The sequence below is a fragment of the Acipenser ruthenus genome, chromosome 6 (genome assembly GCF_902713425.1).
Source record: "Acipenser ruthenus chromosome 6, fAciRut3.2 maternal haplotype, whole genome shotgun sequence".
In the NCBI taxonomy this organism is placed as follows: Eukaryota; Metazoa; Chordata; class Actinopteri; order Acipenseriformes; family Acipenseridae; genus Acipenser; species Acipenser ruthenus.
Genome location: NC_081194.1, coordinates 53,175,330 through 53,236,277, shown reverse-complemented (window position 1 = coordinate 53,236,277; position 60,948 = coordinate 53,175,330). Strand labels below are relative to the sequence as shown.

Genomic DNA, 60,948 nt, shown 5'->3' with positions numbered 1-60,948 from the left:
TGTACCCTTGAGCAAGGTACTTTACCTAGATTGCTTTAGTAAAAACCCAACTGTATAAATGGTAATTGTATGTGAAATAATGTATAATGTGATATCTTGTAACAATTGTAAGTCGCCCTGGATAAGGGCGTCTGCTAAGAAATAAATAATAATAATAATGTCAGATTTCTCCATAGATCAGAAAAAATGCTTATCCAATTGTCATTAAACATTATTTAGCATAAGTTACTGACTATCATATTCTTGGAATACAAAGACACGACATATTAATGTATTATAAATCATAAAAAAGATCCTGTAACCAGGAACTCCTATTAAAAATAACTCTGTATGTTATGTAAATGGGAAGACACCTTTTCATAGGATAAGAGGCACTGGAATTTTGACAGAACTTTTATGATTCAGAACAGAAATAAATCAAAACAGTTTCAAATAAGATTTACATTTGATTTAATTATAAAATAACTTTGTACATCAGAGTAGAAAGTTTCCAATATTAGACAAGAAAAAAAAAGTTTTAAATATTAGGAGGAAATGTATACGGCACTCAGAAAACTATCTCTAGATCCTTGAACAATTAAAAGATTTTTACAATATATATATATATATATATATATATATATATATATATATATATATATATATATATTAAAGGTATTAGTTTAAAACCAAACACAAAAAGGACATAGCAATCAAAATATGATTATGTAATGGGATGGTATTAAATCTTATTTATGTGTCTACCCTGGGATAAGATGGCTGGAAACATTTCAAAGCTGGGGTTGGAGGGAGGGGAAGTGGGGGGTTAATAGCTGCTGTTTAAAGCCTTTGAACTATTGCCCTATTCACAAAACTTTTAAAGGACTGGTTTAAGGAAAAAAAAAACTCCATAAAATATTTTAAAACAGTCCTTGCATTTTGTGAATAAAGCCCTTTGTTTAAAGAACAATTTTTCTGAGTCTGTATGTGAATACAATTCAGATTGATATTCATGAAAGCCTTCTAAGTTGTTGTCAGCTTCTTTGACAATAGTCTAGAACACTTTCATGAATATAAAACTATATTTTATTCATTAAGCCTCCTTAAATAATCTATGAGTTAAAACTGTGAATAGGCTGTATATATTCTCTAATACCTTCGGGACGGGATGTGACTTGCTTAGCCTGAGAGAGGGTAGGTTGGATTAGTTGGCCTGTCAAAAAAGTTTATGAAAGTAGAAACTGAATTGGTGTATATATTGTAATATTATTCCATCCCCCCCCCCCCCCATTTTATTAATTGTGAGGGCACATTTATGTTATTTGTTTGTTAATGATAGTTCCGTTACGCTTTAATGCATCTGAAGCTATTTGACAAATGCATGAGTGAGAGAGATGTCTTGCTAATACTCCTGACGAATTTATACATAGTTTATTGATCATTAGATGGGGCCCTTAATCCAAAGTGCTATCACATTAGCTTTGAACAGTATGCAAGGTAAGATGTGGCATTAAAATGTTTACGTAGCATTTTCTTAGGGCTGAGCAGGGATTCAGTCAGGGAACAGATGTCAGGGTATTTCATTCTGTTGAATGTGTTTTTGAAAATGGTCTGGGCAAACCAGATGCTCTGATTGGCTGATAAAGATTCCAACCCAGTGCAATATACACATCACACTATTATTAGAATATATATTTTTTAAATAATGTGTCATTTTTCAAAGAACAGTAACGCACTTTCAGTTGTACTGAGACTTCTTTTTAATGTTCAATAAATGTTCATTATACAGAATCTTGTATGATGGTGCGGTGCTGCAGTTGGCATTATCTTATGGAAACGTTCTCACTTCAGCTTTTTAAAAAAAGTAAAACATTGTGCTGGATCAGTGAGAGCCAGTGGACTTCCACTCTGTACTTTGGTACCAATGGGTCCTAGTCACAGAACATTAAGGACTGTCATAAGGAATGTTTTGTTAAAGACGATTTATGACTTATTAGATCAAGTTTGCCATTCACAATACTCTTTATTAAACCCTATATTAAGTTTATTGTAATTTTTAACTCACTATTTAATCTAACCGAATGTTAAAAATGCTCCAAAATAAAACATTCCTTAAAACAGCCTGTAAAGTTTTGTGAATAGGGTTAGTTTTTCCCAGTGACTTACCAAATGTGCAAGTGGGGTTCATACGAAAATACTGTGAGTTTCAACATCTCAACACTCCTTACTTGATCTAAATAAAAATACAAAAGATCAGGGACAAGATCTCAACAAAAAGACACATTTTGGAAAACCTCACTGCTAGGAACAATTTGTCTTAATCATCTATTTACATTAACGGTTAGTACTGGATTAAACACGTAAAGCATTGCCTCTTAAATGGGTTTATGAGCCTAAAACTTTTTATTCGTTACTAGCCGTTTGGTATCTGATCTGTTTTGCCAAATCGTTGATAAGTTCAGTGTGTGATCTCCTTGATAAGATGAGGTGGATGTGCTTACATTTAAGATTTACTGAACTCATAGGTGTTGTTCAAAAACTCTGTCTAGTATAGATGTTAGTGTTTTATTATGGAAACACCTTCCACTTGACCTTAAACCAACTGTTATCTTTGGCAATGACTGCATTAAGTGGATATATTTGCATACCTCTCTAAAATTAAGCAAAATAAAACAATGAAGTGCTTTTTATGTTCTTTGGTTGCATGTATAGGTGTGTTAGAGTGCAAACTGACTAAAAAGGATAAGGTCCCACTATTATTGTCAGCCTTAACAAGGAGCTTGACCGGTAGTTCAATACAGTGTTGACTGTAATCATCTCCAGGTCTACGATGTATTCTCTCGGTCCTGATACAGGCTTCGTCAGGACAAGCATTGCACTGACATTACTGGATTGCTGTGAAGATATAAAGACCACACATCGGCATGGGTTATTTCTTTGCCAAGCTCATTAACACTCACTTGACAGTATATAAAGTACATGTTGCTCAGAACTCATGGAGCACAACCTCCTTGCGATTCGGCTCTGACCACAGAAGGTTCCAGATGCACTGGCCAGTCTTATAAAAAAATGAAGACTCTAATCATAGCAACAGTTTAGCAAAATTCACTTTTTGGCTGCACAGCTCAAGACACGCACTGTATTGTAGTGGTTCTGGTGTCTGCCAGCAGGAGGAGATACTGAGTAACCCTGTTAAGTGAATGCACTGCTGTCTGCTGCGGTTATATTTCCTGTCCTGTCCCATACCCTGACCTACAATTTAACAGGAAAATGTATTAATACAGAGTTATTCACTAAGACGACCATCTGTTACTGCTGCAGTATCATAGAATCTATTATCTGCACCATGTGAAACACATGTAGTGGAGCTGCTATAAAACCATTACAATACAAACATCACAGACAGCATGTCATTACTGAAAAAACGACAATAACAACAACAAAAAAAACCTTACCCTCAGAAAGAACTCTCCTCCTTCGTTTCCGGATTTAATCCGGAAGGTGTTGATGGTGTTGGCGTAGATGTTGGTTGCCTGAATCTGGAAGACATCAGCTGGTATGGACCTATCTGAAGGGATGCTCATGTATTTGTAGACAATTGAATGTGGCAGGGCTCTGCAAACTGGATTGCCTGATGGACAGACACAGCGACTGTGCATAACAAGATAAACATCGTGAGTAATGTGTTTTTTTTTTGGAAACTGCAATGATAATAACAAAAGTTACATAATCCCAATTTTTATCCTGCAGATATCTGCATGTTTAGTTCTATAAGTCAAACACAATCACACAGTGACCCAGGATAGAAAGAGTTTACTGAAGGCCACTATTCCATTATACAAGTTTATTGTGGTATACCGTGGTCAAAGTATAATAAAGCATAGGGGAAGAATGGTGAACTGCAAAGGTACAGTGAACATGTATAGTGGCTATTGGTTGTCACCATGTCTTAAGTCTTTTTCACTTACTTTTCAGATGTCCGGATGTAAGGTTCATGACAGGGATTCCTAGGATAACATCTGAATCCGCCATAGTAATTCCAGCACATCTCATCTTCTCTGCAATTATCAGTCCCGGTTTCACATTCATTTATATCTGCCCATTAAGAGCAAATGTTTAAAAGCCTTGCTCTACAGTTACTTTCAAATGCAAAAAAAATGACAATGACAATGGAAGTTAAGAGAACATGGTCAGGGTCAAAGTTATCTTGTTTATTTTACATAACAGTGCTTAACATTTTGCTCATGAAAGCTTACTCAATTTCCACAATATATCTCAGTTTTGTTGAAAGTGAACAGAGAGAGAATACATCCACCTCCCTTTTTGGAATAAACTATGGACATTGGAAATATTTAATCAGATTTCTGCACTATTTCAACACAAGAATAATCTTACCTTGACAAATTCTTGTACCCTGCAGCTGGTATCCATCAGGACAGACACAGGAGTACCGCCCTGGTTCATTTACACATTGATACTGGCACATGTAGCTGGAGAAACTGCACTCATCAATATCTGTGTTAAAAAAGGCAACAATATAAGATGCTGTACATTAAATAAAAGCAGTGTACACGTAAAGGTGCATTACAATCTAACACTTAATACCATTAATCTGCTATGTTCATGGTGTTGGAATGGAATCAGTTGAAAGACATCACACCATTAAAAGATTGCATCTTTCAATAACCTGGCTAAGGGGTAGCTGAACCGATCGCTCTGTTCTGAACCATTTGCTGCTATTGCACAATAAAGATTTTGGTTTGGCATATTTCCCAAGGGCCGAGTTTCATTTTCCTGACTTTTTAAAATACAGTTTACTCACATGCAATTTTGCTATAAATATTCTGCAGACAAGGCTAAACAAAATGCACCTACCTTGTATAGTTACCTTACTGAGATCTGTGTACAATGGGCAGGTGCTAGCAATCTGAGCAATCTTGCTAAATCTGATCTGACCAAGTAAGGTCAATTGTTTTCTCTCCATGGTGTCCTGGATCTCTGCAGACTCATGTTAGATTTGCTGATGTTCTATTTGATCTTTGTCATTTTGTTTAAAACATCTGGGTCATTCCAGCTCAAGTGGAACGAGGGGGGTTGCTCTACCCCTTACGTCAATGACTTAAAGTCAATCCATGTTTTTTGTTGTTGTTGTAAGACCTTTAACATGATACTTAATTTGTCTAGGTCATTCCTACATGGAATCAAAAACACCTCCCAGAATGTGGTCTGCCTGAGCTGGAATGACCCGTTTCTATGAAACTATGTTACAGCAATATCCAGTGCCAATGTTGAATGTTGAGAATTTGTCAGATGGCTGGGAGACACCCTTTATATGCAAGCAATCCAAGGGAGAACCATAAACGTGCTGATGTTTAGAAAGTGAGCTCTGGGCAGTCTTCTAGAAGCACATGTGTTTTACTGGGAAGTTCTTCTGGTTGAAAGTAATTCTGTTACAAAGTATACACAATGTAAAACGTACTATTTTTCTGGTACTCCGATTTCTTCCGCAAATAAATATTGTATCTTAAAATTGTTGGATTTCATCAAGCAAGATGATTCATGCATCTTGCATGACTCTTCTGAATTGATGAAGAAAAGTCATGCTGTATTCTTTACTTAAAACATAAAGAATAGCTAGGAATAGACACATGTATCGGTATGTCATTTAATACTTTACACGTTTGCTTACTTTGAAGGAACAGTAAGTACAAACTTTATCAGAAAAATAAAAATACACATCATTTTGCATTACTTCAAACCAATAAATGTACCAAGTTCAATTTTATTTTTACTCATTATTGTTTGTCTTGGCGATGGGAGAAAAAAATGACAAGCTTCATATAGGAAGATTAGAAAACAAAGTACCTTGACAAGTGACTCTATCTCTGTTGAGCTCGTAGCCTTGATCACACTGGCACATGAATGAACCCAGCAAGTTATAGCACTGATGTTGACATGGATTACTGACCTCACATTCATTTATATCTAAAAGAAAGAAAGAAAGAAAACTAATATTAAACCATGCTGGCATTTTGAATGGTCATTCCTTTATGAAACTAGATCATGTATTTGACATTTGAGATTAGGGCAGCAGTGTGGAGTAGTGGTTTAGGGCTCTGGACTCTTGACCGGAGGGTTGTGGGTTCAATCCCAGGTGGGGGACATTGCTGCTGTACCCTTGAGCAAGGTACTTTAGCTAGATTGCTTTATATAAATGGGTAATTGTATTTAAAAATAATGTGATATCTTGTAACAATTGTAAGTTGCCCTGGATAAGGGCGTCTGCTAAGAAATAAATAATAATAATTACCAACATGTATATTGTAATCATAAATAAATAGATACATATATTGATGCTCTTTGTGGGTCTGTTATCATGCCTCACCTTAGATGAAAGGATCTATTCCTGCATCTCACATTACCTTGTCTTCCTATTTTGCTCCTGGATTGGAGTGTGCACATGTTGTAGTTTCTTTGATTACAAGATGTTAAATAAAATACCTAAATTGTGTTCAAATATACTGTATATATATATATATATATATATATATATATATATATATATATATATATATATAAAATTAAGTCTCAATCTTAAAATTTTAGGTGTTGCAAAACATTTGGCTGTAGCTGTAAGAAAATCTGTACTGAAAGTGCAGTCAATTGGAACAAACTATAGATGTGTCACTTAGTTTGAGTCACTACAGTTACAGATACCCTTAGCCCTTGGAGTTAATAAGTGATAGTGGGATATGAGATTGAAAAAAACACTTGTCCAAGGGGATTGATCCTTCTGTATCCAGGCAGTAAAACTGTACCAGAAAGAGCGGTCCAAGCATGACAAAGCAATGCAGAGTGATTCTTAAAATCTGCATATATCCCAACAGAAGTAAAAATAAAGAACAAGAAAATAAGAAATAATGTTTCAAAGCTTTGGTAGAACTCCTTTATTTCTACAAACATGAAATAAAGGCATTTGAAAGTTATCTTACTATCAATGTTTGCCAACATTGATATACATTCATGCAAAGAAATCCATGACTGCTGCTTTGGTTTTCACCATCAGTAAAACTTTGTAGATGCCTGTACCTACTGCAGATATGTTTTATGGCAGCAGCCCTTACATGTGGTCCCTAGCGATCTAAGGTACACCTCCCTGAAACCTCTTGACAAATTAGACTCTTGCTGGTAAGTATCTATGGTACAAGATCCAACACCAAAAACACAACAACTCATGCATGTAAATGTAAAAGGAAAGACAGTAGCCAGAGTTTATCCACCATTTTTAGGGGGTACCATCCTTCTTCCTGTATGTTAACAAGGTAAAATACAGTATCTAAGGCTGACAGTTCTGTGCCCTTGTACACATGTCATTTAAATGAAATGGATAACAATATGTCACACCAGCTATCTATTTTTTGCACCCAAACCATTCTGTACTGCATTGTGTTGCTGATGCATTTCATTTGTTTACATTTTCTAACACCACTGCAATTTGCAAATGACGAACTGTGAGAGTATGTACATGAACAAGATATCTCTAAATGACTTCCTGTGAAAATGATAGATGTTTTGAATGGACTTCCTGTCCATTTAGAGATATCTCTCCATGAACAGGAAGTTATTTCGATTTATGTTAGAAATGATTGAGCGATATCTCTAAATGAACAGGAAATTTTTTCGAGATATGTTAAAATGATTTAGAGATATCTCTAAAGAACAGGAAGTAATTTCCAGATATCTTTAAATGAATTTCAGATATCTTAAAATAGACAGGAAGTAATTTTGAGATATCTTAAAAATTGAATTTCAGATATATGAAAATAATTTAAAGATATCTCAAAAAATGTTGAGATATCTTAAAATAATTTAAAGATATCTGAAAATGCATTTTAAATATCTAATTTAAAGCTTCATTTAAAGATATCTGAAAACAATTTTCTGATATACAGTATCTAATTGTATTTTAGATATCTTAAAATGATTTAGAGACATCTTTAAATTAATTTGAGATATCCCTAAATGATAATTTGATGATACAAATAAGACTATTTAAAAATACAGTAGAAAGTCAATTATCCGATCTTTGATCAACCGTACTGTCTAATCAACCGAACGCACCTGTAATCACGTGATTAATTACTTGTGGTGTATTACGTACACAGCTTCTGCTGCTAAGAGATTTCGCTGCCAAAAAAAGGACCAGCAGACTGAGGCAAATGAAAGTTACAGAATTATTCAGACTGCCAAAACCTTAGACGCAGCATTGTGTGCTTTAAATTGTTGCAGTTCAGCAAATTAAAACAGTCACCCCGTTCTTGATTTTTCTTCTATTTCGCCAGTAAGGAGATCCTGTCTGTTACTGAGCAGCTAAGAACTTTTATTTTATTCATTTCAATTACACGTTATTACAATGCCTTAACAGCAAGCATCAAAGTATAACAACATTTTGCTGAATTTTTGAAGTTTAGTGATTCCTAAAGTTCTGTAATGTTTCAAAGTTGTACCGAATTGTATTCTTTGATGATTTTCAAAGTTTGGTATATGGTACATTTAATTACAGTATTTCATTACCTTAACTGTAGGTGTTAAAGTTTTACTGAATTGCACTAATTTAATGATTTGTAAAGCTTTGTAATTTTGTATGCTTAATGTGATAGAATAGGTTAGTAGCTATATATCACCAGTAGGTACTTGTGTAGTAATTGTGTAAGTTAACTTTATTCTATACATTATTAAAGGTACAGTAATTGTTACTAATACCTGTTCGTTATCCATACAAATCAATTATGCAAACTAGTATCAGTCCCAATTAGTTTGGATAATTGACTACTGTATATGAAAATAGGGCTGGGTGAACAACACTTGGATAACATTCAGGACTTTCTGTGGCTTATCAGAACATTTCAGAACCTCCCAGCCCTACTAGGCTCTTCTGGTCTACGTAGAAAAAGTGCTTACCTACACAAGTGTGATTTTTGCTTTCCAATTGAAAGCCTGTTTTGCATTGACAGTAATATGAATCAGGTGCAAGGAGACAATAAGGAGGTTGGCTGCACTCATCTTTGTACATGTATTGATATGACCAAAAACAAATTACATAACTGCTTAGGTTTACTGAGTAAAAAGTAAGTACTGCCAAATACACCAAACAGCTGCTGCCAGCAGCAATGGACACAGTCATGCGACAAAACTAGGCACAGCTAGATTTTCTTTTAATGCAGTATTTAGTTATCAGCGCCTTTGAAAATCTTCCTCCTCACTGGGTTTGACACTTGCACAATCTCATTGCCTACGTAAATGCTGTACTTTGTTTACACTTAATAACGTTGCAATGCTTGCCCTTAGACTAGACAGTGTGTTATTTGCAATCTAGCATCAAATCCTGTTCAGCCATGTTGGGAAATCTTATTATCCATATACAATGCTTTAGACAATGTGATTAGGAAATTAAGGGAGCAGTTTTCAGAACAATTTAATAACCTCTTAGAGTGCTGAGGTAAACATGTGACCACTAAAAAAATCAAGGCTATTAGCAATCGCTATCTAGACTCGGAGTCATTGGTTTACTATTTAACAAATTATGCAAATTGTCTTGCAAAAGACTTTCAGTTGTTTTCTCTTTTGTAATAACCTTTTCTATGCCCAGACATGATGCTAAAGTCATACATGTTTAGAATGAATAAAATTTCTGTAGTGAAAAGCTACAATACCATTTCCTTCAATGAGCTGTATAAATATCGGACATTAAACCATCCCATAAATACATAATTTTTGGAGTCTCTCAAAAAGCTGTCTACTCTTGTGGCCTCAGATGTCACAATCAGTATACACTGTAAAGTCCCAATTTATGATTGGATAGTAACTGGAAATAATAATGCTGACACTTTAAATAAGAGAGATGATTTATTGGATATGCCACACATATTTTTCTCTACATTTCATATTCGTTCATACTTGTTTGCTACATAAAACTTTTACAGCATACTCATTAAATAATAGTACCTACAGGCACATACATATTAGAAATAGATACTACAAAACAGGTTCATTTGCACATCCAGTACAATGGAATGGATGAGATATCCCTGCCACAATTTGAGGAAACTAGATGCAAAGATATTTAGTTTCTTGTAGAATGTTTGATCTTCCTCTGGTCCAAAAAGCTCACTGGATCATTCCATTGTGTTGCAATTATTGCAAGGAGCAGCAATCCTAAAAATGACCACCTGATCCTACCTGACCACAGAGGAACACTTACCTAGACACTGGTCACCACTTCTCTGATACCCTGGGGGACACTGGCAAGTATAGGAACTCCTTGTGTTGTAACATGTTTGCTCTAGGCTATAGGTGTGGTTTTCTATTGCACATTCATCTATATCTGCTATGGAACAAACATCAGCGCCAATGAACTTGTAACCTTGGTAAGCTGTCTGAAGACATCTTTGTTGCTTTACCTTCTACACCTATATCTGTATAAAGGTGTAGGTGATTTATATGCTACTAACACACACAATATACATTTTTAGTTACAGTTGGTACAGCCACTTTGATCAGGGATCAATGATGTTAAAGAAACTATTTTGAGCTTTAACATTCTGGTCCAGCTATTTTTGACATATTTTAAATATCAAAAGATATACATGTAAATAAAAGGTTCATTCCAAAATAATCAAAGGGGGTTTAACTCAGGTGAAATCAACCCCATTTTAATAATTAGCCATCTGATGTAAAAGGTTTATCTTCTTCTGTTCTAATTCTAGTTTTTTAATAGTTTCGGGATCAAGTCTGTCAAATGTATTAGTTTTTGTAAAGTTGTAAACTAACTTCAGTTAATTAATTTGTACTAGTTAATCTTAGAAATATAGTAAGTGTAAGGAAGCAATGAAAAGTAAAACTAATGTTCAGTAATACTTCAGTGAAAGTTTATTTTGCTAATACAGTATGTTGTCAAGTAACTGCACTAATTTCGAAACTATGAAACGGTGCAAAATATTGCGTAAGAAACAAAATAACCTCAATACCCATTTCTTAATACCAAAATATTGTATCATTTACAATCAATGAATTTTGGCTGTCTGAGCCCAGTTGCTTGTGTTTCAGAATAGGACTTTTTTCTCAGTCTCTTGTGTTAAAAAAAACAACAAATCAAACTTGTAACTCTCAAAGACACTAAATAAACCCACGGGAATCTTTAAGTTCTGTTCCAATGGCCCTACCTTCCCCAGAGTACAAAAACTGATTAAGCTGCTCTGTCCATTCATTTGCAAAATAAACTTTATCTACTGTAGACACCCAAACATTTTCTGTGTATCACTTTCTCTGTTCAGCCATTCAAATAAAAACAGTCATGATAGTCTCTGCCTGCCTCCCAGATGCTAACAATTTTGTCATGCTTAAGGTGTATTCTTGGGTGGTCTGTGGTTACTGTGTTGCAAGGATGACAGAAACTACAAATAATCCTATCAAAATGATGCTTATTCTGAAGAATATACTACTATATGTCTCACTCAGCTTCAGTGGATGCTTTCATTTTTTTAATCTAAAACTTAGTAGATGTGTGATATGCTATCCAGATGCTGTTTAAAGGTAGCAATTCACATATTCTTTTTTGTTTGTTTTAATGTAACTTTTTTGTAACCTTGTGGAACACATACAATGGGAGGGTTATGTCATACTGGCTTTGTGCCCAAGCTGGAGTCTGTAGTCTGTGTAAACAAATTCCCTTATATGCAACCAACTTCAAGTTTACAAACCGTAGCTGAACTTGCAGTTGGCATGTCCACAGGAAACTTGAACATCCCCAGTAGCAGTCCATGGGTGGTGTTATGGAAAAACTGATGAAAACTCCCCTCTCAAGTCAAAGCCTTTTTGATACCCTTTCAACTGCCTAATCCAAAGAAAAATCAACATCTCGGATTACCAAAAGGAGGATAAAAACTCTTTCATGATTCACCTCTCTTCTCAAGCACCCACAAGGCTTTGTTTGTTTTTCCTGTTATGTATGGTTCAGTTTAAATTTTGTATCTGAAATATTGCTTTACATCTTTGAGAAAATGAATCACCAATGCTTGTGTTTCTACACGTTGCCCATTCATGCAGTGGTACCAATCTTCTGGAACCATCTTACAATAACTAAATACACTAATGAAATGCACAGATCCTGTGATAATTTATCTTGCTATTTAAACATAACCAATCTGAAATATCGAGATCCTGAGAGCCACTGTATAATGAGCTACCATGACTGAAACTAATATGACATTGGCAATCGGCAAGATAGCAATAAGATAACCTTTTTAATTAGGTAAAACGAAAATTATTAGCACTTTCTTAAACTACATTAGTGAGCAGTAGTGGTGAGGATATACCAGTACTTATACAAATATTATTATTATTTATTTCTTAGCAGACACCCTTATCCAGGGTGACTTAGAATTGTTACAAGATATCACATTGTTTTTATATACAATTACCCATTTATACAGTTGGGTTTTTACTGGAGCAATCTAGGTAAAGTACCTTGCTCAAGGGAACAGCAGCGGTGTCCCCCACCTGGGATTGAACCCACAACCCTCCGGTCAAGAGTCCAGAGCCCTAACCACTACTCCACAATGTTGCCCTATAACTCCAGGGACATAACTAATGAATTGTGCCTAATGTTGTTCTACCTCATGTGCCTCATTGGCAATGTTATTAAGTATGAAGACTTTTTATAATGCATAACGTATATGGAATTTCCCAGTGCAATAATATGGTTAATAAATTGCAGCATCCATATAATGTATCACAGCTGTGATAGAACGTGGAGCTAATGCAGCCAATCTTGTAAATGCTGCCTTTATGGATGACTTCAAACTGAATCACTCCCAGTTTAACTACAATTTATTCAATTGGTCATAAAAGAAAACAGTTCCTTTTAAGCTTTATGTGAGGTTAACACTCTTTCACCATTTTGGTTTCTGGTTAACATGTCTGTAATCATTTTATTATTGATTTATAAGGATTTCCTTGTGTTTGAAATTCTCATTTAGCTTCACAGTCTAGTGGATGGAGCTGAAGACAAGCACTGGAACTAATTTAAAACAACAGAGCTTGGTGACGGTAACCTCCCCCCATTTTTAAAGGTATATTAATTCAATCCCTTAGGCCCCCTTTCAATGAGCATTTAGCATTGACGCAATTCTGTGTTAATAGCTTTATATCGCTGCATGCAGCTTAGCCATGGAAACCCTTTTGCAACACTAGCATGTACCCCAAAACAAAATCAAGCCTTTCCTGTAGATTAAAGACACACTGTTTCCATGGTACGGTGGGGAACAGAAGAGAAACACAGAAGTAGATGCCCCTTTCGTATCTATGACAACTATCCCTACAAAGCAGAATACACAGTACTCAGGTTTTGGGGCCACAGTGCTGTATATGAAGGTTATCCCATTTCAAATGTCAATCTGTTATTAAGTGGAATGACATTTGCATGGTTTTTAAAAAAATACTCTTTGCATATTTACAATATTTACAACTGGTTGTCAGTTTGTTTTCTCAATTGCTGCTAATATGAGTCATTTTGGACAGTGAAGAGCTTCTTTATTGTGCTGTCCAGTCAAAATCTTGTTAAGCTTCGTAATGAAGTTAATTATATGGCTTGTGTACAAAAGTAAAGTCTCTGGAGAGCAGAGGGTTAATGCATTGCTGCAATGCTCTGGTGGTCTCGGCGCACCAGATCCTCTGTACCTATTGTGAATCAAACCAAAGGAACTGGTCTGCTGGCTCAGTGGATTGCATGGAATCAGTCCATGTAGTCTTAGCCCTATCCACTGGTTTACATGAATGCACATCACAAACCACGAATAACATCAAAGCACTTCCAGAGATCTGGCGGTCTCTCCCTTGTACTGAATAACCACAGAGACTGACATGCCTTTTCACCTTAGAAATGCAAGGTACTTTTTGGTCTTGCCAGACATATTTGCAGAGCTGTGCAGTGAAGCCTGGCACTATACCAGCTTGTTCATCCACGCCTGTGGATGAACAGAGCGCTTGTCTCCAGTGCTAGAAGTCTGCATCCTTCACAAGCACTAAATTAATCACCAGCAAGGTATATAAAAAAGCTTACAACCAACCAGAATCAGGTATCCTCTGTTTATACACATTATTAACATTATGGCATTTACAACCTGTTTGGTGATCTGCTAGATGTTTCAAGTGATGTTTTTTAAAATAGCTGCAATATCATACTCATCAGTTCCTTTAGCAAAACCGTCTGATTTTCTAGTGTGTCCTCAAACACACATACACAATTGTTAAAATGTAACTAACATCTAAAGTTATGTTGTGTGAAAGGTCTACAGAAGGGTAGGAGTCAATGATATAAGTGTGGATTATCATGCCAAGGTAGTTATGTCACATTGTGTATTTAAACCATCCTCAGAACCACGTAATAAAAATATTTGTGTACATGTATTTTATTTGTTTAAACACGTGTTTCAGAGAAAGACATAAAGACAGATCCACACTTTCAGTGTATTAGTGTCCACATTTTGAGTGAGGCCAAATTGGAATAAAAGTTAATCCTACTAGGATCCAACTGACCAGCCTCAAATCTATTAAATTGGTTACAGCTAATGAAATAAATCCTAACATCTGTATCATTTTAAAGAAAGCTCTCGTTGCACTTCTAAGTTAATTTGACAGAATTGTCTTTGGGTTATGTGACTGGCTGCAAAGCAAGTTAGTTAATAGGAGAATAAACTAGTTGTTTAATTACAGTAAAGAATGTGTTGAAGGGGTGGGGGCAATTTCACGTTCAAGTTGAAATGAACAAGAAAGTGAAACATTGCTTGAAAGTAAGGTTTGCAAGCAAAGATTTCTTTAACATTTTTTTTTTAATTAAAATACCATTTTGCTATAATCTGGGTTTCTTTCAAAACTGCACACTTGAAACTGAATGAAAGTGCATAACTAGCAGCATTTATTTGGTAAACAGCAACCACCTTAAGAAATCCATATTAAGACACATTCCCTTTAATATTTGCCTTTCTTTTACTACATGTATACAGTATGTACGTGGACATGGAATTTTCCACCAGGGGAATTAAATGTATTTACTTTAGGTTCCACGTTTTGGATAAATAGATAACATGCAATCTTAATTTCATCGCCAAATAAATAAAAGCATTACTTTTTTATTTCCAATCCTCCATTATCGTGTTGTACTCTAATTACACCAGTAATGTGGAACACTGGTTTGAGGCAAAATGTTAAATTGTGTTTAGATAAATGAATGTAAAAGTGAAAGGTTATATCCAATTTATCTTCCCTGTTTATTAGGAAAAACAACAAATTGTATTACAAATTGTGAGTAACTCCAAGTGCTCTCCAAAGACAGTTGGGCCATTTATTTTTCTTCATTATGCACACTGTCAGCTTGCTATTATTTATGTTTTGTTTGCAGGTCTCTTTGGAAACGCTGAACTTTAAGAAACTGGCCTGACCAAAAAGCAACAGTAAGTTATTATTATAATTTTTTTAACGCAAGAAAAAAAAAAAAAAAGTTTTTTAGAATATCTAACTTTAAATCTGTGTTTGTCACTGCAATAACTAGGCAAGGGTTCTTTATTAAACTGCAAAAGTAACTAGGGCATCTACAATGTATAGGAGCCACATGTAGAATAGGTGCCAGAGATTACTTGAAGTAGAAGTTACTTATCCATTACAAGAATGACAGACAGGGGGCTAATTAGCAGGCTTGTCAAATTTACAGACAGCACAAGCTGAGGGTTATAGCCAACATGTATGTAGTGGCCGAGGCAAATATTAATAAATTGCATGCAATTCAAATAAATGTAGAACTCGAACTAGCCTGCTATGGGAAACACCAGGCAGTGTGGAGAGGCAATTACAAAAGCAAACAGCATTGGCTACCAAAAGTAAAGAGCAGAGTACAAATTGTTTTGGTCTCTTTCATCTTGTCTAAATTGCCTAAGCTTTCAGTTCAGAGCATGTTGATTCTACATCTTAGTTTAAAACAAAAACCATGTTTGCAATATAGGGGGAATGAACCTCAATAACCAGTGGCTGAGCTGAGATTAAACTGGCAACCTCCTGGTAACAAGCCCCTTTCTCTAACCACTGGACCACAATTTACATAATTACCTCTCATTCAACAAGAAAGGAAAGGACATCAACAAAAAAAAATACCAGTTCCCTTCTACTGTGGACTAGAAAAAGAAAAAAATATATTTGAAGTTTTATTTGGCTCAGTTGAGGTTTAACCCACCCCAACCAATTACCCTGTGATCTACAGCAGCTTCTAAACACTGCAGTCATGGAAAAACTACACCTCAATTAACTTGCAGGTAGGTGTGAGCATTTTGCTACCTGAACCACACATTCACAACGTTTTTTGAAGTGCAAAACAGAGAAACAAATATATGGTTACAATAGGAGAAGTGTCCCATTTATGGTTTCAAAAACATTTGTTTTTTGTTTGTTGTTCCATATTTCAGTAGGAGGCCTTATCTTATGATGGTGAGAATATCAGATCTGCAGGCATTTCCTGACAAACCTTATCAGTACAAAAGGGCATTTTTTAAACATTTTTTAATTTTGGTTCTGCTCCATGAGCGATAACGGAGTATGTACAGTAGATGTTGTTCATAACCTTTAATGCTGCGTGTCCAATCTTGCCTATATGGCTCAAACTACAGTACCCTGGAGACTACTTTTAGGGAATCAAATGTAAAAGTAGTTTAATGTCGAATGGTGATACTCTATAAACAGGGTCTATAAGGTTATAAAATCAGAATTCAACTTTGTAATACTGCTGTGGAAGACCATTCACTACAAACTAGATGCATTAGGTGGAGGGACCACATATCGGTCAACAAGATTCTAGGCTTGTTACATTTTTAAAGATTGTTTCAATAGCGACTCAAGTTCCAATGTTCCAGTGTCCATTTTAAAGAGTTGTCTCAGTAGCTAGGCTAAATGTTAAAATGTTTCAGCTTTGGTTTTTGGGTGATGTTCTTGATGAACTATCAATGAAACACATTTTAGGCAACTTACATCAGCAGAATATAATGTGTTTTCTGGTGATTTATTATTATTTTATTTAATAAAATGGCAGTTTCGTGACACTCCATGAAATGTGGTGTTTGTTTTTATTGTCATTTGTGAATTTTTGTAAAAAAATACAGTGAATTTTCCGGGGCCCTAGTTATAAAGGCACCTGTAGTTCATGTGTAACTGCTTAATACTGAGTGTTTGTCTAAAGCAGGTGTTACATCAACAAGACATCATTAAAAAAAAAATAGCAGAATGCAGCATTTTCTCAGGGAAACAGCTCACCTTTATGCATATGCCATCCTTAAAATAGGATATGTTTTTCCACAGAAGCATTTGAAAGTGGCATACTCACAACTGTCCACTAAGTTGCTCAATAAAGTGTTTCTTTTTTGTGCTGGCTTTGTGTGCAGCACAGAGGGAAGTTATAAAAGGTTGTACATTTTTCAAGAGTGTGTGTGTTTGTTTGAGAAGCTGTCAGATTAATGTATGTGCCTTCTAAAATAACCCACCATTCCTTTTTTAGACATCTGCAACCTATCCATTCACACCTTCACATAGCCATCCCCATCCAACCAGCTTTAAACTAATTTTTTGCTCCACTCATTCATACTTGTGCTGTCATATTTTTCTCTAATCTCCCTCCAGATAGTTTACTCCAAGACGTTTGTGTTTTCCAGCTAATTATCTTGCTCTCTTAAACTTAAGGCAACCCTCAATTACAGTAACAAAAGCATCACTGTAGAATACTCGTGCTTATGTTTAGCAGAAGATTAAAAGGTAATAATCTGATCTCATTTTGTTGTCATTGGTGATGATTACCTTTACATATCATACATCACCTTTACCAGAACGTAATGTGCAGCACAGCACAGAAACAGGATGCCAAGATTGCTCGTTCTCAACTGAAGAATAACGTTATTCATTTTAGGAGACTGAAAAGTTGACTCTGAGATGGGTGAGGTTGTTTCTTGTTTTATGAGAAAACACTGCACTGTACATGCAGAGCGTGTTTAAAAACCATTAGCAAGCAGCTTCAGTAGGTCTGCAGTCTGTCAAAGTTATGATACTGTACTACAGGAACCAGTAGTGCTGAAAACACAAGGCTCTTGATGAACTAAGCATTATGTTGGTTTTGTAATATGCAACAGACACATGCAATGTGGTCAGTGCTGATAGCTGACACGAGGTACATAACATTAACCTGCCTGTGCCTGGTTAGATATAGGATCCAGATTTCTTACAAAAATACAGTGTCGTGTAGGCAGTATTTGATACTGTGAGGTTTTTTCAATAATAGATTTACAAAGACTGACTGAGTCAATGTCTAGCCCTTATGCAAACTAAGCACTAAATAAAACAAATTAAGCACAGCTGCGAAAGAAAACTAACATATTCCAAAGGAAACAAGACTTTGTTTAATATGAATTAAAAGGGAAATATAAACACTGGTAATCTGGTTTTTCAGCTGTAAGTGTAAATTCCACCAATAAGGACATGAGAGCAATAATAGCACATGCACATTTGTAAGAGATACTGCAGAAGGCAGGGTCACACTGATACAGTAAATTTGAATTAATTATTTGCTAATGGTCACAGTGCTATTACACCTGCTCCAATTTCTCTTCTTGAATTTCTGAATCACCCTCCTCAGTCAAATGTGTCTCATTTCCCACTGTCCATTTCGCCACTCTGTCTCACTTTCCTAGCAAACAGGCTTCTCTCGCCCTTGTAGGAACCCATACATATAATACAGCTAAGATCTAAGAAAATAAACTGACATGGCATACTGTATTTTACAATTCACTGTGGTTTCTGATTCAACAAAACATATATAAACAAATCTTTCCTATAACAGAGTAGCATAAAGAAAGCAGACAGAGCATTATGTATGGAGACCACCATGAGGGAATACCCTCATATCTGTTGCCCTATACTTGGCAGACTCAATAAATATGCATGGTGAACAGACTTGAAGATTGTTTTAGGTTTGCCTTTTTCTCTTAGTTTCCTATTACCTAAATGACAAGCATTATGGAAAGGATGAGGGAAGTGTTAAAAAATAAAAAATTACACTTTAAACTACCTATAGCCAAAGAAACAGCACATGATGCTCTAGTGGTCTATTTATCGATCTTAACAGTGGTTAATCTAAAATTCCTAAAATTTACAATCCTGATTTTAGTGACCCTTGTTTCACTGTATTTTTATTGTAGTAACGCTAATAAATCGTTCAATAAATAATTTTATCTTCTGAATTAAGATCCCACTGTTTGGATCATCTAACTGGCACCCATGAACTGCACCTTATTATTTAAGTGGATGTTAGGGTTCTCTACCCTTTTTGAGCCCTGACCATTTAGAAAGTATTTAGAATTGAAGTCTTCAAATACTAAAGGACTTCAGTTGTTTGTGCCAGTACTCACACGCTTTACAGTTATGGGAACAATATGACTTTTGGAATATTACAATATACTGTATCCTACAAGTATTTCTGCATCTTGATTTCAGCAAATGTTACACAACCTATTTTCACAAATGCTCTTACTTTTACTCAAGGTAAAGCTTATAATCAACTAATACCCCTTTCACATAGACGAGTTATAACGGCTCAGAACCGGCACTGATACAGCACTTTGGTCTGTGTGAATTGCCTATACCATCACAGAGCCGTCATATTTTATGCCGTCTCTGAATCACCTCGCGAGGTGGTTCAGAGATGACACTGAGCCGTCTTAACTCCTGTGTTAAAGGCTATGCCAACTGAAGCGCTATAGTGGGCATGGATTGAAAGTCACATCCCACGTGACTGTATACCAGATGTGTTGATTATTTTTGTCAAATACAATGACTGATCAAGAACGAGGTAGTAATTGCAGCCTTGGATAAGTTAAGGAATTGTTAACTTTATGGGATGACGAGGAGGTGAATTCACAAATAGAAGGGATGGTGTGTGATGCTGTACTTTATGGGCGAATTGCCGTTGCCATGAAAACACTCTGTTGACTGACAGGTTTGAAAGTTGTACTCACATGATCCCTTTGGCTGTGTGAAAGGGTTATGACGTTATTATACCGGCATAGATTGTGCAATTTTGTGCTGTGTGAATGGGTATTTTAAATAATTTTTTTAATGACTGTTCATTGAGTATTCTCTATATACTGACCACTTCAAAGCTGAAACCTAGGAGCAGTAATAGTTCTATTACATATGCAATGAAAATGGGTATTTATATTGGCCTGGAAATTAAACTTTTTGCTGTCCTTCATAAACTGGTCAAGAGAATAGAAAGAAAACACATGACAAAGGGTAAAAAAAATGCAGATCCACATATTACTTGACTAAATGGTTACACAGCAGTTTTATGGTACACTGTACCTACAAAATGAAAATGTATTACATTCATCTTATGACACCGTACAGCTTTGAGACCAGCGAAAAAAAGATTTGTGTAAAAAGGATGCATTGCGAGAAGATAAACATCAATTGTTGTGCTAACTATTTATCACAGATAATTCACAGGTCTTAACTTGTTTTGTTTTTTTTCACAAAGCTTTTGAAAAGGTTGTTCAGCAACACAAGCAGTGTTACCAGTATGCTCTGCATAACACTTTACATTAAAATATATATAGTCTGGAAGCAAAACACGCAAGTAAAGATTTAAACAAGAAAGAGTCCCTTTTGAGCTGTTTCTCAACAGTTTTGTAACATAACCAGTTTTATTTTCCTGTTGCAAAAAAAAAGGTCAAATTACACACACACACACACAAGCAAAAAAATAACCTTTGATTAAAATCATTTAACTGAGAATTGCATTTAGGGAAAAGCATTTAAAGTGTCATGCAAATCTTGATTATACACACGGTCCAACAAACTGGTCTCATCTTTAGTGTAACTAAACTAATCTGTGTGGTGCTGTTCAGGGTACAAGCATGTATTTGAAAGTGCTTACCTAGTTTTATTTTATTATAACATTATCATTCAGCAGCTGTAAAACACACTCATATAACATTCTACAGACATCATCTGCTCTGTTATTCCATTTTAACAGAACTGTTAACATCCATCTTGCTGGCATCACACCAGTTCTAAAGCCATCAACAGGCTTTGTTTGTAAAACAAACAACTTTTTTTTAGGACACACTCACTACAGAAACAGTAAATCCAAGTCTAAATAAATAAATAAATAAATAAATAAATAAATCTAAAGAGTACTATAATAACAACAATGGTATTGTCTAATATATACAGTATTGATGCAGTACTATATACTTAAAGGATACAGATCAGACCTCTTGGGCAACAAGTGAGAACACAATGTAATACTGTAGGGCCTTGTGCTACTTTTTAACAGTCTTAATTGTTGATAACATTGTGAAAACTGCTGTGTTTATTCTTTACCAGCTGCGTGGTTATACACTCTATAACTTTTTAATAAGTAATGCATACAAAAAAATGAAATGCTGCAGAAATAATACTTCACCAACAGCTGTTAGAATAAAGAATATTAAAACACAGTATAAAAATCAACTTATCTAAACAAAACATAACGTAACTAATGGAGCTAATGACAGCTGTAAATATGACTCATACCAAGGCAGCCTTTAATCCAGTCAAACAGACCTTAATAAATGGGGTTGGATTATCGTGTCATGACTCTAAAGGGAGTTTACATCTATATCAACACATAAGGCCAGCCAGCCTCCAACATGATGTCAGTATCACAGGTCCTCCGAGTATCATTTTGTTTTGAACAGAGGTTTTTAAATGTAACATTTTGTAATAAAATACGATTTCAAAAACACAAATCGGGTCCCTGAGGAGCTTCACGCTGCTGGATTGGAAAGAAAACGCAAAACATCTGCAAGTTATTACAGAAAGGACTGGGCTGCATGTTTTACTAAGAAATGACTTAAATAAACCGGAGCGGGCCTATGGTATATAATCATTGGTAGCCGTGCCATAAGTCACCAGTTTTAAGGTTAGATTGATGTCTCATAGTTTACAAGAATACTGTCTAATATAGTTGTTGGGGATAAAGTGATATCAGAAAGCAACTACTCAACAGTTTTACATATGATAAATTAGTTGTTTTAAAAATAAGTTCTGAAGCCTCACCATTTATGATCCTAGTGTATACAGCAGGGCAGCAGTGTGGAGTAGTGGTTAGGGCTCTGGACTCTTGACTGGAGGGTTGTGGGTTCAATCCCCAGTGGGGGACACTGCTGTTGTACCCTTGAGCAAGGTACTTTACCTAGATTGCTCCAGTAAAAACCCAACTGTATAAATGGGTAACTGTATGTAAAAATAATGTGATATCTGTATAATGTAATATTTGTAACAATTGTAAGTTGCCCTGGGTAAGGGCATCTGCTAAGAAATAAATAATAATACAAGTGTTTATGTCTGCCATTTTTTTTCTGACAGCTTTTGTCTCCATAAACACTGAATAACTACTCAAATACTTTTTGACTGTATTAAAAGTTAATAAAAGTACTCAGCCATTTAAAGTGGAGATATCAAAAACACAAGCCAAGTTTCAAGAAACCATTGGGGCAACCTTGCCCAGCACAAAGCAAATAGGCACAACTGTCAAGCCAAGTTAGTAGAAACAATTGGGGAAACCTTGGCCCCCACCGCTTTAACAGTTTTGCCTATTTGCTTAGTGCTAGCCAAGATTGCCCCAGTTGTTTCTTCGAACTTAGCTTGTGTGTTTGATACAAGTTAGAAGAAACAATTGGGGCAACCTTGGCCCCCATCTGTTTTAGTTGTGCCTATTTGCTTTGTGCTGGGCAAGGTTGCCCCAATGGTTTCTTGAAACTTGGCTTGTGTTTTTGATATCTCTATTTTAAATTGCTAGGCACTTTTGATAACTTGGCATTTTTTCACATTTCCAATGTGTTTTTGTTTCAGATATCACTTCTTTTTTCACTTTATAACACACACACATACATACATTACAGGAATAGAAAAATTGTTCAACCTATATTGAGGCAACGTATTTCTGTTTGGATAGGGTAAATGTAAATAGTAGCCTAGTCTGTTGGTTAAGATGTGAATCTGTGTAGCGTAGTGGTTATGCAGTTGGAATGAAAGTATGACTAGTTAGGATTCAAATGAGTTGATTAAGAATCTGTATAACCAATCGAAAAGACATGATTTTAATTAACGCAAGAACAGTGAAAGATACGACCATGCCCTGCTTGACTAATAAAGATTGCCTTGTTGCTATCGGCATGATTGAAGGCGGCCTGTCTGGGAGAGAAGTTGCCTGGAGAATGAGATGTTCTGCTTCAACAATCAGCAGACTAGTCCAGAGAACCCAGGAAACCGGCTCTGTGAGAGAATGTTGCGTTGCTCAAGCCAACCGGTGGGGCAACTGTGGCCAGCCAACTTTCACCAGCTGGTTGCAGCTGCACAGGAAGAGTGGCGGAACATCCCACAGCAGTCTATCCAGAGGCTGATCAGGTCTATGTGTCAACACTGCCAGGATTGTGTTAATGTTCACGGAGGTCATACCTGATACTAATGTTGTAATGTTTTAATTTTGACAGTGTGTCACGTTTTATACTGAAAATGTATCATGATTCTTTGATCTGTATTTTTGTTCACATTTTCTGTTATTTTGTTTGATATCTCTGTTTGAAATATTTTATTAAATCCATTAGACCTGAGTGTTGTTTCTTTTGTGCATCAATATATATATATATATATATATATATATAAGGTATAAACCACGACAGGCTGTACGGTTCCCATGATATACCATGCCTGGGGTGGTGATAAGGCCCGAGACGTCAGTAGAGGGCCTTTAACCAACCCAGAAGTGGTATATATCATCGGAACCGCACGGCCTGAAGTGGTTTATACCGCTTATAACATGGCTAACTGCCATTTGGTGGATGAAAAATAATTAAAATAATTAAAACACGTTTTAAATTAAGACAAAAGCAGAAACTTTTATTGTGTATACATCCGCAGTGAAAAATAGTCCCAAATTTTATTTAATTACATTTATTGATCTCGTATTAAAAATAAATTGCACATGTCCGTTTATTGTGAATTTCTGCGTCGAATGTGGCATCTCACTAGAAACTACTAGAGGACTGAACACACACTGATGATGGGCGGAGTTTCAAATGACACAGAGGAAGTAATGGAAAAAGCTGCCATGGATGCTGAAGCTGTATCTGTATCAGGTGAGTTTGTGTACTCATTATATGCGAGGCACACATATTCAAGTCCGTTTTCATCCTTTAGGAGCTCAAAAGATGTTTTTGTTAGTTGTCGGACACCCTCACGTCCAAGCTGTGCAGGATTAAGTTGTAGATCAAACCAGATTTTACGCACCAAGCCGAATGCGGACCCGCAGACGCTTAAAATCCAGGCCGGTAATTCGGGGGGTGGTGTCTGGCCTTGTCTTTACCTGCTTTTCCAAAAGTTTTCATGACTGACAGGAATACGTTCTTGTTGGTTTTAAACTCGCTGTCAGCAGAGATGTTAAAACTTCTACTGTTAAAATATCTATTTAGTCTAGCTCAGCATTATAAAACTGGAGACTGAAGTTGCACTGGCATAAAAATCCCTTATGTTGTTGTTTTTTTTTTTTTTTTACTTATTTCCTTAAAATGAATGCCTATGTTTTTTTTCTTAAACCAGTCTTTGCTGTAGTTTTTTTGTTGTTTTTTTTTCAATCTTTGTTTTCTTCTATTTCATTTAGCTGTTCCTCATCTACTGTTATGTGTCTAATCTTGCTGGTGCACTTATTTTATTTATTTATTTATTTTTTTCAGGTGGACTGCTGTCTTCACTTAGAAAGTTGGTGTTGTACCAGTTATCTGGAGTTTCATCCCCAAATATATTAAAGGAAATAGGTGGAATGTCACTCATTTTTGGCAGTGGTTTTGTAACTAATAACAAATAAAACAGCAGTTTGTCATGTAATTTAGAACGTAGTGGTGTGTAGTGATTTATTCAGTGTGAAGCGGCTCATTAGTATGCAAGCCGTGCTATACACTATATATACGCACGGTCATGTGATGCTGTTTAACCAATCAGAGGTTGTTATTTTTCCAAGCTGTGTTATATACGTTAGAAAATGTAGATGCCAGGGGGCTCCCGAGTGATACATCCGGTAAAGGAGCTGCGCGTGGAGTGCAGGATATGCCCTATAACCTGGATGTCGTCGGTTCGAGTCCAAGCTACTGCACTGCCGACCGTGGATGGAAGCACCTAGGGGGTGGCGCACAACTGGCTGAGTGCCGCCTGGGGCGGGGGGAGGGCTTAGTTCGGCCAGGGTGTCCTTGGCTCACCGTGCACAAGCGACCCCTGTAGTCTGGCCGGATGCCTGCGGGCTTGCCTGTAAGCTGCCCAGAGCTGCATTGTCCTCCAACGTTGTAGCTCTGAGGTGGCTGCATGGTGGGTCAGCACTGTGAAAAGAAGCGGTCGACTGATGACACACGCTTCGGAGGACAGATTGTGTTTGTCTTTGTCGCTCCCAAGTCAGTGCCGCGGTGGTAGTGGTGAGTTGAGCCTAAAAATAACTGTCTATTCTAAATTGGGAGAAAATGATAAAAAAACAATTGTCGACCACTAAATAAAAAGAAAAAAGAAAATATAGATGCCGGCACTACAGAGATGTTTCAGTCCATTTAATCAGACACAAGGTGCTTCGTCCCAGGAAACGTTAAATAGGAAACACTTCTTAGATGTTGCCACCGCCAAAGAGAAAAGACAGCAACTCAGGCTAAATAAAAGTCGACGGCACATTTGAGGGCTACGCAATGTGATGACCACTTCAGGGGCTGGGCGCATCACAGGGCTCCAGGGCAGCCACCAATCCCAGACCCGCGTGCCAGTCCTGAATGGCAGTCCCTTCTGGGTCCGGGCGAGGGCTGGGTGCTGCAGCCACGGTGTGGGGGCACTCTCTCTAGGGCGGCGATGCTGGGCTCTCTCTCTGGGGCTCTAGCGATGCTGGGCTCCCTCTCTGGAGCTCTGGCGGCACGGGACAGTCTCTTCCTGGCGGTGGGAGGTACTCTTTCGCTGGTGTCGCTGTGCATACTCTCACTGGCGGTGGCATGGCGTGCTCTCACTGGCAGTGTGGGGCACTTTCTCTTGGGTGGTGCGGGACACTCTCTCAGACAGCAGTTGTGGAGCGGAGCTCTCTGGCAGCAGCTGCGGTGTGAGGTTCTCTTTCTCAGGCAGTAGCGCTGGGCAGCTCTCTCTCTGGGGCTCTGGCGCAGGCAGCATAGGACGCTCCCTCTTGGCGGCACTGGATACTCTCCTTCCAGCGGCGTGGGAATCTCTGCCATCGGCTGCAGTCTCTCGGGCAGCGACTCAACGACCATCTGGAGACATGCTACTAATGCAGCTTGCAATGCAGACACCTTAGCTTTCATGCCACAGTTCCATGTACTTCAATTTTACAACATTTGCAAGTAGTAAAGCAGTAAAGTTAGTCTTTAACAAGTAACGAGATTAACAAGATTTTGTAAATAATGATTATGTATTATCCCGATTGTATTGAAAGTTTTCATCTAATTTTGCAAACTATCATAATAAGTTTGATCTGTTAATTTAGAATATTGTAACGTGATCATGATTAGGAAGTAGTACTCAGACCAAACCCGGACATATTCCTCAGTCAGCCTTGGTCTATCAAAACCGCAGTATACTGTAATACAGTTTAACACAATTAAGTAGGTTGGTGATTCCCAGTCCTTCTTTACCTTTAACAGAATGCATTCATTATTTTACTGAACTAATATGAAATCATGGAAACATCATCATTTATAACATATTTAAAAGCACAATAATTGCAAATAGCATCCATCTACCTGTAATTGTAGGAAACTTGAAAACTGAACACATACCTTACATATTGTTCATGCTGTGCTCCTTTTTGCACAGCATAGTCCTTTCAGTACAGTCTAGCTTAATCATTTAGCTGTCACTCGCTGAAGTTGATTTTACAGGAAATATACAGATTCTAGTTACTGACGCTTCATAGAACAAAAGTTTTTTTTTTTTTATCCCCATACAAAGTTATGATACTCTTATACCAAATATGTCATATACATTGTTTTAAGTATGTCTATTTAACGAAAAATGTTAAGCATTTATATATGAACAACATAGAAATACTGTATATAAATCATATTTGTACTGTATTTTGTAACAAACTATTGAAAATGTATTTTTTCTTAATAACATGTACCGGTAAGTACGTTTTCTTAAAAGGAAAAAAAAAAAACTTGGTCAAATCACTTCAAAGTGTGCTCGCTCAGCGGTGGTGCACAGTAGGGGTCACAAATTCCAAGTATATGGCACATCATAAATTATATCTTTCTAATTCCTGTGACTGGAGGTATAAAACGTATGCTCTGTGGTTGCAAAATATCCAGTATGTAGTTCCAGTATGTAGCCTGCTGGGGTCACGTGACTGCAACCCCTCACTTAGATTGTTTACATCAGGTAGATATGTTCGTTGTCTTCAGCATTATTCAAATGCTGGGGACAAAGCAGAATGTACAGATCAGTACTAAACAGTACATTTTTCTAATAAGATAGTGGAAATCGTTTAAGCAACTAATGTATGTCAAAGAAAATATTATAGTAAGGTTGGTGTTTCTTATGCATTTCACTTAAAAACCGGACATCAGGGCGTCTGGGCTTGTTAATTCCTGCCACCTGGAAACAGATGCCAATTCCCGGACTGTCCGGTCAAACCCGGACAGGTGGCAACCCAAACTCAGGGAGACGGTGTTGAATTCTCAAATGCTCTGCAACCCCCATAAACAACAACACACATTCTCCCCATTCACTAACGACGTGACCCGACCCGTTCCCCTTACAATACATGTAACATACATAAAAGACAGGCGAGACAAACTGAACAGACAACAAGTCCTGCAACAAACCAACTGTCCAGGTCGTTACAATACATTATTTTAATTTGAAAGTAAAAATATATGAAAGCATGATGACCTTTATGTACAAACAACTTCACTAATATACACTTGAACAACAACTGTTGAATATTTATTTTTGTTTCATACAGTATTAAATGTCATTGTTTATATGATAGTGAAAAATAAATAAATAAATAAATAACAAGATAAATAAACACATAGATGTCTATGTATTCATTTATGTATTCATTTATTTCAATATTTATATTAATGTATTTATTTATTTATGTTTTACTTTTAACAAATATATAGGATATCCTTCAGCATAGCTAATTCTCAGAAATTATTTCCTTTTTGTCCAGCAGGGACCACAAATAGTGTTACTCTCATCAACCAGTATCAAAAGAGGAAACCGTACTTCCTTGTGCCAATAGGGACCACAATGAGCGTTACACTCACAGGAAACCAATAATTTTCAGAGCTCAAGATCAAAATCTTAGAATGAGGATGATGAAGATGAATGATGGCTCGAAAAATCTCAAAAATATAACAAAGTCTGGAGAATTGCGGCTAGTTCATTTTATAATATCAATAAATTGTTTAATATAAATATATGATGCAGACAAATATACGTTCCCCAGTATATTTCCATGTTGACAAAATATGTTTATTGTCATTAAACTTGGATGTCCTGTAATCTACATATGCGTGGATAAAAGTGCCTGGGGTCTGCAAAAAATTACGTTGGGAAAAAAAGAAGGAGGAGATGGACATTTTTACTTTCCTCTGGAGACATATTTCTCTTACTGTATGACAAGTATTTACTTATTTTTTCTACATTTCACCTAAGAGTGTTGGGAACTACAAATTAAACGTGGAATGGTGCTTTTGGCTGATTTACTTTTGCTGCACCAATACCCTGAAAACACGTAAACTATCCGTGCTGTATAGTCACAGGCAGTTCTCGCGCTTTATATATAAATATAAATGAATGTGTGCAGAAAAAAATATATATATTCCATGTCTCCATTTTCAGATACTCTGTCCTAGCCACTACTAACATAGTTATGCAACCCAATGCTTTACTACCAAAATTACATATTTGTATGTGTTTATTTATTCCAAATTTACTTGAAATTGTGTGAAATCAACTGTTCAGTAAGCCCAAGGAGCAGGCAGCTACACAAAACAAAAGAATAGAAATACAGAAATACCCACATGGTGCTGCCATGACTTTCTATCACTGGCATGTCTTACAAATCAACAAACAACTACTCAAGCTTAGCAGAGAGCTGAGAAAATCTCAAAACCACACAGCTGCAACAGCTGTGCTCCAGTTAGTGCAGAAAGACTTAAGAATCTGTCCCCAACCAATCAGGGGACTGTTTCCTGATAACAGTTTGTAGTGAATAGGGTGCAGTTACCTCTACCTCTACCTTGATGTACAGTATATTTTCCCCAAACCACTTGATCATTTAACGATCTAAATGGGAAAAAGCAAATGTAGTCTTCCTCCTAGTCTTTCTAATATTAATGTACAGAGATCCTGAAAATTAAAAAAAAAACTCTAAAAAGCAGCCATGCACATCTGTATGTATCAGTTATCCTGATGGTGTTGCAGTGTCTGGTAAGCATCCCAGGGCATCTCACATCTACCCCAGACTATTTAAGGACTGAAGAGGAAATTCGAGAATGTTTGGAAACTCTGCACTTTGAAGAAGATGATGCTGATGGTTAAATACAGTCAATTCACAATAATACGAATTTCAAGGGACCATTATCAGTAATTCTTATTATCAGGAGTCTAAGCCCAATGCTTGCTGTCAGTTTTTATTTAAGTTACAGTAACACTGAAATCAAATTTCAATTACTGAACAATGAAAAGTATGATAAATGTAAAAGTACTGTGCATTTTATTTAAAACGTCTGCTAAGAAATAAATAAATAAATAAATAATAATAATAATAATAATAATAAAATGCAGTTGCAAGTGAACTTTTAAAAAGTTTACATTACAAATGAACTAGACTTGAAACCTTCATGTCCCATTCTGATCACAGGCATTTTTAAACCACAAAAGCTAGGGCGTGCTCAGCATTGCAAACTGTTTTACTGTATCCCAGTTTTTCAAACTGGTTTGCAAAGTGTTTGTGGGAATGTTGAAATCTGCAGCAACATGCTTTCTTTTTCTTGTACGGTGGTGCATCAACCACCGCTTTCAACATCTCAAGTTTTGTTTGCGAGGAAAATGCACATTTTTGCACTGCTACTTGGAAATGGCATTGATGCATGATCACTATGGGAACTCGAAATGCATAGGATCAGCAGTCCCAAAACAGCACAAAAACACAGAACAGAGTCACTAATCTGGATGCAATACATTTGCACATCCTTTGCACTCAGATGTTCGAACTAGGGCGATTTGTTTTAATCAAATTTTGTTCCCTGGGGGTGCTCCAAAATAATTCATACTAACAAGAAATTTGTGTTAAGTAAATTTGTATTTTTAGAAGTAATTTTACAAGAATTGACTGGTTTGGGAGAAAGCACACATCAGTGATTGTGCAATGGTCATGGGATTTGACTCATTCACTATTATCCAGTTTGTACTTACAGAATGTATTACATATCTAGATGTTTCTTATCAAATACAGTACTTCAGTCCAAAAACATTATAAAAACGCCACGGCTGTAAATTCAAAATTAAGATGAAAAAGTTAAATAATCAGAAAATATAAACATAATAACAATAAGTGATTCTGCAGGTACATGCAAAAATGTAAATGTGACATTTAGACAGATGGATGAATGGACAGAGACACCTGTTTAATACTCTCACAACTTATGCTAAATATTGTTATTACCAAGTTTCAAGACAATTGGAGAAGCAGTTTTCCATATATATAGAAAAATGTTAAGGGTGACATTCACTATATCTCATTTAATGGGGAATTCATTAAAGTATGTGACTAATATGAGCTAGTTGTGCTTGGTTTGGAAACACGTAAATGTGTTTAATCATCCCTTTTAGTCAATTTTAGCCTAATCTTGATGTTTCAAGGTAGTCTGGTACAATTGTTACTGTGCATCCTTTCCCCTCACCATCCTTCATACTAAAAATGATATAGATCTCAGTTAGCATTCTGAATTTCTTACTGTCTTATGTGGGGACTGTTGCGTGCTTATCATGGCCTGAATGAAATCAAAGTTTCTAATTGCTGATTCCGATATTTTTTCCAACCAGCCCCCACATTTGTTAATTGAACAGCCAAAGGGTCAATAAACTTGATTTCCTGGACTTGAAGGACCTGAAGTCCTGGACTGGAACCACTATCGTTATGTAGTATAGTTTACTGCATGAGGAATGTTCACTAATTCACTGATTTTCATTCTTTTTTTTTAATTCACCTTGTTCTTCTCTTAAAGATTACAATATCTAAGAAGGTTTTAGTCATGCCAATAAAAAAATAAAAAAAAACTTTGGGGACAAATAAAAACAACATGTTTCTTCATATCATATTCAGAATGCCATAGTCAGTTCTCCAAAAATTATTCTACAGCAGACCTTAGAACCTAACGTTATACAGGTGCTAATACAATAATAAATTATATGATATTTAAAGGAGTATGTTAAAAATATTATGGCTAAGACATTGGATTCCTAAAGTAGAAAGAATACAAAAAATGTATAGATAACATGTGCATCTCCTGGGAGAAACCTGAATGCATATTCATCGCAAATCCAGACGTTCCATCAAAGTACAATACTGGGAATTGTGACTCATGCCCCTGAACAAATCTCTAGAAGAATTTTATGTCCATGTTTTGAGAGGAAACATCAGGGTAGCCAAGAATATCTTACTGGAACAGGCCTGAGTCACTGTTATTTGGCAACAGGTTATACAAATTACACAAGGCAAATCTACCTAAAGTTTATTGTTCTGGTTTAGCCATTCACTCTTAACGGTACTAAGAGACATCCATTTTTCTAATACTCATTTGCACCAATAGGGTTAACAGGTGTCTGAAACCACCTTTGTAACCTGTCACTGGCAACAACTTTTAAGTTAATACTGTACAATACAAAATACTGTAAGTCAGTAGTTTTCAAACCTTTATTTTATAGTATATGAAGAACTGCACTCAAACTGAATGCTGACCACCTTTTCATTCAGAGATATTTGAACCTTATTAATTATATTGTTTACATTTCTATGGACGCCTTTAGTGCAATTATTTTTTTAAAATTAGGAAACCTGTTGAAATTGTAGGTTGTGTTTCAAAATGTGCAAGTCTTGCCTGTTGAGAGCACCTGCAGTTTCAAGAGTGCCCACTCCAACTGGGGTTACTTTGTTTTTATTATTCTAATTGCATCACTATCTCCAGAAAATGTAACGGCTACCGTTACAGACTACTTTACCATTAATATCGATGTACAGCTAAAACAACATTCTTCCACCTGGTGATCATATGATCACTGCATAATCCTGTCAGAAATAAGGGGAATTTGTTTTCAGCTATAACTAAGCATTTGCTCCTGTGTAAAAAAAAAAGAAAAAAAAAAAGGGTAATGTTACAGAACTTCTTTCATTAGGTCAGTGTGTTGTATAAAAGCTTCTGCTAGGGCTGTAACAAAAATAGCTTTATAAATATGGCACTTGGGATTCAATTTTGATTTGAGTTTTGTCAACACACGAGTCTTTTAGTATCTGCTTTACCTCTCCAGCTTTCAAGCAATTACAGCACAGAAGCAAAGCTAACACCAGCTTTACTGAAATCAGGCCTACCTCTGCAATAATTCTGCTCATCCGGTGCAAATCCAGTATTACAGTGTGTGCGTCTGAACCCAACCTGGGGAAGGCGTCGGGTGGGAGGAGGCGGGGGTCTCGTGGGGACGACAGGGAGAACAACAGGCCCAGAATGAGCGGGCTGTGAGGGTTCATCTCCATTGTTAATAGTGATCTGGGCGTTTTTGGGAAGGCAGAGATAGCCACCGTAATGGTTCACACACTTCATTCCCCCCTTGCAGGCATCCGTGACAATTACACATTCATCAATGTCTGAAAATGAATAAAAGAGCATCACGCAAATGAGAATGTATTCGTATAAATTACACATTAGTGCAAGTCTTTTCAAATACAGCAGTATGCATACAAACACACATCAATACGCTGCCGGAGGTGAATACTGAGTCTGAATCGCCTTTCTGAGTCATTCATGATGCATTTTGTATTTTGTACATGTATTCACAGGCTTTAGCACCTTAATGTAACTGAACTACTGAATGGTACCTATTAAGAAGATCCCCAGGCCCCATGAGACTGTGATTCAGGCACTGTATCATAAACTGGGCATAGATAATCTCTGTTCATGGACTGATCAAGGCAAAGGGAGGACTCACTAAGACTCACTAAATCAGTGATATTTTTAAAACAGATTGCAGTGGTTTGCAACCCTGCTCCTTAGGTTTTCCTTTCAACTAGGAACCAAATATTTGTTTTAAACATGCATTGTTTTCCAGCGCACTTAAGACAACACTTACAGACAGCCTCTGAGACTTTAAACAGTGTGTAGCTAAAGTGATTACTCTAGAGTCTATGTTCATCACCAGACTGCAATACAAATTGAATTAAAAATACAACAAAAAACAACTGGTTGAATTAAAAAGTTGGGGGTACTAAACGATGTACTGATCTTCTTAGTTCTTAATTGCATATCTAAAATAAAGTATTACTCCTTGTTGTTTATTCAGTGCATCTCAGAATGTTAATAACTGAAAAATGTAAGGTCACTGTGCTGCTACTCCTTGTTGACTTGATTCAATATACCTGCCCAAAAGCTTTCAGATTTCAAATAAACTGGTTCCAGAAAGTAGATCTATTGACCTGGGTTTCAAAATATTTTCTTCTAAAACATTCAGGTCTGGAAACATAGAATACCATGTTTTGTTGTTTTATGGATCCATGAAAACAAAGCATATGTATTTCGAATTTTATGTAGGAAGAGAATGAAGTTATTTAAGCAACACATTATTTTAATTGTATGAAAAAATTAAAGAGATGAAGAACATATCTTACCCCGGCATTGCTGTCTCGCTGGATCAAATTCATAGCCATCTGTACACTGCTGTTTACAGAAAAGAAGAAGAAGAAGAAGAAGAAGACGAAGAAGAAGAAGAAAACATGAACTCTTTTTGAACCGAGGGTTGAGTTTTACACTGAAATATGAAATTATATATATAAAAAGTTTTACATATACATCTTGTGTAAAAGTATTGTAGTATACTTGCCTGACTATTGTTATACAACAAACTGGGGGTTGTGCATATACAGGAGATACAACATATTTCAAGATATTTATATTTTGTTAACTATTTTTTTTTCCTAAATAATGTACTGCTTCAGACTTTGTCCACAAGGAAAACAAATACCAGGACAAAATATACTTTGCACCAATCATTTTAGCCACTGCACCATCCACAATTCTTCTGACACGTCCACTCTTCAATAATAATAAGATTTTTAAAATAAGTTATTGGTAATAAATGCATACTTTTAAACACTTTATTATTCATTTTATAAGATGCCAATACTGACATATTTAAACCTTGTGTTCGCTAACAGTATTATATTTAAAACTTTCTTGTCAGTTTTTCTAAGCACTTCATTTAAAAACAAACAAACAACTTTTTTTACAATTTAAAAATGTAATTGCACTGGAGAAAAGTATGCATTGCATTATTATACTGTGGACCTAGAAGTCACCAAACACACCAAATTGCCCACCACCTTGCCATGGTTTTTAAAGAGACTTACTGTGAAAGTGATGGTTTCTTCTATCTCTTGTGAGAGAACACAATACAAAACCACACTCAGGAATAAGCAGGTCCTTAACATTGCTAAACTTCTAAAAGAAATTGGAGACAAAAGGTATTGTTTTTTTAATGTAACTATCCATGACAATCAACTGTTATACTTAATTATCTTACATTAAAAGAGTAGGCAACGGGTGTAGCAAGTTTAAACATCTCCTCTTAGTTTATTATTATTTTTACTGGCACTCATCCAAGTTAAAGCTTTTAAGACAGTAGCTGATAATTTAAACAAAAGGAAACAAAAGTTCAGCTCCCGACTGACAGGATTAACAAATATTAACCACAAAACAATAATAACAATACAAATAAATCAAATAATTGGGAGTTATTATAAGGAGATGGCAACAATCACACATGTCAGTGTAGTTTATCAAAATTGGGCATAATGTTACATTCCAGTATACCTTAAAAAAGTATATATATATATATATATATATATATATATATATATATATATATATATATACACACACACACACACACACACACACATACACACACACACACACACAATTAAACTCACTAACAGCCCTTATAAAAGTTTGCCATAATAAACGCATAGCAAGGTGTACTAAAGCGTAGTGAAAACATGGCAACATACAGGTAACATTTTAAAGAACATGGCAAAGCGCGACAAACACAAATGCATGATATATTTATGGGAAAGCTGCCACAAATTACATACCGTTCAACTATACCGTAAACATTTGAAATCGTATATATATATATATAATATTGTGCCATCACTGAATAACGCACTGTGCCAAAAATGGGCTTTGATATAAGTTACTGTTTAACTTGGTGCAGTTTGGGCGAAACATCACTACAATTTTACCTGTACCTGCGTGTTGTTTAGCTGGTTGTCACATTAAAAGGAAAAATTGCCAATATACATGAAGTCAACCTTGTTACGCCGCATGCTAAAGTATAATATTATTAGTCAATATCAATATACCATGCATAAATATGAATACCTTTGAGATATATCCCTTTTGTGAACTTCCCAGGTCCCGGCACGAGTTGCAATACCAATATACCCTGTTGCAGCTGCTGAAAACGCTGGACCCGCTGCTCACTTTGTTCCTTACGTCTTCCTTCCACACAGTATTGTAACTAATGTGCGGTTTAATTTCAAGAGTTTATTGCCAGCTACAATCACTGTGAACATGCGGTTTCTATGGTATGTGAGGGGCGGCGCTCCCTGCAGGTTGAACACCATAATGTCTGTGATCTTTATTTTGCATCTCTTTGCTCTTTCTGTTTGCTAAAAGTAGGGCGTGGCTCCCTCTGCAGGTTAATATTACAAAAAACCCCAAATATCGACCATACTCGACTTTAGATGGTATTTGATCCCATCCTGGGTATGTCCGTTTGCATTTAAGGGTATAAGAATATCCTTAATTAATTAGTATTTAATTGCAGTAAAAGGGTACAAAAGGTATATAAATGAATCTTGAATCTAATAAGACATTGAAAAAAGACTTTTAGCAGAAACATTTGTCATTGAACTCATCAGGTATATTTTACTATAATTTGTATACTGATACATTGAAAGGACTGCTGTACAAAACAGCACAAATGTAAACACATTGGCCTGATCTGAACTGATATCCTATTTCATCAACGTTCTCAATGCTTTCTGTATATATGGTCAAATCGGAGTGGTTGAGGGTCGCAGATTGTCTCAGCTGGTAAAGGAACAGCGTAGTGATGCTCAGGGTGAGTCACACAGTCAGGGGAGTGCAGGTTCACGTCCTGGCTATGTCAAGCTGGCCTTGACATTGATGCTCCCACGGGTTGCCGCCCCAACTAATCAAGTTCCTGGTGAGCTCAGCCGGATATCTTAAGGTCCTCCAGGGGTAGATCTCTGACATCCTCTATTGAGCTCCTGGGGGAATGACTTAGTGGTGGGATAGGTGGACAACCAGTGACCTCTAATTCTCCTCAGCTGTTGTGGGAATTTGTAGCAGTGAGGAAATATTATTGTTTTATAGTTATGGAGGAAAAATTGACAAGCTCAGGGAGTGTTGTCAGGGTCAAAAATATATATACAGACGTGCTCAAATTTGTTGGTACCCTTACAGCTCATTGAAATAATGCTTAATTCCTCCTGAAAAGTGATGAAATTAAAAGCTATTTTATCATGTATACTTGCATGCCTTTGGTATGTCATAGAATAAAGCAAAGAAGCTGTGAAAAGAGATGAATTATTGCTTTTTCTACAAAGATATTCTAAAATGGCCTGGACACATTTGTTGGTACCCCTTAGAAAAGATAATTAATAATTGGATTATAGTGATATTTCAAACTAATTAGTTTCTTTAATTAGTATCACACATGTCTCCAATCTTGTAATCAGTCATTCAGCCTATTTAAATGGAGAAAAGTAGTCACTGTGCTGTTTGGTATCATTGCGTGCACCACACTGAACATGGACCAGAGAAAGCAAAGGAGAGAGTTGTCTGAGGAGATCAGAAAGAAAATAATAGACAAGCATGGTAAAGGTAAAGGCTACAAGACCATCTCCAAGCAGCTTGATGTTCCTGTGACAACAGTTGCAAATATTATTAAGAAGTTTAAGGTCCATGGAACTGTAGCCAACCTCCCTGGGTGCGGCCGCAAGAGGAAAATCGACCCCAGATTGAACAGAAGGATAGTGTGAATGGTAGAAAAAGAACCAAGGATAACTGCCAAAGAGATACAAGCTGAACTCCAAGGTGAAGGTACGTCAGTTTCTGAACGCACCATCCGTCGCTTTTTGAGCGAAAGTGGGCTCCATGGAAGAAGACCCAGGAGGACTCCACTTTTGACAGAAAAACATAAAAAAGCCAGACTGGAATTTGCTAAAATGCATATTGACAAGCCACAATCCTTCTGAGAGAATGTTCTTTGGACAGATGAGTCAAAACTGGAGCTTTTTGGCAAGTCACATCAGCTCTATGTTCACTGACGAAAAAATGAAGCTATCAAAGAAAAGAACACCATACCTACAGTGAAACATGGAGGAGGCTCGGTTATGTTTTGGGGCTGCTTTGCTGCGCCTGGCACAGGGTGCCTTGAATCTGTGCAGGGCACAATGAAATCTAAAGACTATCAAGGCATTCTGGAGCGAAACGTACTGCCCAGTGTCAGAAAGCTCTGTCTCAGTCGCAGGTCATGGGTCCTCCAACAGGATAATGACCCAAAACACACAGCTAAAAGCACCCAAGAATGGATAAGAACAAAACATTGGACTATTCTGAAGTGGCCTTCTATGAGTCCTGATCTGAATCCTATCGAACATCTATGGAAAGAGCTGAAACTTGCAGTCTGGAGAAGGCACCCATCAAACCTGAGACAGCTGGAGCAGTTTGCTCCGGAAGAGTGGGCCAAACTACCTGTTAACAGGTGCAGAAGTCTCATTGAGAGCTACAGAAAACGTTTGATTGCAGTGATTGTCTCTAAAGGTTGTGCAACAAAATATTAGGTTAGGGGTCCCATCATTTTTGTCCATGCCATTTTCATTTGTTTTATTATTTACAATATTATGTTGAATAAAAAATCAAAAGCAAAGTCTGATTTCTATTAAATATGGAATAAACAATGGTGGATGCCAATTACTTTTGTCAGTTTCAAGTTATTTCAGAGAAAATTGTGCATTCTTCGTTTTTTGTGGAGGGGTACCAACAAATTTGAGCACGTCTGTATACACAGTAGTGTGCCGATTTTTTAGAACACCTTGAGAGTTGTCATTTATATCCTTTATATACCTACCTGCATGAAAACCTCAGGGTGTGAAAATTTCAATTTTTCGGTCAGTAATCAGTGATATAGAAACAATGGGCACTCATGTGTAAACCACTTTGTGCTTTAATTAGGCATCTTAAACAATTTTAAGGGGGAGGTTCCGGTTCCGGTTCCGGTCCCTCGTGACTGTGTGGATAACCAGAGTGAGCTAAGGGTGATCACCATGTGTAGACTGGGATACTTACAATTTTAGGGTAGGGATTAATTTAGGGGATTTTAATACCACTCCAGTTTTATTTAGTTTGTGTGGGGAGAAGGTTCCTGGTGTCTGACCTCCCTGGGAGTAGTGCATGGTCTGAGCTTGGCCAACTTTTGTTTTCTTAGGTTTTTTCTTTTTTTTTAACAATTATTTTTATTCATTTTCCAATTTTTCTCCCAGTTTTGGAATGTCCAATTTTTAAACCTGGCTCACCTCTGCAAGCTCCGAACTAACTCGGGAGAAACAAAGACGAGCACTTGGGTCCTCCGAAACGAGTGTCGTCAGCCGTCTGCTTTTTTTCACTCTGCAAGCCTGCCATGCAGCCATATTCAGAACTTACAGCGTTGGAGGACCACGCAATTCTGAATCGTGTACAGGTCGGCCTGCAGGCGCCTGGACAGCCACAGGGGTCGCTGGTAAGCGGTATGCCAAGGACTCCCCAGCCGAACTAACCGCTACCCTGCTCCGGGTAGTGATTGGCCAATTGTGTGCCACCCCCTGGGAACTCCCATCCACGGTCGGCAGTGGCATAGCTTGGATTTGAACCGGCGATCTCCAAGCTATAGGGCGCGTCCTGCGCTCGGGAGCCCATTTCTTAGTTGTTTTTGTACAGTTTTTGTTTTTGCCTTTTTGTATATATTCATGTACTATTTTGTATATATCCTCCTGCACTAGGGCTACCATGCTGGCCACAAACCACTGCAACTGCACCTTTGTAAATAATAAAACCTGGACGCCTGTGCAGCATTTCAGTCACACACCCTCTGTGTCTCTCTCGTCTCTCAGCGGATACCCACACAGTAACAGTACACCCCTGTTACACCCAGTTTCTCCCAAAATCTATAATGCACAAAAACTGAATTGACTTGAGATGAAACTTACAATGGGAAACATTGATCAAGGATGACTGATGTTGGGTAATAATGCCTGTAGCCTACTGTCTCTATTTATCTTGGAGCAAAGATTATTGTATTCTTGCTGGTACACTGGGTGGATAGACATTCCTTCATAAATCACAAAACAGTCATTACTCCATTATGTCAAACAATTATTTTGGCAAGTACATAAAAGCAAAGAAACAAATCAGTCTCATTTTTAATAAAATGTGATTTAATTTGTAAATGTTTAACACTTGAGTAGTTTGCTTTAATTAATTAATTAAGCCTAAAATAAGTGTAAAATATAATTATCACTGATTACACATGTTATTAATAATATGTAAAATATGTATTCCTCACCCTTTAACAGCAGTATACATGTGTGCATTTATGAATACTGTAGCAATACAAGCATTATTGAGCAACTTAGTGCAGTTCTGAAACATCACATCTTAAGGGTTAGGGTTAGGGTTAGGGTTCTTCTTCTTGTTCAGAATAAGTTTGTATATAATTTTTTGTTTCACTCATCATGTTGTGGTGACTTTTTAGAAGTTTAAAGCATTCATGTAGCACCAAAAGTGCTCTCAAACATGTCTTCTTTCAGTTCATACTATACCAGAGTGCAACCAAGAACCTGTCCCCCTGGAACACTCTGTTCCCTTGGAACACTCTGTCCTGAGTGAATGTAAGAAATACATCAGTGAGAAATACCACCTTGAGTAAATTGAAGTAAGCCCATTAAAAAACATCTAAATAAAAACAGTCATGTGATTCATTTGATGATAATCAATGAAATTACTTCATCAGATATTTAATTTATGGATTTCTATTTTAGTTTTATATTGGTGTGGCAGGGTACCTCGCCCCTGTGCGTAGTTTGTGTTTTATGTTGTCTGTTATATGTATTGTTGTAGTGGTGCACGAAGTGTGGGTTATGTAGCACAGGTGATGTAAAATGTACTGTATATATGTAATTAGGCACAGGAATTGCACAATCACGTCACATGCAGATTAAAGTGGGTGTATGTATGGGGGCACGGGTAGTGCACAATTAGTTCATGTGCAGACTGCTGAGATTCAACTGAATGACTGATTAGCAATCGAGTCTCAGCTGCACAAAAGAGTGAGTGTTTCACGCACAGAGGGTTGGGTGTACAGCGAGGAGGTACGGGAGAGAGAGGAGAGAAGACCACACAAAAAGATAATTGCTACTCGTGTTGAAATATCTCAGCACGATACTTGTTTGTTTAGTATTTTGTTTGTCTGTTTATTTGCTTTGGCCAACGTGCCATTTTGTTTTGTTTGTTCTTTTTTGTTTAAATCTTTTATTTACAATAAACCGGAGCAACATCGCATTTCACCCACAAATCCTGTCTGTCTACTTCCTGGCCTGACGTCACCACCAGCCAGCCTGTTCACATTTGGTGTTAGAGTAGGATAAAAGCACCTCCAAGACTAAGGCCAAAATAAATATTGCAGTTGCAATTTTTTTTTTTAAACTGGGTCTCTGAAGGAAAAATAAATGACATACAGACCTGGTTCTTTAATCAGGTGTGGCAGGAGGATGAGGGGGCACCCCAGTCTCCAGTGACCGAGGGAGAGTCGCAACAGTCTCCAGAGATAGAAGGAGACTACCTGCTGCTCCCGCCTCCACCGCTAGAGGGAGACTGCCTACTGCTCCCACCTCCACCGCCAGAGAGAGACTGCCTGCTGCTCCCACCTCCACCATTAGAGGGAGACTACCTGCTGCTCCTGCCTCCACCGTTAGAGGGAGACTACCTGCTGCTCCCGCCTCCACCGCCAGAGGGAGACTGCCTGCAGCTCACACCTCCACCTGCAGAGGGAGACTGCCTGTTGCTCCCACCTCCACCACCAGAGGAGCTGAAGCTACCTCTCAAGGATCAGCTCCTGCTATCGCCTCCCAAGGATCAACTCCTGCCCGAGCCTGCAACGCCTGCATCGCCTAGGGCTGCCAAGCCTGCATCACTTGGGGAGGACTGCCTGCCATCGCCTGGGGAAGCCTGATTGCCAACGCCTGGGGAGGCCTGCTCGCCATCGTCTGGGGAGGCTTGTAAACAGTAAACAGTATAGCTTATTGAAAAATGAGCAAATTGTTTACAACAAATAGAACCTTGTTTGAGGGATTCTATTTTTCGTTTCGTGGATCCATTTATAAGTGGGATAACACAATCTAGAAAGACACAGTTTGGAATACCAGAGAGAAGGTCATTGCAATAGTCTAATCTGGAAGTTATAAAGGCGTGAATCATGTACTGAGAGAAAACGTCTGAATTTAGCGATGTTTCGTAGATGGAAAAAAGACATTTAAGTTACATTCTTAATGTGAGTTTCAAATGAAAGATCAGTCAAAAATTACACCCAGATTTTTGGTCTCTGGCTTTGGCTCAATGGGGTTGCTGTCCTGTCTACAGACACATGGGTTTATGCTCTCATGTTGCTTTTTAGAACCCAAAACTATGACCTCTGTTTTATCAGAATTTAGCATTAAAAATGTGTTGACATCCATATCTACGAGACAGATAGTTAGGGTATTTTGAATTGTGTGTCATCAGCATAGCAATGGAAATTTATACAGTGTCTACAGACAACACCGTCCAGGGGAAGCATATACAAGGCAAAACAGAATAGGACAGAGCCCTGCGGAATGCCACACGAAACTACAGATAAGGAGGATTCCTCCTCAATTTGGACATATTGTAGCCTATTTGATAGGTAGGATTTAAACCAGGATAGGACAGAGCCTGACAGTCTTACCAGGTTTTTAAAATGGTCAATTAAAACGAGATGGTCAATTGTATCAAAAGCTGCACTTAGATCTAGAAGGATTAGGACAGAAGCAAGGTCTGAATAAGAGGATAATAGAACATCATTTAATACTTTGACGAGGGCCGTTTCAGTACTGTGACCAGGACGATAGCCTGACTGAAATTTCTCATAGATGTTATGGGCTGCAAGGAATTAATGTAATTGATTAGCCACAATTTTGATAGGAAGTGGAGATTAGAAATAGGCCTATAATTGTTAAGGACTGCGTGATCCAAAGAAGGTTTTTTAAGCAGTGGTTTTACCACTGCAATCTTAAATGAATTTGGAACAATACCGAAAGAAAGGAAGCCGTTAATAATATTTAGAATATAAATTTCAATTATAGAGAGTATTTCCTTTAATAATTTAGTAAGAATAGGATCTAAAGAGCAAGTAGTAGATTCTGACTTCATAACTAGATAAGTTAAATCTAGTTGGCTCATTAAAGAAAAAGATTCAAAAATGTATTCTAGTGTCGCAGGACTCAGGGAAATAGCAATGTCAGTAACAGTGTTTAAATCATCTGAATTGGCCACAGTTACCTGGTTTCTTATCTCAGTGATTTTATCTTTAAAGTGATTCATAATGTCATCACAACTTGCTTTAAGGCTCTTTCTGCTAATTAGTACGTTGAGCGATAGTGTTAAAAAGAAAATATGGATTACTTTTATTAGTTACTATTAAATTTGAGTAGTAGGCGTACCTGGCAGAGGACAGTGCAACCTTGTAAGTCTCAACACATAAGACAGTTAAGAAACCTGTAATTTTGTGTCTTTCCACCTACGTTCTAATTCACTGCATTTTTGGTTGAGTATATGAGTTGTATCATTGAACCAAGCGAGGATTTAAAAAAAGGCTCTCCGTTTTCAGTGGAGCTATGATCTGTAAAATGTTCATTAAAGTAGTGTTGTAATTTTCTAAGATTTTAATAAAATGTTCCTGGGGGTAGACTTTGGCTAAAACCAGATGATGCAGTAACATTAGTGGAGGCTTGTAACAGGGTGAAGTGTTGCATGTGTGGGTAGTCACTGGAAAATACTGACAGACACAGAGCATTGGTGTTGATACGCCGCTCAGGCGTGCAGATTTAATTTTAACACAGAGCTGACACTAGGGTACCAGCGATGGTAGACCTAGTGTCACATTTAATAAAGCAATAAAAACAAAGAAACAAAAGCTAAAAATAAAAGTTTGCCACACAAAATGACGAGCGCTAGTCCCACTAAAAGGAACGTCCCGCTCCAGGAACCTACTACTCTACGGTAACCCTCTTTATACTGTTTTGGGATCCACCTCCCCTAAGCTGACCTACTTCTGTTGTGTTATTTCTGAAGTCCTGGCCTCGCAGCGACTCCGGGCCATTCTGACGGTCCTGGCTGGGCAATCGCCTTCACAGGCCCTGTCTTGCAGTTAAAGGGCTCTGTGCTAGCAGTTCCCGCAGAGCGGACGCTTCCCTCCTGGATGTAAACAAACACTCTCACTCAGCGCCCGTCTGTACAGCAATGGCCTTGCAGCAGCCCCGAGCTGTAGCGCAGCCGCTTTTTGAACTCTGCGCAGCACCCCCAGGCACGCCCCCCAGCCAATCCAGACCTCCCGATCACTTTAGCTCAGGGCTAGCCTGCCACTCAACTGGTTGCAGCTGATTTTCTACAGGCACACACTTGCGCAGGAACCAGCGACCCGGTTCCCTGTCGCAAGGCTTCTCCTTGTGGTGTCTCTTTTCATCAAAAGGTGCGCCCATTTGGTCAGGGTGGAGGTCTAGCCACAATTTATGGTAAATTTAGCTTTCACTTTGAAAGTTTAGATGGATACTCATCATTTGAAATTCTATCTTTTAATGTTCAAACTCCAGTTCAGCTTGTAGTGATTTATAAACCTCCTGAACCTTATTCCTTGTTTTGACAGAGTTTACCGAACTCTTATCAACTCTTGCTATCAAGCATGATGGAATTGCGATTTTGGATGATTTTAATATCTAATCTAATATAATAATACTGTTCTGTCCAGACTCCCAAAAATCGCAAACCAGAAACCACTGACACAGAGAAAGACTTCCTTGCCATCCAGCCTCAAGAAGTTGGGGTTAGCGGTTTGGGGGTAAAAGAAAGTGAATTTAACAGCTGTAGTTGCCGAATAAACTGAAGTTCGGGGAAAGTAATCCAGAAGAGGGTGGTGTGTTAACCAAGTTGCTCAATCCGGATGGCAGTACATGCTGGAAAATAATTCTGCTGGGGAATATAGAGACAAGGTCTGGCCATGGAGAAAGATAGAGACACTGTTGCTTCATTCAGAAAAAGGAGCAAGTAGCAAGCCTTCACGGATGTTTGAATATTTCATTCAATCTCTTTTAATGAACCTGCTGTAATTACTTTGAAATAAATTGTAAACGAGACATAAAAGAAATACATTACAAATTCATTTTTTGTTAATAGTAAACATTTTACTGAAACCAAAAGAAAGAAAAGAAAACTTCATCCATGTTATCCATGTGAACTGAATTGTTTAAGGAGCTGAATCGCTGTGTTAAAAGCAGATTTGTGAATGAAGTTTGTCTATATTAGCTAGAACAGCTAATAGGGTCTGTTCATATTTTTTGTTGCAAGTAAAGAAGGGACTGTGTATATATCGTATTTACTTGAATTTAAGTCAAACTTTTTTGAACAAATTAAGTTCATATTTGAGGGGGAGGGACTTGGATTTGAGGGGGACTTGGATTCAGGGTTAAATTGTAGGGCAGCAGTGTGGAGTAGTGGTTAGGGCTCTGGACTCCTGACCGGAGGGTCGTGGGTTCAATCTCAGATGGGGGACACTGCTGCTGTACCCTTGAGCAAGGTACTTTACCTAGATTGCTCCAGTAAAAACCCAACTGTATAATTGGGTAATCGTATGTAAAAATAATGTGTAAAAATAAATTAATAAAAAAATAATAATAATAAATAAAAAATTGTATGTAAAAATAATGTGATATATTTGCTAAGAAATAAATAATAATAATTGTATGTAATTCAGGCTGCTTGCATTCTCTGGCAGTGCACTGGTAGAGGTGTGAGAACAAGGAGGGGACAGTGCATGAGGAGTAGTGTGTGTGGATCAAACTGCTGTGTTGAGAATGTGTGAAGAAGTGACTAGAATAAAAAGTAAATAAGTCTGCCTAATTAGAACCAGGACTGTTAACAAAGTATAGGGCATTCATGTTTTGTTTTTTTTGGTCTTTGTATTTGGGGGCGACATAAATTCGAAGAAAACTTGGTTAGCATTCTGCATTCAAAAAACAGGGACTGTTTAGGATTTCTCTTTTTCGAGTTACTGGGGATTTTTTCTGCAAATGCTTTTGGGATTTTCGTTTTTCTTTTTGGGAAATGGACTGTGCCACTGGATCTAATTTATTTTATTAAAAAGGGGTTAAAAGACTGAAATACCAAAAGGAGAAGATATTACTGTGTAATTTGCTCTGGAAAATACTGTTAAACTGTTATTGAATGTTGTCACAAAGGAGGTGCTGATTGATTATTTGTCAAACTATTGGAATACCATAAAGTCATACATGCCAACATTCATATTGGAAAAACATATTGTTTCCTCCCTGCTGCTGCTATATGATTTGATGTGTATGATTTAGAGTAAAATGTGGGAGCCAGCAGAAAATGTTTATGTCAAGCATGTGATAGTATTGCACTCAGTACTGTAGTTGTCACTTGAGTATCAATGCATGTCATTACATAGGATCTCAGTTGGGGTATTTGATAAAGCCCTCTATGTTAGGTTGACACAGTAAATGGCAATTGCAAGTAATTAGGAGGCTGATACTACCGAAAACCGTAACGTCTCTGTTAACATTAGCCACATTACCCATTGATAGATTTCACTTTGTTTATAAGATAGTTGTGTTTTTTGAACATCAGCCGAGCTTGGCACTCAAATTTGACTTTCCTATAGTTCAAAATATGTTATATGCCAACAGCTCTAACAGCAACTCTTTGTTATGTGTACGCGTGGGAAGACCTGGCACAAATTACTCTGGCCTTTTTAACCCCTTAGCCAATTTGCGCTGTTGTTAATGAAAACAGTGTTTCCATGGATGAAAAGGTAAGATTTTGGATTCTGGAAATATTTTGTTTGAAATTGTTACTTAATTCTTTGTGTTTTCCAAATTAAGTGTTCTAAGCAGAATTTGCCCTACGGCAGGCCACTGACCAGTTTGGACATGGCAAATACCAGCAGCAATGATTTATTTGCGGTCAATGAAAGCATCCTGTACTTAATCAGCCAGCAGTTGCTAACATTTAGTTTCCTTTAATCACTTAGCTAACTGTTAAGGCTCTAGCCATTGGCAGCAGTGGAAAAAAGAATAGTTGTCTTATGATAATGTCATGATTTATCCTGATCCAGAGTATGCTGCATTAAGTAATTGCCCATTACGTTATTGTAACATTCTTGTGTGTGAAAGGCTCCTCTCCTACATAAATAACATGATTATATTTCAGATGTTATCAAGGCTGAGGTAATGCTTTACAAATAGAATAGTTGTTTATGAACTAATATTAAATTAACTATTTGATTTGTACACAATTTAATTATTAATTGTAATATTGTTTGTTTTTAAAAATGTTGGTCCAAGTCTTCTAAAAAATGGAAAAAGCTTATTTAAACAATCTCTAACTTCATTTTAGGTGTTGACATGGTCTTGAAATATATTATTTTAATCTTTAAATCTTGCCGTTGCACTTTCCAAATTTTCATGAAATGTAATAACTTTCAAACATCAGGGCATTGAAAGACGGCATTTTGCAACATTATAGCGGCTGCTTTAAACTTAAAAAAAGGTCAACAAATGGAGCCTTGTTAAATGTCTTTACCCAATTTATACAAATGAAAAATCCGAATGCATTTTTATTTAAATTTACATTTACCTTATTAATTGTATGAACATGACCTTACAGAGGCAGTAGCTAACAAAATAATTCTGCATTCATAACTCTTACCTGTTGAGCATGTCCATTCTGTATATAAGTATAGGTTTAAAATGTGCAGAAACACATGTTATAGCAAACATGTATTATCATTTTATAACATGACATGGCACAACACTAGGGTAAAGACAGTAAAAGAAAGTGCTTTGCCTTTCAGGAATAAGTTGCTGCCACACTTCTGCAGTGTCATCAGGGTCAAAGTATCTTGCTTGATGTCAAACCCTGTCAGTCATTAGGGGAAGCAGCATAGGTTTCTTTCAAAACTACACATTTGAGACCTACATAGTGAAAAGATGTGCCTTTCTGTTACAGCTTTGTATGAACATAAAACCACCACACTACTGTACACAATTCCCAAAATGTGAGTCCAAAAGCTTGGCCGACATTAAGCTAAACTCAAGGCAAGCGTGTTGGGCTTTTATTACAGAAAAACACAACTTTCAAGGTAAAATATTGATTGCATTTATGTTTATAGTACATCTGGTCGCATCTTGCTGATGCACTATGGAATTTATCAGAGGGTTACCGATAGGAGCGTATTAATTTAATATAGTAATATAGATAGCTGGGTGACTATTCCAAAAAGGAACACACATGTTTTTTCAACTAACTTGCTTGATTTTTTTGAGGATGCAACATCGATAGTGGATAATTGCAAAGCATACGACATGGTTTATTTAGGTTTCCAGAAAGCTTTTGACAAAGTCCTGCATAAAAGATTAATTCTCAAACTGAACGCAGTAGGGATTCAAGAAATGCATGCACATGGATTAGGGAGTGGTTAACATGTAGAAAACAGAAAGTACTGATAAACCTCAAAATGGAGCGAGGTAACCAGTGGTGTACCACAGGGATCAGTATTAGGTCCTCTGCTATTCCTAATCTACATTAATGATTTAGATTCTGGTACAGTAAGCAAACTTGTTCAATTTGCAGATGACACAAAAATAGGAGGAGTGGCAAACACTGTTGCAGCAGCAAAAGTCATTCAAAATGTTCTAGACAGCATTCAGAATTGGGCAGACACATGGCAAATGAAATTTAATAGAGAAAAGTGTAAAGTATTGCACGCAGGCAATAAAAATGTGCATTATAAATATCATATGGTAGATACTGAAATTGAAGAAGGGAAATATGAAAAAGACCTAGGAGTTTATGTTGACTCAGAAATGTCTTCATCTAGACCATGTGGGGAAGCTATAAAAAAGGCCAACAAGATGCTTGGATATATTGTGAGAAGTGCTGAATTTAAATCAAGGGAAGTATGTTAAAACCTTACAATGCAATAGTAAGAGCTCATCTAGAATACTGTGTTCAGTTCTGGTCACCTCGTTACAAAAAGGATATCGCTGCTCTAGAAAGAGTGCAAAGAAGAGCATCCAGAATTATCCCTGGTTTAAAAGGCATGTCGTATGCAGACAAGCTAAAAGATTTGAATCTATTCAGTCTTGAACAAAGAAGACTACGTGGCGATCTGATTCAAGCATTCAAAATCCTAAAAGGTATAGACAATGTCGACCCAGGGGACTTTTTTGACCTGAAAAAAGAAACAAGGACCAGTGGTCACAAATGGAGATTAGATAAAGGGGCATTCAGAACAGAAAATAGGAGGCACTTTTTTACACAGAGAATTGTGAGGGTATGGAACCAACTCCCCAGTGATGTTGTTGAAGCTGACACCCTGGGATCCTTCTAGAAGCTGCTTGATGAGATTCTGGGATCAATAAGCTACTAACAACCAAACGAGCAAGATGGGCTGAATGGCCTCTTCTCGTTTGTAAACTTTCTTATGTTCTTATGTTCTTATGTATGAACACTCTTTATTATTAAGCACTAAGCAGAACATTGTTATCATCGGTATGCACATGTCACAGTAAGACATACAAAAAATGTAACATCTACACACCTGCAACTTGTTTTGGATATAACAATGAAAATGAAATACTAACAATCATGAATCGTTATACAATAAGCATTGCTGTTTTCACAAGTCAACGGTAAAATGTCTTAACTCTTAATATTATCTTAAAATTATTAACAATGTGGCTGCAACTTATGTATCATGAAACCAAAACTGATGTCATTATGTTTTGAAAAATCGGTATTCTTAAAATGTACAACTTAAAAAAAGTACAGTATTGAAAAACTATTACTGCATACTTCTTATATTATTTTTAAGTTAATAACAGTACCTGTTTTGCAGGAAGCCATTCTGCTTTTACAAGTATATACACTGAGTGTACAAAACATTAGGAACACCTTCCTAATATTGAGTTGCACCCCTTTTTGCCCTCAGAACAGCCTCAATTCGTCGGGGCATGGACTCTACAAGGTGTCAAAAGCGTTCCACAGGGATACTGGCCCATGTTGACTCCAATGCTCCCCACAGTTGTGTCAAGTTGGCTGGTAGTGGATCTCTACTCCGAATAGCTCGTTCCATCTCATCCCACAGATGCTCAATTGGATTGAGATCTGGTGACTGGGCAGGCCACTGCAGTAAGCTGAATTCACTGTCATGTTCGTGGAACCATTCCTGGACAATCCTAGCCTTGTGGCATGGGGCATTATCCTGCTGAAAAAATCCATTAGCAGATGGATACACTGCTGCCATGAAGGGATGCACCTGGTAGGCAATGGTGTTCAGATATCCTGTGGCATTCAAACGTTGCTCCACTTTTATCAAGGGGCCCAATGTGTGCCATGAAAACACACCCCACACCATCACACCACCAGCACCAGCCTGCAATGTTGACACATGGCATGATGGATGCATGTACTCATGTGGTTTTCTCCATAACCTAGTCCTTCCATCAGCGTGAAACAACAGGAACCGGGATTCATCAGACCAGGCAATGTTTTTCCAATCCTCCAGTGTCCAGTGTTTTCGTTTCTTAGCCCACTGCAACCGCAGTTTCTTGTTTTGCTGAAAGAAGTGGAACTCTGTTAGGTCGTCGGCTGCCATACCGCATTCGTGTCAAGGTACAACGAGTTGTGCATTCTTTTATGGGTCTTTCGGCACCAATGTTGTACTGGACTGTCAGTTGACTAACTGTAGCCCGTCTGTTGCTCTGCACAATTTGTGTCAGCCTCCTTTGGCCTCTTTCATCAATGAGCCATTTTCGACCACTGGCCTGCCATTGGCTGGATGTCCTTTGGGTGGTGGACCATCCTTGATACGCACGGGAAACTGTTGAGCGTGAAAAACCCAGCAGCGTTGCAGTTCTCTTTTGTCTTGGCCATTTACCCTCTGAATGGCACACATACACAATCCATGTCTCAATTTTGTCAAGGCTTAAAAATCCTTCTTTAACCTGTCTCCCCTTCATCTACACTGATTGAAGTGGATTTAACAGGTTACATCAATAAGGGATCATAGCTTTCACCTGGATTCACCTCATCAGTCTATTTCATGGAAAGCGTAGGTGTTCCTAATGTTTTGTACACTCAGTGTATATAGTGTTTTAAATTATAGTTTTTTTATTTATTATTAGTTTGACTTGTTTAGTTATAGTTTATATAGTTTTTTAGCGAAAGCTAAACATGGCAACGTACATGGTCTTTCTATAATGAGCAAGTTGTAGTTTTGAAGTTGAAGTTGGTTCGGAGGATTTCGAAACCAGTGACAGTGATGCTAACTTATCACTCAGCGATGATGATGAAGAGGATGTGAAGCCAAGAACAGTACAAACTGTACAAACAGAAGAGCATGCAGCTACTTTACAGGTAAGCCAGCTGCAAACGGGAAGCTGTTTAGTTTGAAATGGCAGTGCTGTGACGAAATACTATCAAAACACAGCACTGGGTACAGGCAATGCGGCAGGCATTGCCTGTGCAAAGTAGCTGTGTACATGCATTTGTGACTATCCCTCCAACACAAGCAAAGCAGACACTGTAAAAAAGGTACAGGGTCTGCTACGAAAATGAAAACAAAAGAAAAGACAAAAGAAACATGTGCAGTGGTTGGCAACCCCGGGTTCTGTTGTATTGAACATTTCAATAAATGGCACAGAGCAAGTCGATACTGGCACACGTTTTGATGTTGTTTGATTTTTATTTGATAATTACTGTTTACTGATTATTATTGTTATTATCGTTGTTAGCAGCGTTTTTGTTTTCATTGTTAAAAGAAAAAAACATTTTTATCTCTATTGAACATGGGTATGTAGTACACAGCAGCATAAAGGGTGAATTAAAAACACAGTTTAAGTCATTTATTTGTGTTTTATTTATCATATGTTAACATTTTATAGCAATTACAGGTTTGAAAACATTATTATATTATTTTCAAAATCTGGTACCCGGGAAGGGGTTTCATTTTTACATCTGGAGTTGAAGTGGTTAAAGAGGGGGAAGCAATATATGCTTGGGTTTGTCACAAAGGCAACAACAACCTATTTTTTGGCAAGACAGTGCATATCTTTTTTTTTAAGTAAAACAAAACATTTTTTATTCTTTGCTGCCCCTGAACAGCTGATTTATACACCATACTCTGCAGTAACTTCTTATTGAAAAAAGCAAATAAATTGGTATAAAGGCTTTGAGTTAAAATGTTCAAATGTCAGCCAGTTTCAACTACAAAAGCCAGCTACATAACCTTCCTTTAGATTGATATGTGGAAACTTGGCTCATCAAATCCAGATACCAAAGTGACAGGCAGTACTGGAACATGACCTATGCCCATCCCATAAAGATGGCCAGCATACAGTAGAATGTTAAGAAAACAAGTATTCATTTAGATCCTGTTCTTCAGCACTAAATCCCTGTAAGGTATGAAACAAAATAATGGAAATTCCTCAAATTCTTGATAAGGCAGTGATTTAAAATGTTTTGCATCATAATCTCATATCTTACTGGCAGGTTGCTCCTAAAACAAATTTCTCAGTTATCAAAACAAAAGCATAGCCTCAGGACTCAAAAGGTATTAAAATATTTTAAACTGCTTATTCCTTAAACTTCTTTTCCATACCCTGGATTGATAATACTCTGATGACATAGATCTCAAATTAGCCAGTTATTCAATCTTCTCTATCTCGGTTAAATAGTTAGTAGGACTTAATATATAACTCACAAGAAGAAAGACCTGGAAACTGATACAGCTAATGTAGAAAAAAACAGGGTTGAATCCTGATTACAAAATACTAAACAATTGAAATAGTGGATTTCAGATAATGTTATTGTTTGGACAATCTTGCATTATTTAAACTGCAAGGGGAAAACACTTATTTTGGAATGATAGGGTCCATAAAATATTATTTTCTTTTTCAAATGTCAATGAAAATAATAATAATAAAAACAGGCATAAACACACCTCCTGCACACCTGTATGTGTGTATGTATAGGCATTTAGCCAAACAACTGAGATATTGAAGGATTTTGGTCAAATTACAACAATTTTTTATAATAATTTGGCTAATTGTGTAAAAGTTGTAGCCATTTGGTGAAGGATCCTGGCACTACAGTGAGAGGAGAGGCCACTCCACATATTATTATTATTTATTTCTTAGCAGACACCCTTATCCAGAGCGACTTACAAGATATCACATTATTTACATACAATTACCAATTTATACAGTTGGGTTTTTACTGGCGCAATCTAGGTAAAGTACCTTGCTCAAGGGTATAGCAGCAGTGTCCCCCACCTGGGATTGAACCCACAACTCTCCCGTCAAGAGTCCAGAGCACTAACCACTGCTCCACACTGCTGCACATAACCGTTGTGACCTCTCCAACAGCCCGGGCCTGTTCTCTAATAATGATCTTTCCTATGGTGCATGTTTATAAATCTCCCTGAAATTCACACCATATCCTGGTATATATGTACATCTGTGTGTGGAGCGGCAAGCTGGCTGCGGGTATGTTATATACTATAAAGTATAACGTGTATGAGTAGCCTGACTCTGGTTGTGCAATACACTGTATATCTGTCTATGTTAAATCACTTGTACAGTATATGATGACCACATTTAGATCTGTTGAATGGTCTTTATAAACAGATTTGACTGTATAATCTATGCATCTCAACACAAAGAGAGATCAGTGTAGATTTAGAAGGAAATTCTACCACCAACAGGCCAGAGTTTATGGTTACAGTACAGAGGAACCTGCACTTACAAGTTATTGTGTGAGGCAATAAACAGAAATTCTCTTCAGTTTCAGAGGCGACAGGAAACTGTGGACACCTGGTGGTCATTTTTCAATATACTTAATTCCAGATAGTTAGATTCCAGTTTCTCTCCCAGATTGATCTTCTTTTTTTGTTAATTAAAGAAATGTTTGAAAAGGTAGTTCATCACACATTAAAGATATCTCACGTGTACGAGATAGGTAAATTCACAGTGTAATACGTTTGTTAAATGATAAATGATAGCATCCACATGATTTATAGAGCCATATGCTTCTCAATGTTCAGAAGACAGAAACTAAAGTGTTAGAAAAAGACAGATGTTAATGAAGCAGTACATAGCTAATTTAAAGGAGTCTTGTTGATTATTAGAGAAGTAGATGGCTGGTCCTGATTTTAAAAAGGGAATTTTGCAGACTTTTGCTTATACCTATTAAAATAGGCTCAGTAAAACTGGACTTACAGTAATTATTGTATACAAGAAAATCAAGGAAGACGCACACTTTCATTCAGTAGTTTTTACGACCATTGTAAGAGCATAGAAATTACAGCTTTTCTTAGAACATAAAAAGATAGGAGAACACACAAATACATGTAGGTTGAATACACATCATTGCCGTGAGAACTTCTGAACCAGTTGAATAATCTCAAGTGTGTGTTTGAAACACACTTGAAGATTAATTGGAGGTCACATGGTTCGAACTTACTAGAAAACAAGAATTGCTTTCTCGGGAAAGGCGTCAAGATTCAAGACAGTATCTAAACAAAAGACCTGTAATGAGACTGTCACAAGTGACATATTTCTGTAGCTGGGTTTCTCTTTATTAGTTGCACTTATTATTAGTTAATTGAAATGTTGCACTTTAAATTGAATGATTTCTTTTTTTTTTTTTGTTTTTAATTTAGTCGTTGCCAATTATTTTTATTATTTTCTCCCCAATTTGGAAATGGCCAATTATTTTTAGGCTCAGCTCACCGCTACCACCCCTGCGCTGACTCGGGAGGGCGAAGATGAACACACGCTGTCCTCCGAAGCGTGTGCCGTCAGCCGACCGCTTTTTTTCACACTGTGGACTCACCATGCAGCCACCCAAGAGCTACAGCGTCAGAGGACAACGCAACTCTCGGGCAGCTTACAGGCAAGCCCGCAGGCGCCCAGCCAGACTGCAGGGGTCGCTGGTGCGCGGTGAGCCGAGGACACCCTGGCCGACCTAACCCTCCCCCCGGGCGGCACTCGGCCAATTGAGCGGCGCCCCCCGGAAGCTCCCGTCCTCGGTCGGCAAAGGAATAGCCTGGACTTGAACTCGCGACGTCCAGACTATAGAGTGCATCCTGCACTCCACGTGGAGCGCCTTTACTGGATGCGCCACTCGGGAGCCCCAGGTCTAGGGTTTTTAAAAGTTCGAATAAATGTACACGTTTTTGCGAATTATACCCATTTCCATTGAGCTTGTCGCATATTTTTTTTAATCCGTAAACTTTTAGCGAATAAATCCACTGCCATGGAAACATAGCCACTGCCGTGAATTTTAAAGAAAGTTTCAGCGATTTTCACAGGGCCTTAACTATACAGCCCAGCACAGCATTTATAATGTTGACCGACAGCTTTTTAAAATAATAAAGCACTGTTTTTTTTTCTGAACTTTGTGTGGACATTCCCTTTCTGCACTTCACCGCTCACATCCTGACAACCATATACTTAGCTTTGTTTGTATGTTAATGAGGGAGCAGGCACAATTAGTGTGACATTACAGGTCTGTCACCCATGGAGGGATGGGATTGGTAAGGCAGGATTATTATTTTGACCTGTTAGCTGCCTTGAGGTAGGGGAAAGCCCCAAGAGTATTGTGTCATAGGCAACAAAAGGCTACTTTGTACTGTGTTGTTGCACATATAACACATTACAGTATACCAATCAAACACAATAACTACGTTAACACTGGGTAAGCAAAATGAATACTCATTGTATTGACTAAATCAACGTTTCCCAAAGTGGGGGTCACGATCCACGGGTTTCTGATGGGTCGCCAAACAATCTAAAAAATATGACGTTCAGTACACATGGTTAAGATTTTTTTTCACTATACAACGTCTTGTGCTTATATTCAAAATAAATATAATTTGCGTACATATCATTAGCAGTAATCATGTAAACAATGTATTGTTTTATCACCTTCTGCTTTAAATATGAACCAAAAAAATAAAGCATAAGGTAACATTTTATGTGTGGTGTGACAGGGTGGCTGGGTGGACAGACTCGGAGCCAGTAAAACTGCAGTTTAAGGGCTGCTGCGCAGGTTTATTAAACAAAAATAAGAAAACAAAATGCAGCTCACAGAGCAAAATAAAGGTTGTAACAAAACAATCATGTACCACAAAAATGAACAAACAAAAGAACCCTCACCTAAGCAGTGCTATCGCGGTGAGGTTTTCAAACAAACATTTCAGGAGCATGTATCTCTCTCCCTGTGGCCAGGGTTGATTGAGATACATGGCTACAGTCCTGTTGTCTGCTCAAAAACCTGGGCTGGCTGTCGTGTGAGAGAATGTTTGTAGAAGTGAATGTAATAATTTAACACTGAAACATTGGCTACTATAAACTTAGTGGTGTAGAGGATGGGCCAAGTATTTCTCAACTTTAACCCGGAGGTCAAATGTTTCCCACAAACCTTGTATGTGACCTAGTTCACCTGTGTGGCAATGACCTCCATGACCGACTTAGTTTGTGAGACACAGGGTGTGAAGGACAGATGGCTGCAGGTAATTAAATGAACAGTTTAACCTTGTTACAATCATCTGAGCTGAGCAAAACAAATTGTTTAACACTAGTATAAAGATAAAAGAGCAAGACGATGACTTGAAATCGGTACAAGTGTATTTGTTAACAATACCAGGGTGCATAGGAGGCCTAAGGGACTTTTAAATCACAATTTATAAAACAGGCGGACCAGTTCACCCCGGTAAGAAATAGGCCAATTTAGCCTGGGGCACTGCTAGGCTTAGAAAACAAAGTTTAATATCCTGAAACATATGTGTTCAGTATTATGGAAACCTTTTTCCCCTCTATCTTTTAAAATACTAGTTTGCTTTTTTACTGCTGTTTCAGCTTTAATTGCTTCACATAATTTCTATTTTCAAAACAAGCAACAATTTGCCTCCCTCTGTAATTTGTTTATTGCAATTACTGGAAGGGATCTATAAAAGCAACCTCCCTGAATGCTCTAAACTCATTGATGTTTGTTTCGATGCTGAAGGAAATGCATTAGGGACTGATGGTGACTGTACATTATCCAATCAGTTCCTGATGCAGTATCTGCGACATCAGAAAATCTCTCTCAGTGCTACCCTTCGCTTAGCTATATGACCATCTGTTCAGTACTTTAATCAAACAATACTATCAACTAATCAATTTAAAATGGAAAAGCTTGATGTACAGTCTGGGATTAGCCCCGTAAAAGGAGGAAGCTGCACTTAGGGATAAAAAAGAACAGACAGAGCTTTTAACTTGTGCATGTGATTTCATTAAAGAACGGTTCCTGAATTGCAGTGGCAGCTCTGTTCAGCATCTCCTTCCCCAGAATTCAGCTGACTGCCAGGCCTATCGATCGAGCAGTATGCGGAAATTGCTGCATTTAACATAACCTCAGTGACCACTGTGAGAAAAGCTATTCACTGCTCACAGTTGCCAGCTGAGATTATGCCAGATCACAGCCGTTGAGGTAAGCCTACAGGTGGGACCATGCCAGTTCAACCTCTTCTCTACATGCGTGGCACACCTCCACATAGGCGCAGGCTGTACCTGGCACACTGCATATCATTAAAAACATATTGCATCAATGTGCCAAAGCTTGTCCGAGGTTTCTGAAGCAACCTCCTTTGAGGTTTACGTGCTGGGCTCATTACATAAACTAATTCAGAGTCCTTAAACTTACCTACTTCAGTGGAGAAGTACTTTACTGAAAGGAATAAATAAATGAGTGCAACCTCTTCAAAACACATTTCGTTAAGTCTTTATGGTAAATGCCAGCATTTTCAAATTTGACTACGTATGAACTAGAATATTATTTCCAGTTGAATTACATGAAGTAATCTTTAATTCATGAGACAGTTCTTTAAATTAAGTGTTGTTTTTTTTTAAATAAACTACACACTTCACTTATTGGAAATTAGAATGTATTTATGAAATACTGATACCCATTTTTGAAAAGTTTTCTTCACTTTGTTTTTGCCTTCAAAATTATAATGTATAATAAGAATACCAACATCAATTTAAAGAGGTACAGGGGCTAAGGAGGCTATAATTAAAATGTTTGTTTTCAAAATTTTAATTGTGTACTTTCTGGTGTGATAATTCTAGATTACACAATTTTAACTACCTTTCTATGGTAAATAAACAATAAATCAACCATGATTTCTTCATGCTTATACTGTGCATTTTTAGCTTGCTTTCACTGTAAACATTGTGTTGAATTACATTGAGGATGTTATAAGCAACCATGTACTACAGCTTTCGCATTCATGTAGCCAGAAAAGCCACTTAACAAGACTTGACCCAGTAATATACATGGTTGAATCAGGGAAATTCTCAACAAAAAAGTGCAGGTACTCATATGCACAGCCAGATGTAAACATTAATAAAATTGAGTGAATTTCAGTGCTAATATATAAATACTTCTAAAATGTATAGATATTGGTACACAATAAACAAAGAAGCTGAACATACTGAAAGCTTTGTACCCTCTGCATGTATCACTCAGTCATGTACTGTAATATAACACTTAAGTTAAACCTTAAATGACTAGCATTAAGAAATATTACACTATTCAGTAACTGCTGTAGAGAGGGAGTTTTGTTTCAAGATATCTTAAAAAACAGGTGCTATTGTAAAAAAACTACAATTGTATAAAAAAAAAACAGTGCTATAAAAAAAAAAATGACACATGAAGGTTTAAGTCAAACAATGCACAATTGGGGCTGAATTTTGTAATGTAACAGGCACTACTATTAAAAATCAAAAATATGTGCCGGTACGTGCCTTGGCCATTTTAATCTCCATAGCATTCTCTGAAATCATCCCCATACTTTCCAGGCCCTGGGTACTCACCTACAACAGGACCTGGCCATGCTACATTGACAGCCTTGGATTAGAACAGATAGCCCTGTTATTTTATTGAATTGGAAGTCTTACACATGACATGCTGTACCTTCTTCCATTAATTGTTCATCATGGCGCGATCATCATTGCCGCACACTTTCAGGATAATTTCTTAAAACAGATTTGCTAGTCAGCAGAGCAAGTACTTAACTTAACACTCTACCACTCATTTAGCTTCCAGTTCTAAAACTGTAGATACTGCAGAGGCTGTTACAATCAGTTTAATTACCTGTATTTGTTTTAGTTTAAATTTAACCACAGGTCTATTAACAGGTATTTCAAGTCCTATAGCCAGTACAGATGGAGTTACATTCCAGGCCAGTATTGGCTTTAGAAGTAATAACAGAGCTAACAACCAGAGTGCAATGGTTATTAAAGGTGTGATTTAAAATGTTACACCTAATTTGGTCAAATTGTTTAATGATTAATACAAAACTCCACCTAAGTTGATTCAGCTTTGGCTGACTGGACAAATTCCATAGTGTACTGTTCAGGTGATAAAAAGAATAATTACTGGGACACCAACCCCTATGAGATTCCTGCAAAGCTTTCGCTGCAGTGTGTAAACCGGTCACAGATTGTAGGATCTCTACAGGTGATTGTGAGATTTGGTAGAACTTCACAGTTGCCTGCAGAGATTACTCAGTCTGTAATCTTTTTATAGGTTGTGCTGCTGCTCGAATGAAGACATGCTTTTCAGCTCAGCTTTCCTGAAAAAACAAAATATAAAAAAGCACAACCCCCCTAACCCCCCCCCCAACATTACACACATTAACAAAATGTGATTAGATTCCTTGCCTATCTGTGTTAATGAAGTGCATATCTGTTAATAATGAGATGCAACAGGGTTATGTAACCTTCCTAATATATAATATCAGGAATAATTTATATAATATTAAAGCAATAAAGCACATTTAAAAGAATCAAGCAAATTTAAAGGCCTGTAATGTACAAATATAAATGTTACTAAACTTAATAAATCTGTACTTAAATGTAAACACAGTATGTATAGCTGTAGGATATCAATAGCATTTATGCTTACCTTAAAACTTCAATTATTCGTTTATTTACAATATTTGCAAGCAGACCCGGCACGTATTGGAGACCGGTGATTATTTGAGACTGGCGTTTATATTAGATCTCTAGCTTCACATGCTTCATGAGGTCATTGAGAAGCCGCTAACACACAACCTTCTAGCAACATCATAACTCAATTTAAACATTCCAGCAATTTTGTTAAAAGGTTGTGTGTCGGTGGGAACTAAGTAACAGTTTCGTTTTACATTGTATTGTACACCCTCAAGTATAAAGCGAAAGTATTATTACAGTCTATTTATATGCACTGGTTAACAAGGATATGGTATGCAAAACGCTGGAAAATGAACTAGCACAAGTACTAATTTGTATTTTAAGACATAATTAATAATAATAATAATAACAATAATAATAATAATAATAATAATAATAAATACAAACTTCTAAAATGTTCAAATGTTTTTTTAAAAATGAACAATAAAAGCAATAACTATCATTATCAAAAATAATGTAATGTACATTGTTAATACAACAAAACATGTTAAAATACACCAAGAGGTTTATATGTGGCCTACTTTCAGCACGCTTAAAATTATCAAAAGTTTTAATAATGTAATAACTGCATCAAACAAATATGCGTTACATGTAGGCCTACCTTAAATTACGTTTTCTATTATTACTAGTTCCTCAGCTTCAATGACAATGATAGAGACCCAGCTTTATTTACAATATTTGCCAGCAGACCCGGCGCGTATTTGAGACAGGCGATTATTTGAGACCCGGCAATTATTTGAAGTTTTACGGTAACTTAATTATATTTTCTATACTGGTATTCACAAGGATACATGTTTAATCTTTAATGTAAATAAACATGGTACAATTTTAATATGTGACAAATAAACAGTGCTTAACTTTACAACCAGACTGCTCATTGGAAGCGTGTCCATTGACAGTTAATTCCTGCTGGTTTGCAACAGTGGTCTCACAGTAACAGCTGGCACGTGTCCTCATCCAACACAGCCTCTGTAGGATAAAATATCTCCTATTGGTAAACTCCAACAGTTACCATGGTGACAGTTAACTAGTCCCATTGTTCTGTTCTGTCTTCTTAGTTTACCTGCAGGCCAGTGGGAGATGTTTCCTTAAAG

The 60,948-nt window shown here is 37.2% G+C and overlaps 1 protein-coding gene across 1 annotated transcript; it reads right to left on the bottom strand.

Annotated features, from left to right (window-relative positions):
* Positions 1-377: 377 nt before the first annotated feature.
* On the bottom strand, positions 378-36,012 carry LOC117410367 (EGF-containing fibulin-like extracellular matrix protein 1). The gene is made up of 9 exons (XM_059025489.1): positions 35,805-36,012; positions 34,772-34,862; positions 34,034-34,082; positions 32,744-33,016; positions 5,845-5,964; positions 4,375-4,494; positions 3,948-4,074; positions 3,435-3,630; positions 378-2,874 (listed from the first exon to the last, which is right to left on the bottom strand). Exons 2-9 carry the CDS (start codon positions 34,850-34,852, stop codon positions 2,713-2,715), a joined length of 1,128 nt encoding a protein of 375 aa, XP_058881472.1. The 5' UTR covers positions 34,853-34,862; positions 35,805-36,012; the 3' UTR covers positions 378-2,712.
* Between the last annotated feature and the right edge of the window lie 24,936 nt (positions 36,013-60,948).

What these genes read in the sequence shown, in the direction of transcription:
- LOC117410367 (XM_059025489.1), bottom strand. Translation starts at nt 34,852, where the DNA reads ATGTTAAGGACCTGCTTATTCCTGAGTGTGGTTTTGTATTGTGTTCTC. An exon ending in AGCGAGACAGCAATGCCGGG is followed by an intron (nt 33,017 to 34,033) that starts GTAAGATATGTT and finishes ATTCATTTTCAG; the next exon opens with ACATTGATGAATGTGTAATT. An exon ending in TACATCCGGACATCTGAAAA is followed by an intron (nt 3,631 to 3,947) that starts GTAAGTGAAAAA and finishes TGTTATGCACAG; the next exon opens with TCGCTGTGTCTGTCCATCAG.